The 72,089-nt window shown below is 49.5% G+C and overlaps 1 protein-coding gene across 1 annotated transcript; it reads right to left on the bottom strand.

Moving 5' to 3' along the window:
- Positions 1-38,358: 38,358 nt before the first annotated feature.
- LOC134201692 (atherin-like) lies at positions 38,359-59,350 on the bottom strand. The gene is made up of 3 exons (XM_062676933.1): positions 59,116-59,350; positions 54,188-54,749; positions 38,359-38,485 (listed from the first exon to the last, which is right to left on the bottom strand). The coding sequence occupies exons 1-3, from the start codon at positions 59,348-59,350 to the stop codon at positions 38,359-38,361; spliced, it is 924 nt and encodes a 307-aa protein (XP_062532917.1).
- Between the last annotated feature and the right edge of the window lie 12,739 nt (positions 59,351-72,089).

The raw sequence follows: 72,089 nt of genomic DNA, 5'->3' as shown, positions 1-72,089 counted from the left end.
CAATGTTACTAACCGGAAATGCAGCCGTGTGGTGGCAAGGCGTTAAAGCTAGCATCACTTCCTGGGACGACGCTTTATCATCGTTACGAAGCGCTTTCGGTGATTGCAGACCGCCCCATCGAGTCTACTTAGAGCTCTTCAAAATGTCGCAAGGACAAAGAGAGAAGACGGAGATCTTCGTTGCCAGAGCACGAGCCCTACTAGCTCGACTCCCACCTGGTGACCTTAGTGAGAAAGTTCAAATTGATATGCTTTACGGCCTTCTACACCGTCGTGTTCGTAAAAGATTAAGAAGAGACGAAATAACTTCATACGACACGTTATTAAAGAAAACGCGCCATATCGAGGACTCCATCTACGAGACCAGTCCGCCTGAATTTATTCATCATCCTCAGCGAGCGACGCCACGTTCATCGGGTAGTACCGTAGGCGAAGTTCCCGCCGGTGCTTCGACTTCGCAGCATACATACGCGCGGATGACGCCGCGGAAAATATTCAACTCGGGCGCCGCTGGCGGCCCGCCACGCGACGACAGCGCTGCGCCGAGCACCGTTCGAGTCCCCGCGCCTCGCTACACGAACACTGATAATGTATCATCTACGTCGATTGTTAAAAGACTGTTCTGTGTTTATTGCAAAAAGTACGGACATATTCGTGATGAGTGTTTAAAATTAGCGTCAAAAACGAAATTCGACAACGAAAATACGCAAGCTGTATCCTCGTGTTACGGGTGTGGTACCAAAGGTGTTACTCGGTCTCAGTGTACAAAGTGTAACGCAAGTTATTACGCCGTCGACGCTGCACGGACCCGATCAGTCACATCCGATTTACCTATTGGTAAAGTAAATACACAGCTGTCAAGTTCAGTGAACTCTATTCATCGCGACAGCTCGTTGCATACAGCTTGCACTTCAAACACCGTAAAGTCGTCCATTTATATTAATAATCGTAAACAATGTTTTGTTGATAATGAAAATAATTATTATCCTACCGATTTTAAGGCGATTCTTCCTCCGCGCTTTTTCGGTACTGATAACAAGGTTAGACTTCAAAATTATTCTAGACTTAATCATAATATAAACAATAATATTAGTTCTAGGAATAGGCCCCTGATGCGTTACTCGAGTGGTACCGAACCAAAACATAGTTATTCCGAGGTACCAAGTGGCCGCGATAGGGTGACCATGATGAACGAAAATAGCGTGACCATGGAAAACGTCGGACATTTTTCGACGATTAATTCTAATGTGAAAAGTGTTGCCCAGAGTAACTCTACTGAGCACCAGGTTAGGTTAAGACCAATTTTAAGTGTTCAAATTTTAGGTATACGAGGTAGTGCTTTGTTGGATACGGGAGCTAAGAGTAGCGTTGCCGGTGCGTTGCTTTATGAATTGCTGTTAAAGCATAACCATCCGTGTGAGGAAACCAGGCGTCGGGTGAGGCTTGCAGACGGTTCCGCGCGCACCCGCCGAGTTTTGCTCACTACTCTAGAAGTAAGGATAAGTCCCGAAAGGTCAGTAACCCTTGAATTTACTGTTGCTCCAGATGCTCAAAATAATGAAACTTTGCTTGGCATGGATTTTTTGGTGGCGGCAGGTATTGTGCTTGACTTTGCTTCATCCACTTGGCATTTTTCGGGAAAACGGGTTACATATCCAATTGAATATGAGTGCCCTAAGCCATGCATGTTTGCTTCTACTGCTGACTTCCTGCGTGATGATAAGGGTTCTATGCTTGGCTCCGATGAACGGCAGCAGCTATCACATTTATTGCAGCAGAATGGAGACATATTTAGGGTGGGGGGAGCCCCAACCCTTTACGCCGAGCACCACATTGATACCGGTGATCATCCGCCTATATCGGTACCGCCGTATAGGCTCACTCCTGTGCTTCAACAGCGAGGAGAGGTTCTCGCAATCGATTTGTTCGGGCCACTGCCAGAAGGAGAGCAGGGGGGGCGATGGGTACTCCTGGTAGAGGATGTAGCTACAAGATGGGTAGAACTCTACGCACTTGTTGATGCCACCGCCGTGGCTTGCTCCCGAGTCCTACTGGAAGAGTATTTCCTTCGTTATGGCTTGCTTATGCGTCTAGGGGTGTAACACGTAAGTTCATGCCACGACGGGATGGCCCGTATCGCGTAGTAAAAATAGTTAGTCCTACAACGTACTTCATAGCAGACTTGTCAAACAATGTCATCGGCAAGTATCACACCGCGGATTTAACCCACTCTTCGTCAAATTCAAGTACGGATCCAATTATGCCAAAGAGGCAGAGAGGAAGGCCGCGTCTTCAGACTAACAGTCCCAAGTTGGACTCGGGACGCGTTCCCAACTTGGAGGGGGAGTATGTAACGCAACGTTCCGTTTCGCGGGGCAACAGCAGCCAAAGAGAATGTGACTCAGGTCCGTGCCGCGACGACCCACCCCGCGCTACCCGCGCCCGCGCATCTGTTGCATCATTCGCACCCCCAATTAGTGCGCGCCAGACTTTGAAGCGGAATACACGCGTCCCCGGTCGATACCGGAACTGACAACCCGAGAGTCTCATGCCAGTCGGGCACCTAACATTAAAACACTAATTAATTGAGCGTTTCATTAGCTTTTAAGCTGAGTGACTATAATTAATTTATTTTTATTAAGTAATAAATGAGCAAAAAATAATACTTAACAAAAAGATATGAAATCCGAACAAAAACAGTTTCACTGTAAAAAATTGCGCCAAGTCCACGTTTATAAAACTCATCTCAATAACATTTGCACTTTACAAAAAAAAGAAGACTTCAATAGCTTTCATTCTCTACAAAAATATGTGAAATACAAAAAAATACCAAGAAACCGTCATAAAGATGAAAAAATTAAAAAAAAATTGTTGAAAATTTAAAAATAAAAAAATAAAATTTTTATCGTACTTGGCGCGCGTCATTGAGTACCCCAAAAATTTTCGGAAGAATTTCAACCCGAGAAAAAAACCATTTTGCTTTAATATACAGTGAAAGCTGAAAAAGTTACCCAGGTTGTCTTTTTCGCTCTTGTTAGCGTTTTATGAGAAATTGAGACAGAACTACGGTAATTTTCAACAGCTCTCACTATATACCTATGGGCTATTATATGCCAAATCGACCACTTTTGCGTTCGACCCCTTTAGATTCAGCTGAAACTTTATTATTCTTTTCTACCCTTTGAAAAACATCTTTGAGAATTTTTTCAAATGTTTTGAAGCCAACTTATACATACGTATCGACTCGTAAGTAGCTTGTATTTGTATAAGCGAACACGAGAGGGTGTTTAGTTCAAATCATAAAAGATGAGTGGGAAATGAAAAAAATTCAAATAACATACGTATGAGATGTCGATTTTACTTAACTTTTGTAAAACTTATTATGAAATAATAATTCATTAATTACATTTATGCATTTCATAGGTTGACCTACTTATAAATTTCTAAACATTGAAAGGATGTTCATTTATCCTGAAAAATTTGGGGTACTCAATGACGCGCGCCAAGTACGATAAAATTTTTATTTTTTTATTTTTTAATTTTCAACAATTTTTTTTTTATTTTTTCATCTTTATGACGGTTTCTTGGTATTTTTTTGTATTTCACATATTTTTGTAGAGAATGAAAGCTATTGAAGTCTTCTTTTTTTTGTAAAGTGCAAATGTTATTGAGATGAGTTTTATAAACGTGGACTTGGCGCAATTTTTTACAGTGAAACTGTTTTTGTTCGGATAAACAAAATACCCGGTCCTGAACACAGATAAATGCTGTTTCTTACATGGTTTCGGGACGCGGGCCGGGCGGCGTGTCCATTTAAGTTAATGTGCTAATCTTAAAACTATCGGGAATAATAAACCAAAAGTGTATACTATTTATTACAAAGCAACTTACGTTCTATTCTTAGTAAAATCTATGTGCACGTTGTCTATATCCTTATCTATCTATATGCACTCCATATAATTTATCTATTTGTTATTTATCTATTTCTTATAACTCTATGTCTATATACGTATCTATATAAATCTATTATAAATTCTATTCAACTTATTCTATAATTGTGGGGCGACGCCGCTGTCGCCAACAGAAATAGTACTTACAATATTTTTATAAGAAGAATATAGCTTTTTAGCCTTTAATATTTTTTCATTTACAACATTTTTATATTGTTTTCTCTTAGAGCCCAATTTTCTTAAATAAATTTGTATTTCAGTTAACCCACATAAGATTTGTTCTACATTTTCTTTCATAAATTTTAATTGAGATTAAAATATACGCACTAATTATAAACTAAACTTAAAGTTCATTAAAAAAAAAAAACCGTGACGGAACCTTGTTCTGGAATCGTAGTAAATGGCACACAAAATGTTAAAGTTAGTATCAAAATAATGTTCTGTGGAGTGCTGGTGGCGACATCTGTTAGCAAATATTTGGCACACCTCATAATTGTCTATTTTAAGAATGAAATATAGTTAGTCTGTGAACAACCTCCGAGCGCGTTTTATTAGGTTATGGGCCCAGTCCCACTTTTAACAAATTATTAGAAGTTATTCAGTGCAATAGTTTCCTAAAAGTGAATTATGTCGACGTCGGGTTACCTAGTTAATGTGCCGAAACTCAAAGGTCGCGAAAATTACGATGATTGGGCGTTCGCAACAAGTAATTTTTTGCTGCTCGAAGGCATTGACTTGGAGAACCTTCCCGCAGAAATGAGTGAAGCTGAGATGAAAAAAGCCAAAGCCAAACTCGTCATGACTATTGACTCTTCATTATACGCGCATATCAAGAGTGAGACTACAGTAATCGGTGTATGGAATAAATTGAAACAATTGTTCGATGACACCGGGTATCAACGAAAAATCAGTTTGCTTCGAACGTTAATTTCAGTTCGCCTCGAAAACTGTGATTCGATGACAAGCTACGTATCTCAAATAGTTGAAACTGCGCAGATATTGAAGGGCACAGGATTCGAAATCACAGATGAGTGGATTGGGTCATTACTTTTGGCGGGACTCTCAGATAAGTTTTCACCTATGATAATGGCGATCGAACATTCAGGAATCGCCATTAGCGCTGACGTCATTAAGACAAAATTGCTCGATATGTGTGAGGAGGTGGGTACTACTGAAAAAGATTCTGCATTTTGGTCAAAACAACAGCGGTGGAAAAGTGGAAACACTAACCGTGGTGTGAAATCGCAAACGTCAACGTCAAATAGTGACAGAAATGACAGTGCAAGTTCAAATGGCGGTAAACAAATAAAATGTTATAATTGTAAGAAAATAGGGCATTTTAAAAATAAATGTCCCGAACTAAAAACAAAGAAAACCTTAAACGCTTTTAGTGCTGCATTTTTTAACGGAAATTTTAGTACAAAAGACTGGTACGTCGATTCGGGTGCAAGTGCACACATGACGGCAAGTCGAGATTGTTTACAGTTAAATAGACCCGTGCATGAAAACAAAGAAATAGTAGTTGCAAATCAAATGACTGTGCCTGTTGTGAGTGTTGGTGAAACACAGATAACCACGATTGTAAATGGTTCTCAGTATGATGTCATTGTAAAGAATGTTTTATACATACCGAAGCTCACGACAAACTTATTATCGGTAAGTTTTTTTTTTTTTTTTTTATTGCTTAGATGGGTGGACGAGCTCACAGCCCACCTTATGTTAAGTGGTTACTGGAGCCCATAGACATCTACAACGTAGACGCGCCACCCACCTTGTGAGATACAAGTTCTAAAGTCTCAGTATAGTTACAACGGCTGCCCCACCCTTCAAACCGAAACGCATTACTGCTTCACGGCAGAAATAAGCAGGGCGGTGGTACCTATCCGCGCGGACTCACAAGAGGTCCTACCACCAGTAATTACGCAAATTATAATTTTGCGGGTTTGATTTTTATTACACGATGTTATTCCTTCACCGTGGAAGTCAATCGTGAACATTTGTTGAGTACATATTTCATTAGAAAAATTGGTACCCGCCTGCGGGATTCGAACACCGGTGCATCGTTTCAACACGAATGCACCGGACGTCTTATCCTTTAGGCCACGACGACTCCAAAAGTCAACTGATAGTAAATGGCAACAAAGTGTCATTTAAGAAGGATGTTTGTTTAATATATAATCCAGTAAATGAGCTTATAGGAATTGCAAACTTAACTAATGGTGTGTACAAACTACAAATACAAAGACCAGAGAGTGCATTATTGGCCATGACAATGTGGCATAGAAGACTAGGACATGTAAACAGTAAATCTTTAGAAATGATGAAAGAAGGTGCTGTGAAAGGGGTTACTTTTGATAAGAAAGCTGATATTCAGATCAAGAACTGTGAAGTGTGCTGTGAGGGCAAACAGGCTCGTTTTCCTTTCCCATCTGCTAATCATAGAAGTGATATACTACTAGAAGTAATACACTCAGATTTATGTGGGCCGATGGAGACCAAATCAATTGGTCAAGCAAAGTACTTTCTTCTGTTCATAGATGATGCCAGCAGAATGACTTATGTCTATTTCTTGAAGGAGTATTCCAGCATTTCGAAGAATTTCATGTTTTGGTGGAGAATCAAACAGGAAACAAGATCAAAATACTGAGAACAGATAACGGAGGTGAGTTTTGTTCACAAGAGATGGAAGGCTTCTTAAAACAAACTGGAATCATCCATCAGAAGACTAATCCTCACACTCCACAACAGAATGTACTCTCAGAAAGGTTCAACAGAACTGTAGTTGAACGGGCTAGATGTTTACTGTTTGAATCAGATCTCGACAAAAGTTTTTGGGGTGAAGCAGTAAATACTGCAGTATACCTAATGAATAGAATCCCAGCTGTCAGTCTAGGCATGATGACACCATTTGAGAAGTGGACAGGCAAGAAGCCAGATTTGAGCTATGTCAGGATATTTGGAAGTAAAGTAATGGCGCATGTTCCCAAAGTGCAAAGACAAAAATGGGATAAGAAGGCTGACAAATTAATTCTAGTTGGTTATCCGGATAACGTGAAAGGTTACAGATTATATAACCCCAAAACCAGGAAGATTACTACGAGCAGGGACGTCATTATAATAGAGAAAGAACACTCGGACACAGCTCAGGTAGTAGTAAATAATGAAAAAGTGTTGGAGAAAGTTGAAAATTCAGAGAAAGAGAGAAGCATATCAGAAAATTCAACTATAGATGCTAACGATCCTACATATATTTATGACTCATCGAGCTCCCACGAAGATTCATACCAATCGGTGTATGAAAGTGAAAATGAGTCAACCTTAGAATCCATTTTAGAAGAAAATATTCAAAACTTACAGGAGCTTGGTAAGCGCAAGAGAAAGCCAGTAGAAAGATATGGCTATTCCAATCTCTGCATTGTGGATGAGCTGGAATCCTGTGGTGAAGAACTGAGCTATGAAACAGCAATAAATGGACCAGAGAAGGAACTGTGGGAACAGGCGATGGCAGAAGAACTGAAGGCATTTGAAGAAAACCAAGCATGGGAATTTGTTGACAGAAAAGAAGCTGATAGGATAGTGCAATGTAAATGGGTTTTTAAGAAAAAGTTTGAATGTGATGGTAAAGTGCGTTATAGGGCTAGACTGGTAGCAAAAGGTTTTACTCAAAAAGAAGGTTTGGACTATACCGAGACATACTCACCAGTGCTTCGTTACTCTACTTTGAGACTTTTATTCGCATTAAGTGTGAAACTTAACTTAAAAATTACTCATTTGGATGTCACTACAGCATTCCTAAATGGTTATCTAAATGAAAATGTATACATGCATGTTCCTCCTAATTTAGATTGTAAAGAAAATTGTATACTTAAATTAAAACGCGCAATTTATGGTTTGAAACAATCGGCCAGAGCTTGGAATGAAAGAATAAATGATTGTTTATTAAACTCCAACTTTGTTAGGTTAAAATTAGAACCATGTTTATATATTAAAAGGAGTGAAAAAGAACTGATCATAATAGCAGTTTTTGTAGATGATTTTTTTATATTTTCTAATTGTCAAGATATGGTAAATGAGATTAAGAGTGTACTAATAAAAAAATTTAAGATTAAAGACTTAGGACAGTTAAAACAATGTTTAGGCATTAGAATTCAAATGTATAAAAATGGTTCCATTTCACTAGATCAAAAACATTTTGTGGATTACATATTAAATAAATTTAATATGACAAATTGTAATGGTGTTGATACACCAATTGAGAATAATTTAAAGCTAGAGAAAAGTGTTGATGTTTGTAAACAATACCCATTTCAACAATTAATAGGAAGCTTAATGTATTTAAGTGTCTTAACTCGCCCAGACATATCTTATAGCGTAAGTTTTTTGAGCCAATTTAATAATAGTTATTCACTTATACATTGGAAGCATGCAAAACGAATTTTAAGATATTTAAGCAAAACTAAATCTTATGGGCTTATGTTTACTAAAGATGATTGTAACTTAGAGGGTTTTGTTGATGCAGACTGGGCCTCAAATACTGTAGATAGAAAATCTTATACAGGTTTTTACTTTAAGTTTTCAGGATCTGTTATCTCATATGAATGTAAAAAACAGCAGACTACAGCCCTATCTAGTACAGAAGCTGAATACATGGCTATAACTGAGGCTTGTAAAGAGGCTATATATTTAAAGAACTTGTTGAATGAGATTGTAGATTTTTGTAATTATACAATAACCTTGTACAACGACAATCAAGGGGCTCAGAAGTTGACAGAGAATCTAATGTTCCATAAAAGAACTAAGCACATTGACGTGCGTCACCATTTTGTTAGAGAAGCAGTTGCTAACAAACATGTAAAAATAGTTTATCTGCCAACATCTGAAATGCCTGCAGACCTGTTAACAAAGGGCTTGAGTAGTGTCAAACATAGCTATTTTGTTAAGAAGCTAGGCATGCATATTATTGTGTAATTTATAAAAAAAATAAATATATTTTAAGTAGCTAAGTATGCATTTACTGGATTGTTTGTGACAGTATGCTTTTGAATTGTTATTTAAGGTTTAGATTATTTTGATAAGTTGAGGTGTTAAAGTTAGTATCAAAATAATGTTCTGTGGAGTGCTGGTGGCGACATTTGTTAGCAAATATTTGGCACACCTCATAATTGTCTATTTTAAGAATGAAATATAGTTAGTCTGTGAACAACCTCCGAGCGTGTTTTATTACAAAACACAACCAGCACTTTTAGCTTTATAGCTCACAGAAAAAAAAGATAATAAAAAAAATAAAAATTAAAGCACTACACATCCCCAACTCCTTCTCCTTCGCCATGGATCCTTTTGGACAGCCGTATACGCATTCTTCTTATAAACTCAGTATTAATTCTTTTATCTATCCATTTCTTCTGTTTGTCCAGTACTTTTTTCATAAGTACAGCGAAAATCACAAGTATTATTATTCCCAAGGCCGACAGCAATATGATGTTGTTCCTCTCGATATGAGACTCTATCATAGTATTTTCTCCAATAATCACCTCCTTTATCTCTTGCTTATTGTTTCCGTTGCCCATTGAATATAATTTTAATATAAAATTTCTGTTGATCGTCTTCAAACGACGTTGTCGGTGCAGTGGTTGGCGTCATTCTCCTTTGTTTTATAACTTTTATAATTCAAAAATAATAACTTCGTGCACTGAGGCACACAGGAATTCGCTGATCTCGCGTATTTGTCCGTCGCGCCGTCGCCCGGTACCTGGCGCGAAACCCGATACCTAGGTGATTGCGCAAGGCAGGGTCGCCATGAGGTGTGGGGCCTAAATGTTGTTGATTAAAACACGTATTGTCTGTGCGACGACTTTAATTATACTGAACTGACTTACACACTATAGGGTGCTCAAATCGGAATGCATGAAAGAGTATGGCGTTTTGGTCAATACTACCAAATGTGTCTTCGGCGTTCCAGAAGTCACGTTTTTGGGTTACCAAATTTCCGAAAAGGGCACCAAGCCTCTGTAAGCAAGGTCGAGCCAATCGCAAATTTCCTGTCCCAAAAACCGTCAGAGAACTCCGGCGATTTTTGGGCATGATAAATTTTTATCGCCGATTCCTACCTAACGCTGCCCAGATACAAGCCATCATACAACGCAAGATAATTGACCCAGTTTGAGGAAGTTCAACGACAAAGGGAAGATCTTCCACCGAGCGGGTGATATTGCTCGGTAGACCGACGGTCCAAATGTTGTTCGGAACTTGTATATATGCGCTTTATCTTGAATATGTCGTAAGCGAGATTCAGGCATCTGGCAATTATCTTGCGTTGTATGATGGCTACCCGCCACAGGCTTCAGACCTGGTAATGCATGGTGGCCTAGAGCAGGAGGCATCTTGGGCCAGGTGGAAGGAGGCTCCTTCAGCCAGCTAGGAGACCACCAAAGATCATGAGCTGATAGTGACCGGGCAGACATTCCCCTGCTCGCACAGTCTGCAGGGTTCAGGTTTGTAGGAACATGTTTCCATGTGGAGGTGATTGGAGTGGATGTTATCTTGACAACCCTGTTAGCTTCAAAGACCTGAAGTCTATGAGGAGGTGTGTTTAGCCATGCTAGGACTATTGACCAGCATATGTGTTGTTTTATGGTAATATGGGACAACAATTGTGTGGTGTGGTCTGGTCACGATGGATTAGCAGAGAGTAAATAATACGTCCATTCAGTTTGAAGGTTCGGTTTATTGTGTAAAATATGTATTTAGTAACAAGACAGTAAGACAGTAGTGCTGAAGAAGCACTTTAAATAAGGCTGTATACATGTTGGAGTATTTCCACTTTCGGGTAGCGACATATTTTTTATTTATTTTTTTATTGCCTTTGTAGGCAGACGGGCATACGGCCCACCTGATGGTGAGTGGTTACCGTCGCCCATGGACTTCAGCAATGCCAGGGGCAGAGCCAAGCCGCTGCCTACCAAAGGTAATACAAACATGGTAAGCGGTCTTCGTAAGTCAATAAAACCAGAAATGAACTCAGAGCGTATATTACGCAAGAGCGCTCCGTCCGACACGGCGACTCGCTCGCTTCTGAGCTCGAGAGTCGTGGGGTCGTCGTACCCCCTTGCGGGGGCATGGAGCGGGCCTCGGGGTAACCCCTCTGCCCGGGCATATAACTCCCCACCTATCGAAGCAGGGGTTTTCGGGAGGGACCCCTCACCTGCGCCAACTGCGCGAAGGGCCACGCCGCTGTTGACAAACGGTGTGTGATCTACCGCAGGAGGGCGCGGATGATGGGGGTCGCTATTCCTCCCCCCGTACCGCAAGCAGCGACGCGTGCCGGCCAAGCCCCTACCCCCGCTCCACGTCTCGGTCCACGCCCATCTCTGAAGGGTAAGGGCAAGGGGAAGACTTCTCAACCCCCCACTCTCCCTCCGGTTACAGAGCAACCTGCCACTGTGGAGGCCAACCCAACAGCGGCCACCCTGATGGCAGAAGCAAACCCGCAGCGACAGGCTATAAAGCCGCGACCTGCCCCTCGTTCCAGCAATAAGGCAGTATCCAATCTACAAGCTGCCCTAACTAAAACTCAAAAAAAAAAACAAGAAAAAAAAATAAAGGCCAAGGAAAAGAAAAAAAAATTAGTGGAAGAAGCAGCTGCCCTGAGAGAAGGCCAAGTTGCGCAAGCTACCGAACCTCCATGTCCAATGGAGACGACAGCCATCGACCCGCCCCAGAACGCAAACATCACTCTGGGCGACTCACAGCCCCCACTACCACCCCGCCCGCAGAGAGAGCGGCGCAGTGGCCGACAGGACAAGCAGCCTGCCGGCTTTGCTGCCTGGCTCCTCTCCCTGTGGGAGAAACTGTCCGAGGTGATCTCCGGAGTGATCTGAGAGATCGCCTCGGGAGCCAGTCCCTTCGGGGCCTTGCTCGCGGGGTTCTACCGGATGATTGCGCAGCTCAATGGCTAGCCAGGAGCTGCGCATCATCTATTGGAACCCCGACGGGATAGGGTCCCGAAGGTCGGAGCTAATCCGACTCGCCCAGGAGTATGACCCGCAGGTTATCCTCCTGGGCGAGACCAAGCTCAAACCTCGACAAGATTTTAGGATGCCCAACTACTTCGTGTGCCGACGGGACGAACTGACCTCCAACGGGCGCCCGTTCAGGGGCACTGCGGCGCTCGTCAGGAGTAACGTGGTGCACGAGGAGCTTGAGCTACTGACCTTTGCCTCTACCAGAACGGTCGGGGTGAGGGTCCACGTACCGGGAGCCGAATTGCGGATTTATGCCGCGTATCCCCCCCCGGGTCCTGATTTTGTCGAGGACGACATTAGACGGGCCTTGAACCATGATCGCCATCCGGATTTGGTGGTCGAGGACCTTAATGCGAAACATGTCGCTTGGGGCTCCCGAATCATCACGGCGCCCGGAAGGCGATTGTACGAGGATGCCGAAAGGGGGGACTACTGCGTGGTCGGCCCCAACGAACCCACCCACGTTCCAACGTTGGCCCGGTACGAACCGGACGTCTTGGACGTGTGTGTTCACAAGGGGCTACGGTGCCCTCTAGCGATAGAGGCACTGTACGACCTGAGTACCCCTCACCTACCGATCTTGGTCTCGGTGGGTTTGGGGCTCACTCGGGTCGCGACATCCCCTCTCAGGCCTAGGGTCGACTGGCAGTCCTTTACGGGACTGCTGGCCGACCAATCCTTGTTTCAAGACCCGTCTACCCCTGATGAGGTCGACACCGCGGCTTCCCGTCTCATTGACACCATCAGGGGAGCCCTGGACCAAGCGACGACTCTGGTACCCAGCGGGGGGCCCAGAGCGGAACTCCCGGTGCACCTCAAGACGTTAATTCGTCGGAAGAGGGCACTGAGGAGGCTCTGGGCGACATCTAGGTGTCCCAGGATTAAGCGCGAGCTAAACCGACTTGAGGATGAGCTGGCGACTAAGATGCGGACTTACCGGGGTGACTTCGGGGAGGCGGGACTGTTGGACGCGTCCGACGACCGTACGATGGCCCTCCTTCACCGCATCTGTCGCCGGCTCACAAACAAGCCTTCCCCCACTTGCCCCTTGGAGGACGAGGGGGGAAGACGGTGTTTTACACCGTTAGCTCGTGCTGAAGTCCTGGCCAACTCGCTGGAGCGGCAGTTCACTCCAAATGTCTCTGCACCCTCGATGGTTGCATTCCTACGCGAGGTGTCAGAGGGCGTAATCCAATTCCTCAAACCGGAATCGCCGGGAGTCGAGCTGGGAGATGACGACTTAGTCACTCCCAGCGAGATGCGCCTCCTCATCAAGCTGATGAAGAGGCGCAAAGCCCCCGGCGAGGACGGTATTCCTCCCTTCGCCCTGCAAAACCTCCCTCCCTCAATCGTGTCAGCAATGACACGATTGTTTAATTCCATTCTCCGGGTAGGACACTTCCCTGGATCTTGGAAACTGGGCAAGATCATCGTCTTGCCCAAACCCGGCAAGGACAGGAGAAAGCCCTCCAGTTACCGACCGATTACCTTGCTCTCGCACGTGGGCAAGTTGTTCGAGCGGCTGCTCCTGAGGAGAATATCGCCGTATATTCTGCTCAGGCCGGAGCAATTCGGGTTTAGAAGCGGCCACTCGACGACTCTGCAACTGACCCGTGTCCTGCAACACTTGGCGGACCGGCGAAACTCGGGCCAATACACGGTCGCGGTCCTTCTCGATATCGAGAAGGCCTTCGACCGTGTGTGGCACGAGGGGCTGGTCCACAAGCTGCGGGACGCGGGCCTACCGCACGCTCACGTGCGACTGCTCGGGTCGTATCTGGAGGGCAGAACCTTCTTTGTCGCGGTCGAAGGCGCACGGTCTTCCGTGCGTCCCATTACGGCCGGGGTTCCCCAGGGTAGTGTCCTATCACCTATCCTATACGCCCTTTACACTAATGACATCCCCACACTGGAGGGTCACCTTCGGGCGTGGGAGGAGGACGTGAGGTTGGCCTTGTTCGCTGACGATTCGGCCTACTTCTCGTCCTCTCCGTTCCCCTCTGCAGCCATTATGAGGATGCAGAGGCTTTTGGAGTTACTGCCCCAGTGGCTGGACTATTGGAGAGTCGCGGTCAATGTGGGAAAGACCGCGGCCTTACTCTACGGTCCGGTCCGTATCAGAGTCGTCCCGAAGAAACTCAGTCTCCGAGGTGTGAATGTCGAGTTCAGGACCACGGTCCGGTATCTCGGATGCGACATCGACCGCTCCTTGAGCATGGTCGCGCACGTCAATCGAGTCATCGGTCAGACTCGCGCGGCCGGGTTCTTGTTGCGGCCGGTACTTGCGTCCGAGCTTCCGACCAGGACCAAACTCGCCATTTACAAGACATACGTCCGTTCCCGCCTCACATACGCTGCTGAGGCCTGGTATCACCTGTTGTCGCCGTCCCAGCGATCTAGGTTGCAGGCCCAGCAGAGTCTTTCCCTCCGCATTATCGTCGGGGCCGGGCAGTACGTCAGAAATTCCGTTATTGCCCGGGACCTAGGTGTGGTTCGTGGTGGTAGTCGCTCGTGGAGTTTGTGACTAGGCTTGCCCGTAATATGTACAAGCGAGCCGAAAACGGGCCCCATGAGCATCTCCACAACATAGCCCCGCTGCACGCCAGACTACCGGATGGTACGGCGTTGCCGCGGGAGCTATTGGTACCCCCGACGATCGTTCGGAGATAAAGCTCCTCGCCGGCTGTGAGGCCGGGGAGGACCTATGAGCGCCCCTCTCGGAGGTGAGTTTCATCAGCCTCTAGCTATGGGGACCGCGGCTGCACCCCGTAGGTGCAGCCTCATTTCCATTAGGGGCTTTGACCCCACCCCCCACCCCCTTTTGGGATGGGGTATTCACACCCGCTACAGTCCTCCTTCCCATCAAAAATTGTAACAATGGGGAGAGGGGGGGAGGACTCTAGCGAGGAGCGCGGCTTGCTCTCTCCCCCATATTAGGTTAGATTAGGCTATGTTAGGTTGAGGACGTGATGTCGCAGAAGGAAACTGCAGAACGGGAGAGGGAGATCTCGACTCCCTTCCCCGGCCGCAGAAGGCGCACCGGGCGCAGGACAAGGGCGGACAACGCCCTTTTCCGCCCCCCATGAATGGGTCCAGGGGCGAGGGACTTGGGAAAGCCCTCGCCCCCTATTCGATGGACCTGAGACGGAGGCGTATGCGGGTGTCGGCGCGTGCCTCTGAGGCGATGCACGGAGTAGCTGAACGCCTCACTACTCCGTACAGGAGACGAGGCCTGGACAGACCGGGCCAGCACTGGTGTGGGGCTGCGGAAGAATTTGGATTCCCGCGGCCCTGCGCGCACGTGTGGGTGGACACCGGGGTGGTTTTAGCCGGTAGGAGTCCGGCACACCCCTCCGCTTTTCCCCAGGCGGAGGTAGTCCATGAGGATTTCCCCCCGAAAAAAAAAAGAAAAAAAAAGGCTATGTTATGCAGATCGTTCAGTCTCACATACCCCGCGCGCCCCTTTTGCGCGGGGACCTCGTAGGAGGTTCGGCCCTCTACCCGAAAAAAAAAAAAAAAAAAGGTTGGGGTGCTTGACCAGAACAGCCGCAAGGCGGGACAGACGAGGGAACGATGGACGTAGCCCCGTAATGGGTTGCGTCCATCACTTCCTCCAAAGTAATTTGAACCACTCCGCCAGGGCACAGGATCTCCTCGTCCACACCATGGCGGAGTGGTCAATCGACGTCGCTGTCGCTGCGGAGCCATACTTCGACCCCACCGACCAGGACTGCTGGATGGGGGACGTCGACGGCTCCGTGGCCATTGTGTTGAGACAGTCCGTGGCGTTACCCCCCTTGGAAATGGTGGCCAGGGGACCCGGGTACGTCGCGGCTAGGATCGACGGGACCGTCGTGATCGGGGCGTACTTTTCTCCGAACAGGAGCCTCGCCGAGTTCGAGCGGTTTCTGGGCGGGCTCGAGGCGCTTTTGCACCGCCTCGGGTCCCGCCCTGTCATCGTCGCGGGGGACTTCAATGCCAAGTGCACGGCTTGGGGTTCCCCCCGCACGGATGCGAGAGGCGAGGCCCTTTCGGAGTGGGCGATCGCGACCGGCCTCTGTCTCCTAAACAGAGGCACGGTCGCGACTTGCGTGCGGTGGAACGGGGAATCTCACGTGGACGTGACGTCCGCGTCCCCGTCCGCCGTGCGCCGCACCCGCGGCTGGCGCGTACTCGAGGGGGCGGAGACGCTCTCAGACCACAGATACGTCCGATTTGAGCTCTCCGCCTCCTCCTTGTCGTCGTCGTCAGCCGCGGGAGCCCGCGGTGAGGAGGAGCTCCCGCAAGGTGCGCCCCGTTCGTTCCCCAGGTGGGCCTTGAAAAGAATGAATAAGGAGTTGCTGATGGAGGCGGCCGCTGTTGCTGCGTGGGCACCAAAACCCGCGCAGCTCGCGGACGTGGATGCGGAGGTCGACTGGTTCCGGGGCACCAATGCAAATATTTGTGATGCCGCCATGCCCCGGGTCGGCCCCCGAGCACCACGTGGGGGTGCGTTCTGGTGGTCGCCCGAGATCGCAAGACTCCGCGAGGAGTGCGTGAGGGCGCGCCGCCGGAGCGCACGCCACCGCCGCCGCCGTCGTCGCGACGCTGCGTTCGCGGAGACGGCGGCCCAGCTGCACGCTGACTGTCGTCAAAAGCAGACGGCGCTGCAGCTGGCCATCGGCGAGGCCAAGAAGCAGAGCATGAAGACTCTCCTGGAGTCGCTCGACGAAGATCCCTGGGGGCGCCCATACAAGATGGTTCACAGGAAACTGCAGCCATGGGCGCTCCCGGTGACCGAGCGGCTCCAGCCTCGGAGCTGCGGGAAATTGTTGCGACACTCTTCCCGCCGGCAGCGGGGGGGGACTTTGAGCCCCCCCAGATGGACGCCACGTGGGGCACGCCTCCGCGTCGCCCCAGCGTTCCCGCTGCCGAGGAGCCCCCTCCCCCTATCACGGGGGCGGAGATCCATGCGGCCGTGTCCAGAATGAGAGCGAAGGACACGGCCCCCGGCCCTGACGGCGTTCACGGCCGGGTCTGGAGCTTGGCCTTCGAGGCCCTAGGGGACCGGCTCGGGGGGCTTTTCGAAGCGTGCCTCGAGTCGGGACGGTTCCCGTCGAAATGGAAGACGGACAGACTGGTCCTTCTGCGGAAGGACGGGCGCCCCGCGGACTCACCCGCGGGCTATCGCCCCATCGTGTTGCTGGACGAAGCGGGCAAGATGCTCGAGAGAATCGTCGTGGCCCGCATCGTCCGGCACCTGACCGAGACGGGTCCCGATCTTTCGGCGGAGCAATACGGCTTCAGGGAGGGCCGCTCGACGATCGACGCGATTCTGCGCGTGAGGGCCCTCTCCGACGAAGCCGTATCCCGGGGCGGGGTGGCGATGGCGTTATCCTTAGATGTCAGGAACGCCTTCAACACCCTGCCCTGGTCGGTGACCGCGGGGGCGCTGGAGTATCACGGCGTCCCCGCATACTTCCACCGACTGATCGGCTCCTATCTCGAGGGCAGGTCGATCCAGTGCATCGGACACAGTGGGGCGATGTACCGCTTCCCCGTCGAGCGCGGTGTTCCGCAGGGGTCCGTCCTGGGCCCCCTGCTGTGGAACATCGGCTACGACTGGGTCCTGCGGGGCGTCATTCGGGGACCCCTCCCCGGGCTCAGCGTAATTTGTTACGCTGACGACACGTTGGTCGTAGCTCCAGGTCGTAGCGTAGGGAGGGACTACCGGGAGTCTGCCCGTCTGGCGTGCGCAGGCGTGGCACACGTCGTCACTAGGATCCGACGGTTGGGGCTCGAGGTGGCGCTCGACAAAACCCAGGCCCTGATGTTTCACGGGCCGGGACGAGCGCCGCCTGTGGGTGCCCACCTCGTGATCGGAGGCGTCCGCGTCGGGGTCGGGGTGACCGGTCTTCGGTACCTCGGCCTCGAACTGGACGATCGGTGGAACTTCCGCGCTCACTTTGAGAAGTTGGGCCCCCGACTGATGGCGACGGCCGGCTCTTTGAGCCGTCTGCTTCCAAACGTCGGGGGTCCCGATCAGGTGGCGCGCCGCCTCTACATGGGGGTGGTGTGGTCGATGGCACTATACGGGGCTCCCGCATGGTGCCACGCCCTGACCCGCAAGAACGTCGCGGCGCTGCGACGTCCGCAGCGCGCGATTGCGGTCAGGGCGATCCGAGGATACCGCACCGTCTCATTCGAGGCGGCGTGCTTGCTCGCCGGGACGCCACCCTGGGACCTGGAGGCGGAGGCGCTCGCTGCCGATTATAGGTGGCGTAGCGACCTCCGCTCTAGGGGGGAAGGGCGCCCCGGCGAAGGAGTAGTTCGAGCGCGGAGGCTCCAATCTCGGCGGTCCGTGCTGGAGGCGTGGTCTCGCCGCTTGGCGGACCCGTCGGCCGGCATCCGTACCGTCGAGGCGGTCCGCCCGGTTCTCGCGGACTGGGTGGGCCGCGACCGCGGATGCCTCACCTTCCGGCTGACGCAGATGCTTACCTGCCACGGATGTTTCGGCCGGTACTTGCACAAGATAGCCGGAAGGGAACCGACGGCGCAGTGCCACCATTGCGCGGACCGCGACGAGGATGACACAGCGGAACACACGCTGGCGCGTTGCTCTGGATTCGACGAGCAACGCGCCGCCCTCGTCGCGGTCATAGGAGAGGACCTCTCGCTGCCGCGCGTCGTGACTACGATGCTCGGCAGCGACGCGTCCTGGAAGGCGATGCTCGACTTCTGCGAGTCCACCATCTCGCAGAAGGAGGCGGCGGAGCGAGAGAGGGAGAGCTCTTCCCTTTCCGCACCGATCCGTCGCCGTCGAGCCGGGGGCCGGAGGCGGGAATACGCCCGTACGTCCCGGCCCCTGTAGGTGGCGGCCTCCCCCCGGTGAAGGTCAAGGGGCGACCTGAGGGGGTGAGGCTGCGCGGCGCGCTACCAGCACTCTAGCGCGCTGCCGTGGAGTGAATAGAGCGACCGGTCGACGGTGTATCGCGTCCCGACCCGGCAGGCTGGTTCTGGTCCAGCGGTGTATTCCGGGACACCAGCGGCACCGTCTGGGCGGCCCGACGGGCTGCCGTACCGAGACGGCCGACGTTTCAGAGCCTTCGATTCGCCTCGAAGGCTCCGTCGGCTGGGCGTCCTTGGGGTGAGCCGCGCCGTCTGGTTGTAGTGTTGACCGCGGTAGCCCCCTACCTCATCCGGGTTCTGACCTCGGAGGGGATCGGACGTCGGGTGTAAGAGTGCAGGGGAGTCGTTTAGTGGGTGGGTCCTAAAATCCTTGGGCCCGCGGTCTGCTCACAACACCATGCAGATCGTTGAGTCTCACATACCCCGCGCGCCCCTTTTGCGCGGGGACCTCGTAGGAGGTTCGGCCCTCTACAGTTAACAGTTTTGACTGATTGGGTGATTGGCTGTTATCATTGCGTGCAAAATTAAATATCCACTTCCGCAGTGGAAAACAGCCACCCTGAAGTGTCTTTTGTGTTTTATCACATAATTGTATTAATTTATCTTTATTGTCCAGCCCGGTTATAATAACCGAACAAAAACAGTTTCACTGTAAAAAATTGCGCCAAGTCCACGTTTATAAAACTCATCTCAATAACATTTGCACTTTACAAAAAAAAGAAGACTTCAATAGCTTTCATTCTCTACAAAAATATGTGAAATACAAAAAAATACCAAGAAACCGTCATAAAGATGAAAAAATAAAAAAAAAATTGTTGAAAATTAAAAAATAAAAAAATAAAAATTTTATCGTACTTGGCGCGCGTCATTGAGTACCCCAAATTTTTCAGGATAAATGAACATCCTTTCAATGTTTAGAAATTTATAAGTAGGTCAACCTATGAAATGCATAAATGTAATTAATGAATTATTATTTCATAATAAGTTTTACAAAAGTTAAGTAAAATCGACATCTCATACGTATGTTATTTGAATTTTTTTCATTTCCCACTCATCTTTTATGATTTGAACTAAACACCCTCTCGTGTTCGCTTATACAAATACAAGCTACTTACGAGTCGATACGTATGTATAAGTTGGCTTCAAAACATTTGAAAAAATTCTCAAAGATGTTTTTCAAAGGGTAGAAAAGAATAATAAAGTTTCAGCTGAATCTAAAGGGGTCGAACGCAAAAGTGGTCGATTTGGCATATAATAGCCCATAGGTATATAGTGAGAGCTGTTGAAAATTACCGTAGTTCTGTCTCAATTTCTCATAAAACGCTAACAAGAGCGAAAAAGACAACCTGGGTAACTTTTTCAGCTTTCACTGTATATTAAAGCAAAATGGTTTTTTTCTCGGGTTGAAATTCTTCCGAAAAATTTTGGGGTACTCAATGACGCGCGCCAAGTACGATAAAAATTTTATTTTTTTATTTTTAAATTTTCAACAATTTTTTTTTAATTTTTTCATCTTTATGACGGTTTCTTGGTATTTTTTTGTATTTCACATATTTTTGGAGAGAATGAAAGCTATTGAAGTCTTCTTTTTTTGTAAAGTGCAAATGTTATTGAGATGAGTTTTATAAACGTGGACTTGGCGCAATTTTTTACAGTGAAACTGTTTTTGTTCGGATTTCATATCTTTTTGTTAAGTATTATTTTTTGCTCATTTATTACTTAATAAAAATAAATTAATTATAGTCACTCAGCTTAAAAGCTAATGAAACGCTCAATTAATTAGTGTTTTAATGTTAGGTGCCCGACTGGCATGAGACTCTCGGGTTGTCAGTTCCGGTATCGACCGGGGACGCGTGTATTCCGCTTCAAAGTCTGGCGCGCACTAATTGGGGGTGCGAATGATGCAACAGATGCGCGGGCGCGGGTAGCGCGGGGTGGGTCGTCGCGGCACGGACCTGAGTCACATTCTCTTTGGCTGCTGTTGCCCCGCGAAACGGAACGTTGCGTTACATACTCCCCCTCCAAGTTGGGAACGCGTCCCGAGTCCAACTTGGGACTGTTAGTCTGAAGACGCGGCCTTCCTCTCTGCCTCTTTGGCATAATTGGATCCGTACTTGAATTTGACGGAGAGTGGGTTAAATCCGCGGTGTGATACTTGCCGATGACATTGTTTGACAAGTCTGCTATGAAGTACGTTGTAGGACTAACTATTTTTACTACGCGATACGGGCCATCCCGTCGTGGCATGAACTTACGTGTTACACCCCTAGACGCATAAGCAAGCCATAACGAAGGAAATACTCTTCCAGTAGGACTCGGGAGCAAGCCACGGCGGTGGCATCAACAAGTGCGTAGAGTTCTACCCATCTTGTAGCTACATCCTCTACCAGGAGTACCCATCGCCCCCCCTGCTCTCCTTCTGGCAGTGGCCCGAACAAATCGATTGCGAGAACCTCTCCTCGCTGTTGAAGCACAGGAGTGAGCCTATACGGCGGTACCGATATAGGCGGATGATCACCGGTATCAATGTGGTGCTCGGCGTAAAGGGTTGGGGCTCCCCCCACCCTAAATATGTCTCCATTCTGCTGCAATAAATGTGATAGCTGCTGCCGTTCATCGGAGCCAAGCATAGAACCCTTATCATCACGCAGGAAGTCAGCAGTAGAAGCAAACATGCATGGCTTAGGGCACTCATATTCAATTGGATATGTAACCCGTTTTCCCGAAAAATGCCAAGTGGATGAAGCAAAGTCAAGCACAATACCTGCCGCCACCAAAAAATCCATGCCAAGCAAAGTTTCATTATTTTGAGCATCTGGAGCAACAGTAAATTCAAGGGTTACTGACCTTTCGGGACTTATCCTTACTTCTAGAGTAGTGAGCAAAACTCGGCGGGTGCGCGCGGAACCGTCTGCAAGCCTCACCCGACGCCTGGTTTCCTCACACGGATGGTTATGCTTTAACAGCAATTCATAAAGCAACGCACCGGCAACGCTACTCTTAGCTCCCGTATCCAACAAAGCACTACCTCGTATACCTAAAATTTGAACACTTAAAATTGGTCTTAACCTAACCTGGTGCTCAGTAGAGTTACTCTGGGCAACACTTTTCACATTAGAATTAATCGTCGAAAAATGTCCGACGTTTTCCATGGTCACGCTATTTTCGTTCATCATGGTCACCCTATCGCGGCCACTTGGTACCTCGGAATAACTATGTTTTGGTTCGGTACCACTCGAGTAACGCATCAGGGGCCTATTCCTAGAACTAATATTATTGTTTATATTATGATTAAGTCTAGAATAATTTTGAAGTCTAACCTTGTTATCAGTACCGAAAAAGCGCGGAGGAAGAATCGCCTTAAAATCGGTAGGATAATAATTATTTTCATTATCAACAAAACATTGTTTACGATTATTAATATAAATGGACGACTTTACGGTGTTTGAAGTGCAAGCTGTATGCAACGAGCTGTCGCGATGAATAGAGTTCACTGAACTTGACAGCTGTGTATTTACTTTACCAATAGGTAAATCGGATGTGACTGATCGGGTCCGTGCAGCGTCGACGGCGTAATAACTTGCGTTACACTTTGTACACTGAGACCGAGTAACACCTTTGGTACCACACCCGTAACACGAGGATACAGCTTGCGTATTTTCGTTGTCGAATTTCGTTTTTGACGCTAATTTTAAACACTCATCACGAATATGTCCGTACTTTTTGCAATAAACACAGAACAGTCTTTTAACAATCGACGTAGATGATACATTATCAGTGTTCGTGTAGCGAGGCGCGGGGACTCGAACGGTGCTCGGCGCAGCGCTGTCGTCGCGTGGCGGGCCGCCAGCGGCGCCCGAGTTGAATATTTTCCGCGGCGTCATCCGCGCGTATGTATGCTGCGAAGTCGAAGCACCGGCGGGAACTTCGCCTACGGTACTACCCGATGAACGTGGCGTCGCTCGCTGAGGATGATGAATAAATTCAGGCGGACTGGTCTCGTAGATGGAGTCCTCGATATGGCGCGTTTTCTTTAATAACGTGTCGTATGAAGTTATTTCGTCTCTTCTTAATCTTTTACGAACACGACGGTGTAGAAGGCCGTAAAGCATATCAATTTGAACTTTCTCACTAAGGTCACCAGGTGGGAGTCGAGCTAGTAGGGCTCGTGCTCTGGCAACGAAGATCTCCGTCTTCTCTCTTTGTCCTTGCGACATTTTGAAGAGCTCTAAGTAGACTCGATGGGGCGGTCTGCAATCACCGAAAGCGCTTCGTAACGATGATAAAGCGTCGTCCCAGGAAGTGATGCTAGCTTTAACGCCTTGCCACCACACGGCTGCATTTCCGGTTAGTAACATTGAGAGTCCTCGTAACGCGATGGCGTGTCCTACGTCAGCACAATCTTTGTATGATTCGACCGCGTCAAGGAAACCGTCGAGTGAGTCGCCGGGCGCTCCGCTGAACCGCGCCGTGCATGACGCGAAGTTCCCAGAATGGTGAGCGGGCGTCGAGGAAGGCGGCGATGTCGGCTCCGACGTCGGTGTTGCTGATGATTCGAGTTGAGTTTTATGCTCACGGTCGAGTAGGCGTTCGAATGCTGCCATTTGACTTTCTTGTAATGACGCCATGTTGTTTGCGGTAAATGTTGGCGTCGGTCCCGCGGTTGAACCAATTTCTTCTTCAACGTCTTGAAAATCGGATTGACGCCGTGACTGACGACGAGTACGTGTCGTAATTACGTAGATTCACTCCGAAATACTAGTTAAAGGGCCCGCGCTTGGGCTGCCAGTTTAATGTTAGGTGCCCGACTGGCATGAGACTCTCGGGTTGTCAGTTCCGGTATTGACCGGGGACGCGTGTATTCCGCTTCAAAGTCTGGCGCGCACTAATTGGGGGGGGTGCGAATGATGCAACAGATGCGCGGGCGCGGGTAGCGCGGGGTGGGTCGTCGCGGCACGGACCTGAGTCACATTCCCTTTGGCTGCTGTTGCCCCGCGAAACGGAACGCTGCGTTACAGTGTAATAATAATCAACATCAACTTTTACAAATTTAAACCGAATTAAATTTTGTTTCAAATCTGAAGGGTAGATGACGCTGTTCTTAATTATTTCAGAATTTAAAATTAAAATCTGAAAGCCTTGAAACATCAATCCGCATAAATGTAATTTAAAAACTACAGTAAGAGGCTTAAATAAAAAGCTGAACTTAACTCAGCCTTAATTAGAATTTTCTTCGGAATTCAATAGTAAAGTTCAAGTTATTTTGATGAAATCAAAACCGAAATATTCATAGCATCTTAAACAATCACCTACGAATAAATATTAGTTATTATATTATTTATTATTCGTAGACAATCACAACGGTTTTATAGTTTTGGGAAGGGATTTTTTGTAACGCCATCTCGTAAAGTATTTCGGTATTACATTACAAAACAAAATTGTTTCTCCAACAGTAACAACAGTACTTGCTTCGGCAGTACTTAAACTAAAATACTAACAGTAACAACATTAACGTTATTTAATGTATAAACCGTTCAATAAGAACTGCAAACTATCCCCTTGAAGCTACAGTTTATGTAGAAATAATGACTTTTTGGCGGGAACGCGAGGTGTGAAGTTGTGTGATTTGTTTTAATTTGTCTATTTAGTGTTTCTTCGGGTTTAAATGTGTAATAATAGTGTTTAATATCTGTGAAAGTGCACAAATGTGGGAAAATTAAACAAAGCCGCTGTACGTAACTTCTCGGTTTCCTCCAAAAAGTCCACTGAGATCTTAGTAAATGACCACCACCATTTTACTGAGATTATATTTCATTCCATATCATCTCATCTCATTTCATTTCATCCCATTTGATTAATGTCTCAAATTAATCATCTTCATTTCATTTCACTCCATAATATCACATTTCATTTCACTCCATAATATCATTTTTCATAAAAATATGAATATAAATTAAAATAAGACATGACTTAAAGGTCTCAGTTACCAGGTCATAAAATCCATTACAAATAGGAATAATTCCAGCGCACCCTGGCGGCCTTAGATTACCATTCTCGAATATTTATAGTCTGTGGCATGTCACTTTTTACATCGAAAAAAGTCAGGATCGAAATTTTTGAGCGAGCCATAGTTTGTGGTGATAAAATTAATAATTTCAAGTAGATTAATTGTTGTAATTGATATAACTAGTTAATATCAGTAAAATAAAGTTGTGAGTGATTGATATAATATACAATTTAGGAACCAGAAGTACCGTAGAATTAAATAAAATTTCGCAACCTCAAAAAACTGTTCTGCTCACAGTAAACACAGTCGGTAGTCTGGCGCTCCGTTTACAACGGGATTTTTGAACGGAACTTGGCGCCAGATTCTACCGAATCTGTGGATACGGGCGCGTCATATAGATTTAGCATAGAATAAGTTACATGTATCGATAGGGAATACGACATAGAATAGTTAAGTATAAGACTCTTGTATATAGATTTAACGAATAAATAGATATATCGAATAAACCGAGCCGATCATAGTGAAAATGATCTCGACGAGAGCCGTATTTTACACGAGATCTCTGTAGGGTAACATTCCGAGGTAGTTAAGCGACCCTGCGACGTTGTCAGGTACCTGCCGACCTACCGACCGACCCTCGACCGACTACCTGCCAACCGCCGGCCGCCGACCCTCCGAACGAAGATCACCAAAAAACGCACGAGTAAAGACATCTGCGCCTCGAAGAATTTATTGAAATATTAAAGATTTTTATTGAAGACTTGAAGACTGTTGAAAAGATCGTCGGTTATTGAACATAGAAGAAATTCGGTTGTATTGACAGATCGGTCGGCTCGGCTTACGTTAATTTGCAAAGTTTTGAGTTTTAATTTCGAGTGAGCTTGTACGATATCGTACACCTCAGGACCCTCACATTGACTGCTTCAGATCGACACGAATAATCGCCACGAGACGGGCATCCGGCGTCTTATAGGATTTCAAGAAATCTTATAAGATTCATAAACCCGTCCAACCTGGGTTGGCGTCACTCGCCTTATCGACACGGGTGACGTGCTGCGTACCCAACAGCTGGTCCTTCGAGCCGGATTCAGCGATTATTCAACGATGCCGATTACCAGGAGCAACAAGGGATCATCGAGGGAACAGCCACTCGAACCTGCGGTTCAAGAAACCAGTCCGGAGGCAACAGAAGCGACTTCGTACGAAACATACGAGAGCTCCGCGACCGGTACGACCCAGAACACAAAACTTGAAGAGACAACGACGCGGATACGTGGTGAAAATAGACCCGCGTCGAAGAAATCGCTACGACGTAAGGAACTGGCAGCGAGAGCGGAGCTGGCGGAAAAAGAATTGATAGAAGCACAGGCAGCCACTATAGCCGCCAGACTCCGCCTGGAATTGATCCAAGCCGAAAATGAAGATGACGATGATTCCATTATAGAAGAGCCAAAGGACCGGGATGATCAGATCAGGGCCTGGGTCCAGAAGTCGGCGGGCAGTATGGACAAGGAGCCCGTAGGCGAGCACATTGAGAACCGTCCCGTCAGCAAGGCCAACATGGAAGAGTGCGGCAACAGGGACCTGGCTAAGGCGATAGTGGAAGTAGTAAGGAGCGCAACGACCAAGGAGCTGCCGCCACAACCCGACTACATGCACCAGTTGCCGACGTTCGAAGGCGACTGCAGGGAGTGGGTGGCCTTCAAGGCTGTCTACGAGGATACCGCTCCACTCTTCTCGAGCGCTCAAAACATGGCGCGGCTGAGAAGAGCGCTGAAAGGACAAGCCAGGGAAGGAGTCCGTAGCCAGCTGTACTCCGAGAGCACACCGGAGGAAGTAATGGAATCACTGCGGCGGTGCTATGGAAGGGCGGACGCTTTAGTCTTAGCGGAGCTAGACCGCATACGAAGGCTTCCGACGATAAGCGACTCCGCCTACGACATTTGCTCACTGGCGAGCAATGTTAACAATACCGTCGCAGCGATCAGGGGACTGCGGAAACCCCAATATTTGATGTCGCCCGAGCTGTTGAAAAGCATCGTCGACAAAATGCCGACCATCTTGAGGTTCCGGTGGTACGACCACATCATCGAAAAAACTGAAGGAGACCCGGACCTCAACACGATGTGCGGTTTCCTGAACAAGATGGCGGACCGGTGCGGGCCACACGCCGTGGCCGAGGTGGCAACAAAAAGACAACCATCGAGGCGACAGGCGACGCACGCCACAACCGACTGCACCGAGCGCGCAACTTCGGACAGAGTAATAATAGACAAGCCGGCGTGCCCGCAGTGCAAGGAAGGGCACCCGCTGTACGATTGTCCGAGGTACAAGGGAGCTGCGGTGCAGGAACGATGGAGAATGGCAAAGGAGTCGCGCCTATGTTACAAGTGCCTCGATGGTAAGCACCGGAAGCAATTGTGTCAACGACCGCCATGCCGCACGTGCAAGCGCTGGCACCACTACTGTGTAGCGACAACGAGAAGCCGGAGACAGAGCCAGCAGAGAACAGGGAAGTCGCGAACAACGTGCGACTTCCCATCAACTGCACGCGGATCAGCAGGGCGTACTTGAAGATGGTGCCCGTTGAAGTGTACGGGCCGTCGGGATCGACGACGGTGCTGGCCCTGCTGGACGAAGGCTCCACGGTAACTCTCCTGGACTCGAGCGTGGCGAAGCAGATCGGCCTGAAGGGACCCAAGGAGACGCTCCGCCTCGAGACCGTGGGCGGGAAGACCCTAACGAAGAAGGACTCGATGAAGCTTAACATCCGAGTTCGAGGGCTTCACCAGCGGCAGAAGAGGACGATCTTCGGAGCACGCACAATGGATGACATGAGCCTTGCACCCCAGCGACTGAAGAGGGAGACTATCGAAGGCTACGCGCACCTGAAGAGCCTGGCGGACCAGTTATGTTACGTTGAACAATCCCCCCAACTATTGATCGGGCAGGACAACTGGGGACTCATCGCCGCCAAGAAGACGCGCAGGGGCAGAAGGAACCAGCCGGTAGCCTCATTCACCCAATTGGGATGGGTGCTACATGGCCTCGATGGCAACAACGCGAAAGAGGTCAACTTCCTCACCTGCGCCCATGTATCAACGCGCGAAAAGGCCTTGGACAGACTGGTGAAGGAGCACATCACGACAGAGTCGAACCCAAGCGTCCGAGCAAGGATATGGAGGCGAAGGCGTTCGACATCTTGGAGAAGGAGGACGACAGAGGTTGGAGACGCGATGAAGGCCGCTTCGAAGCTCGGACCTACAATCCCTGTTCGAAGCGTTGTTGCGGTTCCGGCAAAGGCTCGTCGTGGTTGTCACGGACATCAAGGAGAGGTTCCTGCAGACAAGGATCAGGGACGTGGACCGCGACAGCCCAAGATTCCTCTATAGAGAAGACCGACGCGAGGCCGCTCCAAAGAGTATAGAATGACGTCGGTCATATGCGGAGCGGCCTGTTCACCGAGCGCGGCGTCGTTCGTTACAAATAAGAATGCCAAGGATTACAGACATCGATATCCAGAAGCCGCGGCAATAGAAGGCGCTGCATTCTGGCGAGCCTCGCAGGTGGTGTGACCCCAGGAGACATAGAGCTGGGGTCGAAGGAAGAAAAGACCCTGGGCCTGCGGTGGTTCTACGAGTCGGACGAGATGGGATTCCGGACACATCTACGAGACCCAAAGGATATAGAAGCACGGACCCCGACCAAACGAGAAGTGACTAGTGCGGTAATGTCAACCTGCGACCCTATGGGGCTGGCATCACCCGTGCTAATAGAAGGGAAAGCGCTCATTCAGAGCATTTGGCGGAGTGGGATCGACTGGGACGACGTCATCCTGGAAAAGGACGAGGTGGCGTGGAAACGCTACATGGAGAACCTCCGCATGTTGCAAGGCCTCCGAATAGCAAGATGCTTCTCGTGCTGCAGCAATGAGGGGGAGCTGCACACGTTCACCGACGCCAGCGAGAAGGCCTACGCGTGTGCAGTCTATTGGCGTCAGAAGACAGACGAGAGCACCTACCGCGTCACGCTTCTAGCAGGGAAAGCCAGGGTGACCCCACTGAGACCAATCTCCATCCCAAGGCTGGAGCTGCAAGCTGCGCTGCTGGGGACAAGGATGGCACAGGCGATAGCGGACGAATTGGACATCGTGGTCGGTGGAAGGACGTACTGGACTGACTCCAGCACAGTACTGACATGGATAAAGACCGACCCACGCACGTTCAAACCTTTCTTCGCGCACCGACTCGCCGAGATAGAAGAGTCAACGAAGCCCCAAGAATGGCGATGGGTGCCTGGCTCGCAGAACCCAGCAGACGACGCAACTAGAGAGGGGCCGGCGGATTTCGACCACACGCATCGGTGGTTTAATGGACCCGAGTTCCTGACGTGGGATGAATCGCGCTGGCCCAAGCCGCGAACATTCAAGCAAGAACCGTCTGGAGAAGAGAAAGAGGCCTACCTGGTCGCTACGGCGAGGACCGCTGACGCTCAACCCACGCCCGATCCGCACAGATTCTCGAGCTGGGTCAGGTTATTGAGAGCAACAGCCAGGGTCCTCCAATTTATCGAGCTGTGTCGACCCCGGAAGGAGAGCGCCTGCGTGTCCAGACAATCGAAGCAGCAAGATCCCACGTGGAGGACGACACGAACGAAGCAACCCCGATCCACATGGAAGTTAAGGACCCCGGAAGCACATACAGAAGCATGGCTGCCGCTTGATCCGCCCCACTTGAAGAAGGCGGAGAAGATCCTACTGAGAAGCAGCCAAGGAGAGAGCTTCGGTGAAAAAGATCCCGAACGTCACCCCAAGTTGCGACGGCTCGACGTCGTGATGGAAGATGGCCTGTTGCGCCTGCGCGGACGTATCGACGCAGCGCAATACATAGATGCAGGCTGCAAGCGACCTATCGTGCTGGACGGGAAGCACGTGATAGCGAGATTATTGATCAAACACTATCACGAGGCGTTCCAGCACGGTAACCACGCAACGGTGATGAACGAGGTGCGGCAGCGCTACTGGATCCTAGGTCTAAGATCGATCATTCGAGCGACGGCCGTCCGATGCCAGTGGTGCAAGGTCTATCGGAATACACCACGACTAACGCCCACCGGAGACCTGCCGATAGAGCGGCTACGATATGGAGAGCCGCCGTTTACCTGTGCTGCTGTCGATTACTTCGGGCCCATGACGGTGACTGAAGGACGACGTCACGAGAAGAGGTGGGGTGTGCTGTTCACATGCCTCACCACTAGAGCAGTCCACATGGAGCTAGCAGCGTCACTGACGGCAGACTCAATGCTGTTAGCGCTGCGCAGGATGGCCGCCCGACGAGGAATGCCCAAAGTCATTTACAGCGACAATGGGACTAACTTCGTCGGCGCTAACAAGGAGCTCAAGCAGGTGATCGAGAACGCGAGGGAAACAGACGTCGTGTCACGGGCCGCTCAGATGAACATAAAATGGAAGTTCATCCCGCCAGGAGCGCCGAATATGGGAGGCGCGTGGGAACGCTTGGTGCGGTCCGTGAAGACCGCGCTGGCGGTCACACTGAAGGAAAGACACCCGAGGGAAGAAGTTCTGCACACTCTTCTGTTGGAGGCGGAGCACGTCGTCAATTCGAGACCGCTCGTCGCTAGGGAAGAGAGTTGGGAGTCAGAAGCACTCACGCCGAACCACTTTCTCATAGGGAGGTCCTGCGGAGCTCCGAGCATCGGCGACTACAGAGACGAAGACCTGACCGGCAAAAGGACATGGAGAGTGGCGCAGCGTATGGCAGACCACTTCTGGAGTAGGTGGGTCAAGGAATACCTGCCTACGCTGCTGCCCAGGAAGATCGACGGGAGAGCAGCTGGCGAGGACTTGCAGTGTGGGGATACCGTCCTCATAGTGGACTCCACGCTGCCACGCAACACATGGCCGCGCGGGCAAGTTGTCCACACCTACCCAGGCCCCGACAACCGTGTACGAACCGTCGACGTCAGAACGAGCGGCGGTCTGCTTAAGAGACCTGCTTCCAAGATGATCCTGCTGGTGCCTACAACGAGCGACGAGCCCACGCCCGTAGAGTCGCCACTACAAGGAGTCGGTGCTACGCACGAGGGGGAGGATGTTGGCGACAGCGGCGTCGCCCCACAATTATAGAATAAGTTGAATAGAATTTATAATAGATTTATATAGATACGTATATAGACATAGAGTTATAAGAAATAGATAAATAACAAATAGATAAATTATATGGAGTGCATATAGATAGATAAGGATATAGACAACGTGCACATAGATTTTACTAAGAATAGAACGTAAGTTGCTTTGTAATAAATAGTATACACTTTTGGTTTATTATTCCCGATAGTTTTAAGATTAGCACATTAACTTAAATGGACACGCCGCCCGGCCCGCGTCCCGAAACCATGTAAGAAACAGCATTTATCTGTGTTCAGGACCGGGTATTTTGTTTATACGGGCGCGTCATATAGATTTAGCATAGAATAAGTTACATGTATCGATAGGGAATACGACATAGAATAGTTAAGTATAAGACTCTTGTATATAGATTTAGCGAATAAATAGATATATCGAATAAACCGAGCCGATCATAGTGAAAATGATCTCGACGAGAGCCGTATTTTACACGAGATCTCTGTAGGGTAACATTCCGAGGTAGTTAAGCGACCCTGCGACGTTGTCAGGTGCCTGCCGACCTACCGACCGACCCTCGACCGAATACCTGCCAACCGCCGGCCGCCGACCCTCCGAACGAAGATCACCAAAAAACGCGAAGTCGAAGTTTTGAAGTCGTCGTGGCCTAAGGGATAAGACGTCCGGTGCATTCGTGTTGAGCGATGCGCCGGTGTTCGAATCTCAGGCGGGTACCAATTTTTCTAATGAAATATGTACTCGGCAAATGTTCACGATTGACTTCCACGGTGAAGGAATAACATCGTGTAATAAAATTGAAACCCGCAAAATTATAATTTGCGTAATTACTGGTGGTAGGACCTCTTGTGAGTCCGCACGGGTAGGTACCACCGCCCTGCCTATTTCTGCCGTGAAGCAGTAATGCGTTTCGGTTTGAAGGGTGGGGTAGCCGTTGTAACTATACTGAGACCTTACAACTTATATCTCAAGGTGGGTGGCGCATTTACGTTGTAGATGTCTATGGGCTCCAGTAACCACTTAACAACAGGTGGGCTGTGAGCTCGTCCACCCATCTAAGCAATAAAAAAAAAATAAAAAACGCACGAGTAAAGACATCTGCGCCTCGAAGAATTTATTGAAATATTAAAGATTTTTATTGAAGACTTAAAGACTGTTGAAAAGATCGTCGGTTATTGAACATAGAAGAAATTCGGTTGTATTGACAGATCGGTCGGCTCGGCTTACGTTAATTTGCAAAGTTTTGAGTTTTAATTTCGAGTGAGCTTGTACGATATCGTACACCTCAGGACCCTCACATTGACTGCTTCAGATCGACACGAATAATCGCCACAAGACGGGCATCCGGCGTCTTATAGGATTTCAAGAAATCTTATAAGATTCATAAACCCGTCCAACCTGGGTTGGCGTCACTCGCCTTATCGACACGGGTGACGTGCTGCGTACCCAACAATTTCCGAGCATAAAATTTCGTTAGAATTAGATGAACTGATACTTGAAGTATTAAAGGAAAAAATTGAATTAGCTTACTCAAAAATTCTTACTTATAGTACTGAATCTAACTTGAAATATAATAATTTTGACAAAATGGAAACCTTTGAGATAAGAACGGCAACATCATTAATTCCTATAATGGATGGTTCTGAAGAAACAACAGAAAAAATTATTGACACTAGTTAAGTTACGGCGAACGAGTTAATTATAAAAAAAAGAATTTATTTAATTAAAACGATGTTTATTCGTTTGAATGTACTACAAGACTAATTTATAATTACAATATATTTATTAAAGTAAACTTATTGCTAAATCTGCAATGGTGCAGTTTCTGTTATGACGCACGGGGTCATCCGATGTGGATTCAGCAAATACGGGCATCGGGCGATTGCCTAACTCCTCCCTCCTTAAGATAGAAGCGCGTCCCGCAGCTTCCAGCAGCGTCCTCGGTGCTAGTGTTCTCGGGGCTCTCGTTCTTTGATTGTAGTCGTCGCTGTCTCCACTGCCACAGCTTCCAGATGATTATTGCTATCAGAATGAGGTAGAGTCCCAGTGTTGACCAACTTGGGGTAGTCATCATAGTCTGCCAGTCGATGATAGGTTGTTGAATGTTTTCGACCCGGTCCATCAGTTCGTGGATGCTATCCAGAGATATATCTTTCAGTTGTAGGTTATAGCGAATATTCCCTTCTAGAATAGTGGTTTCGCTGGGAATGGGTACGATTTCATCAGCTGTAATAGTGTCCGTGTTTGTCTTCAGTGTTCGGTTGAATATTTCCACTTGACAATCGCTTGTAATGCTGGCGATGTATATTCCTGACATCTTTTTATAGTCAGATTTCCTTCCGCAGCGAGATTTCAGGATTTGTTCGTCTTTCAAGATGATAAGCCATTTGTTGTCTTCTAGTCTCTGGACCTTGCCTTGTTTCAGATTCATCCTGGCACGGGTGCAGTTTGTGCTCTCGTGTTTTATAAGAGTTACTATGCAGTCTTCAGAGTTCTCCACAGATTGGGTGTTCAGCGATGTGCAAAGTTGGACGTCTTGTGTGATCTTCTTGCAATCTTCCTCCAGGTATGAGTACTCGTTGGTTCCCAGTGTTAGGTATTTGGATTTAGGAATAATGGTGAGGTTTTGTTTATCTGGTATGGAGTATAGATGGATAAGGTCATAAAGGTTTTCATCTATGGAAGGGATATCTAGTATGAATGTTAGTGCGTCGTTTGTGCTATACGCTTTTACGCTAATAGAGCTCTCTATACTATGAATATTTTTAATACTTATTCTATCAACGGGTCTAAATTGGTAAAGTTTTTGAATAGCTGTTATTTCACTTATAAGACTGTGTGGAGCTATAATGCTAGGATGCATTACTTCTAGTTGTGCAAAGGTCATGGCGTCTTCTAATATAACTAATTTATCTAAGAGTAATTGCAAACTAAAATATATTTGGATATATAAATCTAAAAAGTGCAATCTGCTTATTACTACATTATTACTTAAAGTGGCGTTTTTTAGCATTGAACCTATCTTTTTCTGATTTTCGTCTAATAACTTGATCTGTTTACTAAATTCTTCAACTGCGTGCTTTGCTATGAATAAAGTTTGTTTTTGAGATGTGTTAATATTATGGACTGAATTACGTAGATTAGATAATTCATTTTCAAACTTTAATAGCGTCTTCATAATCCAGATTACCTGTAATAGTTTTAACTACTGAACCTAAACCGTTAATTAAGCCACGTCTAAATCTATGGTGCGGTGCAATAAATGCTAACTTCTTCCCTATTAAATGTAAACTATTTTCTATTTGATCCTTATATGCTCTATGCAACTCTTCGTTACCTTCAGCAGCTTTAGTACTGACATATAAAGACATAAGCTTTAAGGTTGTTTCATGTAAATACGATACGTTATATACGCAGGCCAGACTAAAAGTGTCTATCTGCTTCAAAATTTGTCCTTGTTTTAACAAAAGGATGCCATTAGTATTGTCTATAGGATTAAGGGTCAAGTCGGCGGCTGTGTAGAGCACGAAGGCTCCTGCGATGAGGGCCCTGGAACAAGATGTGGTCTACGTAAGAGTTTGAAATGAACTCGAATCGATTTAGAATTTGGGTGGTGCCCTATAATTTCTGCGACATTATTAGGGTGTAAATGAATGATTTTATACGGACCTTTAAATACTGGTTTTGTCTTGTCGCTCCTGGTGGTTTTGGCGACCTGTTTGTAAACGGTTTCACCTACCTTAAACGTGATTGTTTCCGCTGCCTGGTTTCTTTTTTCTATTACCTGCTCTTTGTTCTTAGACACGTGGGCTGCTATACATTCCTGTACTGCTTCTGCATTCTTGCGGTGATTGAGGACATAATCTTGATAAAATTCTTTAGGATAATATAGCTCTAATGGATTTCGGGATGCCGTATGACCGAATAAAAGCTCACGTGGTGTATAGCCTGTAGTAGAATGAATAGCGTTGTTATAGGCGATTATAGCGTATTTCATGATCAATTGTATGGGGTCATCTTTATTTGTCATTCTTTGAATTCTTATTATTTCTGCGATGGTTGAATGAAATCGTTCAATGGGTGAGTTAGAGTTTGGGTTGTAAGGCGTCGTGAAGTGAATGTGGATATCATGCGAAGCACATATCTCTTTTATGACGTCATTATCGAACTTTGTATCTGAGTCTGTGGTGATTCTAAGAGGTAGTCCTAGTACAGAAAATACTTGTAATAGAGCTTCTGCGATGTGAACACTACTAGAAGCATTCAGAGGCACCGCCTGGGCAAATTTAGAGAAATTGTCGATAATTGTTAAAAACGTTGCACCTCCAGTACTATAGAGATCCATGAACAAGTGTTGAAATGGCTTCGTAGGTGTCTCTGTTATAATCAATGAAGGTTTTAAGGGATTTCTTTCATATTTGGCCTTTAGGCAAAGGTCGCATTGATTAATGAACCTTTGAACTGTCAATAACATATTAGGCCAGTGATAATTCCTATGCAGATGCTTAAAGGTCTCTTGGATACCGCGATGCGATAATTTACCTTCGTGATATCGCTTAATGAGTTCTTGTTGTTCAGTTTTATTTTCAACAAGTGTGACCCGCGAAGTACATCTTATTAATTTAGGTCCTCTGTCATTAAAGATCGTAGTATACACTCTTGAAAAGGCTAAGTATAGATTTTCGTCGTAAAAATAACAATGAAAAACACGGTCAGCTATTGTGTGTTCCTTTAAAAATTTGATAATTTCTGATTCAGTGTTATTTACTGGGATGAAAACATCCTTAATAACTGTCCTAGAGTTTGTTGACCTGTCCTCTACTCTGTATGTAGAACCTGGTGTGGACCTAACGTAAAATTGTTTCAACTGTCTATCAATAGCGTCGGATATTATAGGGATACCGTTATTTTCATTATCAGGTTGGGTATGATTTGTAGAAACTAATTGATCGGGGTCGACTGTTGTTGCACTCCTTGTGTCTGTCTCTTCGTCAATTTGAGAGGGATAGATACTGGTCATTTCTACGTCATTGTTGTTATAAGGTTGGTCGTTATTGTCAGTATTGTTACGTTCATTGTCTTGGTTATTCGGGTCATTAGTTTCTATCTCTGCCTGTCTACGGGCGTTTTCGAATATTCTATTTATTATGTTGTCGTCACTATTGTCATCAACATTAACAGCTAGAGAATCTATACTATTATGAAAAATTTTTGCTCGGGATAGTGCATCTGCGTTAGTGTTTTGTTTGCCCTTTTTATAAACAACTTTGTAATCATACTCTGCTAACTTTAGTTTCCATCGTGTTAATTTAGAGTTAGGGTCCTTTAGACTCATTAACCATGTAAGGGGTCTATGGTCCGTATAAATTGTAAATTTACGGCCATATAAGTAAGGTCTAAAATACTTAATTGCCCATACTATCCCTAACAGTTCTTTCTCTATGGTAGAGTAACGGATCTCAGTATCTGATAATGTCCTTGAGGCATAGGCTACTGGTTTATCTGAGCCCACATTGCCTTGGGAAAGTACTGCTCCTAAAGCAAAGTCAGATGCGTCTGTCGTTAAAATAAACGGTTTGTCGAAGTCAGGGTATTGCAGGATTGGGGCGTTTGTTAGGATTTGTTTGCATTTATCAACTGCGTCTAAAAATTCGTTTGTATGTTCAACCTTTGCGTTCTTTTTTAGACATGCTGTTAAAGGTTTCGTCAACTTCGCAAAGTCCTTAATAAACTTCCTATAGTACCCGACTAGTCCTAAGAAAGCTTTTATGTCTTTTTGCGTTTGTGGTATAGGGAAATTTAATACTGCTTTAATTTTGTCCTTGTTAGGATTTAGTCCTTGGTCAGTCAATTCATGTCCTAGAAAGTTAACGTGCTTCTGTAGAAATTCTGATTTGTCTAACTGAACTTTCAGATTATGCATTTTGAATCGCTGAAATACTAATTTCAGTTTTTCATTGTGGTTTTGTAGGGACGTCGCGGCTATTATGACGTCATCTAAGTACGTAAATACGTTGTCTATACCTCGGAGTATATGGTCCATAAGACGCTGGAAAGTGCTCGGGGCATTTTTTAGTCCGAAAGGCATTCTTAGGAACTCATAATGGCCTCTTTCAGTAGTAAACGCTGTTTTCTCTACGTCTTTAGGGTGCATTTCTAATTGATGGTAGCCGCTTGCTAAATCTATGGTCGTGAAATATTGTGCGCGCCCTAATCTGTCAAGGATGTCGTTAATGTTTGGTAAGGGGTACTTGTCTTCTATAATTCTGTCATTAAGTCTTCTATAGTCAATAACAAGTCTCCATTTAACTTTTCCTGATGCATCCGGTTTTTTTGGAACAATGTGTACCGGGCACGACCAAGGGGAGATACTTTCCCTAATGATTCCTTGTTTTAATAGACTATCTACCTGTTTTTGTATCTCTGTTCGTTGTTGGGGAGCCTGTCTATAACTTCGTACAAAGATGGGGGTGTCGTCGGTTAGTCTTAATTCGTGTTTTACTGTATGGGTAAACGATAAAGGAATGTTTTCCGAGTAGAATATGTCACGGTACTGATAGCAGATTTTAGTAATTTCCCGTTTTTCTTCCTCGTTCATGTGGCTGGTACGAATTTTCTTTAAATTTTCACAAAGTTCTTTATCTATGTCAGTTTCCGTCTCAATTTTATTAATTTCGTACTTCTGACTGCTTTCTATCAACTGTGACGGTAGTGGGCTTAGGGCTAACATACGATTGTTACTCACTATTTGCTGTGTATCATTATAATTGATTATAGATGTCCTGAAAGTCCCGTTTTTTACTGTCACTATCGCGGCTGGTGACTTTAATCCTTTAGACCAAGTGAAATCGTCACAAATATAATAACCGTCGGTGTAATTTGTTTTAACCGTTATAAACCTCTCGCAGTTCGGTTCTATTTTAACTTGCTTTACCGGATAGTCGAAATAGATTGGTATTTCGGTATTAAATGTTCGCAACACTTTGTTTTTGAAATCTATATTACAGCCTAATTTTTTAAACAAGTCCATCCCAATAAGGCCCTTATATTTTGGGTCAAAATCAAACAATAAAAATTTATGGTGTATATCGGTGTTGAACAGGCACGGTAAAGGTAAAATTGCAACGTGCTCGTGACGAGTAGTAGCATGTGCGGTTTTTACTGTAAATGGCTCACGTTCGATGCATTGTTCGAGGCTAGTACCGGCTATTACATCCGGTGATATCATACAACGTGAGGCACCAGTATCTAATAGAAATTTACCTTGAAACTCCGGTAATTCGATGTAAGGGAGGTGGTCTTTGCCGTGGTGGTTGAGGTTAACAGTCTTTATCAGCTGAGGTTCGATTGGTCCTCGTCCTGAAGAAAATCCTGTTGATTTGATTCTTCTCCCGACATATCTGGCGTATACTCGTAGTTTTGGTCGCTGTATTGCATGTTATGGTTATAGTACTCACCACTGTAATATGGGTCGTAATTGTCAGGGTAATACTGCTCCTGGCTATGCTGTGTGTAGAACATTTCTTCCGGTGCAAAGCGCAGTTTTTCGGGCTTGTTTACTGACCTCATAGTGACGTCTGATACTCTTTGTGGTGGGTTTATTTGCTGTCGAGGTACATTTAGTTGTGGTCTAAAGTTGCCTGTATTCCTAAAGGTACCTGATCCGCTAGGTCTCACCTTACCTGACGCCGGACCACTCCTCCAAGACGGCATGGTTGGCCCTCGTTGTGGTTTTAACTCCGGGTTCCAACTATTGCGCGGGGGAAGGTTACTTACCGGGTAAGAGATTTGGTTAGACTTAGTTATTTCCTTTTGCTTATGCTGTATATTTAATGAACTAAAACTATTATTAAATCTATTAAACACTAATCGCGCCTCCTCTTGTCTAGCCGTTACTATAGCTGCTTCCAGAGTCGAGGGTTTTGAAATCCTCACCCCAATAGATACGTGAAAGTCTAAGTGACTTACATACTGATCTATTACCATATTTTCGTAGTATGACTTATCTGTGTGTCTACCTACCACGTTTAATGTGTCTAATATTTCTCGTAAACGTTTACCAAAAGACTCTGCGTCTTCGTTCTTATTACGACGCAACCTTATTAATTCTTGCATCAATTGTATTTCGTTGCGTGGTTCGCCTAATCTACGCGTTAGCGCTGTTTTAATTGATTGCCAACTATCCACGTTTCCCTCTGAAGCTATTGCACAAATTGCAGTATCGCTCAGTTTACTCTTAATTAAGCTAATAAGAGCGGGGTGTACCCTAACTGGTTGATCCAATAATGATATAACATTTTCTACTTCTTTAATAAAATAGTTCAATGTTTTAGGGTTACCATCGTACTTAGGTAACAGTTCAGAAACGAACTTAAAAGTTGCTAGTTCGATGTTTGCCATTGCCATCTTTATAAGCTATACAACACAAAACTATAAAACTCACAATTAAATAACTTTATAATAATGTTTTACGTAAGATTATTAGCTAGTACTTTGCTTATTCTGTACGATAAAAGCGTGAAAATGAATTATCAGCAACGTTATATGATCCGCGATTTTAGCAAACAATAAAACGTACCGATGATTTATAATATTGCTACCGTGCTGCAACCGTGTCATTGACATATGCATATAAAAAAAAAATACCTATCAGATTCACCTACTCTAGTGTATGTAGTGCTTTGTTTATAACGATTTTAGTCTATACACAAACACACATAACATTCAGGATATAACGGCAGGAAATATAGCACAGGAAACTGGGAATACAACTTGCACTCACCCCAATGTCCTTTGCATCTCCAACCGGGCCTTGTAGTACAGCAGGACTCCCAATTCTCCGGAACTCCCGCTAGATGATAGTCGCCGTTCGTAGATTCGTTGTATGAGCTCGCGAAAATAACGGTTGATACCGTTCACTCAAGCCTGAAGAGTTCTATTCAAGGCGAGTGTCGCGATCCTACCGACTGCGCCAGTTAAGTTACGGCGAACGAGTTAATTATAAAAAAAAGAATTTATTTAATTAAAACGATGTTTATTCGTTTGAATGTACTACAAGACTAATTTATAATTACAATATATTTATTAAAGTAAACTTATTGCTAAATCTGCAATGGTGCAGTTTCTGTTATGACGCACGGGGTCATCCGATGTGGATTCAGCAAATACGGGCATCGGGCGATTGCCTAACTCACTACGGAATTATATAGTGATTGCTTAAAAAATAAAAATCAAATAAAGTTACTAATATCTTTCGTGTTAAAAACCAGTAAAGGACATCAAATCTTATTTGCTTACAAAAAAATCTGCAAATTCAATGCTTTCTCAAATAAATAACTTAAGTCAAAATAATATGTCTATCAGCGAATATGGAAATAAATTATCAGAATTATTCATAGGCCTTTTTTTTTTTTTTTTCGGGTAGAGGGCCGAAAAGGGGCGCGCGAGGTATGTAGACTCTACGATCTGCATGGTGTTGTGAGCAGACCGCGGGCCCAAAGATTTTAGGGCCCACCCACTAAACGACTCCCCTGCACTCTTACACCCGACGTCCGATCCCCTCCAAGGTCAGAACCCGGATGAGGTAGGGGGGCTACCGCGGTCAACACTACAACCAGACGGCGCGGCTCACCCCAAGGACGCCCAGCCGACGGAGCCTTCGAGGCGAATCGAATGCTCTGAAACGTCGGCCGTCCGCCCGGACGGTGCCGCTGGTGTCCCGGAATACCCCGCTGGACCAGAACCAGCCTGCCGGGTCGGGACGCGATACACCGTCGACCGGTCGCTCTATCCACAAATTCGGTAGAATCTGGCGCCAAGTTTCGTTAAAAAATCCCGTTGTAAACGGAGCGCCAGACTACCCACTGTGTTTACTGTAAGCAGAACGGTTTTTTGAGGTTGCGAAATTTTATTTAATTCTACGGTACTTCTGGTTCCTAAATTGTACATTATATCAATCACTCACAACTTTATTTTACTGATATTAACTAGTTATATCAATTATAACAATTAATCTACTTGAAATTATTAATTTTATCACCACAAACTATAGCTCGGTAGAATCTGGCGCCAAGTTTCGTTAAAAAATCCCGTTGTAAACGGAGCGCCAGACTACCCACTGTGTTTACTGTAAGCAGAACGGTTTTTTGAGGTTGCGAAATTTTATTTAATTCTACGGTACTTCTGGTTCCTAAATTGTACATTATATCAATCACTCACAACTTTATTTTACTGATATTAACTAGTTATATCAATTATAACAATTAATCTACTTGAAATTATTAATTTTATCACCACAAACTATAGCTCGCTCAAAAATTTCGATCCTGACTTTTTTCAATGTAAAAAGTGACATGCCACAGACTATAAATATTCGAGAATACATGGTAATCTACGGCCGCCAGGGTGCGCTGGAATTATTCCTAAATTTGTAATGGATTTTATGACCTGGTAACTGAGACCTTTAAGTCATGTCTTATTTTAATTTATATTCATATTTTTATGAAAAATATATTATGGAGTGAAATGAAATGAAGATGATTAATTTGATCCACAGATTCGGTAGAATCTGGCGCCAAGTTCCGTTAAAAAATCCCGTTGTAAACGGAGCGCCAGACTACCCACTGTGCTTACTGTAAGCAGAACGGTTTTTTGAGGTTGCGAAATTTTATTTAATTTTACGGTACTTCTGGTTCCTAAATTGTACATTATATCAATCACTCACAACTTTATTTTACTGATATTGACTAGTTATATCAATTACAACAATTAATCTACTTGAAATTATTAATTTTATCACCACAAACTATAGCTCGCTCAAAAATTTCGATCCTGACTTTTTTCAATGTAAAAGGTGACATGCCACAGACTATAAATATTCGAGAATACATGTTAATCTACGGCCGCCAGGGTGCGCTGGAACTATTCCTACATTTGTAATGGATTTTATGACCTGGTAACTGAGACCTTTAAGTCATATCTTATTTTAAATTATATTCATATTTTTATGAAAAATGATATTATGGAATGAAATGAAATGAAGATGATTAATTTGAGACATTAATCAACTGGGGTGAAATGAAATGAGATGATATGGGATGAAATATAATCTCAGTAAAATGGTGGTCATTTATTAAGATCTCAGTGGACTTTTTGGAGGATTTTTTTTTTTTTGGTCAGGAGGAAATCTCCGGACTTCCGCCCTCCACTGGGGATGGAGGGCGGGGCATGTCAGAGTCGAACTGACTAAAACCTCCTGTCGCTCAACAACCAACGTCCAAACCTCGCATGAGACAGAACTCATGAAGAGGCAGAGGGGGGAAAGTGAAGCGTTTAGTGCGGAGCACATCTCTCCCATCACCCTCCCCCTCGGGACACCGGACCGGCGGTCGTCAGCGCTACGACCACCAGCCCTCTCGGTCGGCAGGCTATCCGAAGCCCGCCTAGATGGCGCCGGTTAGAGTGAGCTATCCTTCGTAATACCCCGCTGAACCACAACCAGCGTGGGTCGAGGATAGCCGGTCTTCCATCACCCGGATGCTCTTGCGTAAAACGCGTGCAGAGCAGCTTGCACGTCGTCTTCTTAGGCCCCCCTCGCCGGTCCCCAGACCGACATGTGAGGGGGACCCGAAACACTTAGAGGGCCAGGACTTGGGCGAGATCCGCCTCCCTGGCCCCCGCTCGACGGCGGCGGGCTTGCGCGTCTCTCACGTGCCCCGCTGCCTCCTTCTGCGAGATGGTGCACACGCAGAAGTCGAACATCGCCTTCCACGACTCATCGTCGCCGAGCATCGATGCCACAACAATCGGCAACGACAAGTCGTTTCCTATTTTTGCGACGAGGACACGGCGCCACCCCTCCCATGCGGGGCAGGCGACGAGCGTGTGCTCCGCCGTGTCCAAGTCGCAACCACAATGGTGGCACTCTGCCGTCGGCTCGGCTCCGATCCGGTGCAGGAACTCACCGAAGCAACCATGCCCAGTGAGCACCTGCGTGAGCCGGAAAGTGAGGCGTCCTCTGTCACGATTCACCCAGTTCACAAGAACCGGGCGAATCGCCTCGACGGTCCTACGACCAGCCGAAGGATCGGTCAGCCGTCTGGACCATGCCTCCAGCACGGACCGCCGAGATTGGGCCCTCCGCGCTCTGACCACACTGGGGCTGGGACGCGCCACGCCCCGGGCACGAAGGTCAGCCCGCCACTGATAGTCAGCGGCGAGCGCCTCCGCCTCCAGGACCCAAGGCGGCGTCCCAGCCAGTACACACGCCGCCTCGAAGGAGATGGTGCGATAGCCACGGATGACCCTGACCGCGATGGTGCGTTGCGGCCGTTGCAGCAGCTTCGCTACCCCCACGGCCAGGGACTGGCCTCACACGGGCGCCCCGTATAGGGCCATTGATCGCACCACCCCCGTATAGAGACGGCGCGTCACCTGGTCAGGGCCCCCCACGTTGGGCAGAAGCCGGCTTAACGCGCCGGCCACCCCCAACAAACGTGGGACCAGGTTCTGAAAGTGAGCACGGAAGGTCCAACGACTGTCCAGGATGAGACCGAGGTACTTCAACTGCACCCCGACCCCTATACGGACGCCTCCAACCACGATATGGGCATCGACAGGTGGGAGGATACCGAGAAGTTACGTACAGCGGCACATTTGTGCACTTTCACAGATATTAAACAGCTAATAAACCACAATTTTTTTTTTTTTTTTTAGCGCTGCTGTGTGGACGAGCTCACAGCCCACCTGATGTTAAGTGGTTACTGGAGCCCATAGACATCTACAACGTAAATGCGCCACACACCTTGAGATATAGTTCTAAGGTCTCATATAGTCACAACGGCTGCCCCACCCTTCAAACCGAAACGCATTACTGCTTCACGGCAGAAATAGGCGGGGCGGTGGTACCTACCCGTGCGGACTCACAAGAGGTCCTACCACCAGTAATTACGCAAATTATAATTTTGCGGGTTTCATTTTTATTACACGATGTTATTCCTTCACCGTGGAAGTCAATCGTGAACATTTGTTGAGTACGTATTTCATTAGAAAAATTGGTACCCGCCTGCGGGATTCGAACACCGGTGCATCGCTTCAACACGAATGCACCGGACATCTTATCCGTTAGGCCACGACGACCACAAAATTTGAGTCGTCTATTATCAAAGGTGGCAATCTGTGCATTTGCACAAAAAAATGTTATTGATATGTCAATACAGATTGATTTGAATATAATCGTCTCCTTCAAAGAATACGGTTCAAAACCTGCATTAAATAAAGGTTAATAGTTAACTTGTTATTTATCTAAGATGTCGTTCCGAAGAGTTTTGTGACTGCCAATGGAATACAAAGTCAATAATTCGTTTTTCTGATTTACCAATAATTGTCCAAAAGTCAGATTGCCGGCTTTGATAATAGTCGACTCAATTATTACACATTTAAACCTGAAGAAACACTAAATAGACAAAATAAAACAAATCACACAACTTCACACCTCGCGTTCCCGCCAAAAAGTCATTATTCCTACATAAACTGTAGCTTCAAGGGGATCAATGCGTTTAACACCCTGCCCTGGTCCGTGATAGGGGGGGCACTGGAAAGACACGGAGTGCCTCTCTACCTTCGCCGACTGGTGGGTTCCTACTTGGAGGACAGATCGGTCACGTGTACCGGACACGGTGGGATCGTGCACAGGTTCCCGGTCGTGCGCGGTGTTCCACAGGGGTCGGTGCTCGGCCCCCTTTTGTGGAATATCGGGTATGACTGGGTACTGAGGGGTGCCCTCCTCCCGGGCCTAAGCGTAATCTGTTACGCAGACGACACGCTGGTCGTGGCCCGGGGGGGGAGTTTTGCTGAGTCTGCTCGTCTTGCCACCGCTTGGGTGGCGCATGTCTTCGGTAAAATCAGGAGATTGGGCCTCGACGTGGCGCTCAGTAAATCCGAGGCCATGTGGTTCCACAGGCCCCGGAGAGTGCCACCTGTCGATGCCCATATCATGGTTGGAGGCGTCCGTATCGAGGTCGGGGTGCAGTTGAAGTACCTCGGCCTCATTCTGGACAGTCGTTGGACCTTCCGTGCTCACTTTCAGAACCTGGTCCCTCGTTTGTTGGGGGTGGCTGGCGCGTTAAGCCGGCTTCTGCCCAACGTGGGGGGCCCTGACCAGGTGACGCGCCGTCTCTATACGGGGGTAGTGCGATCAATGGCCCTATACGGGGCGCCCGTGTGAGGCCAGTCCCTGGCCGTGGGGGTAGCGAAGCTGCTGCAACGGCCGCAACGCACCATCGCGGTCAGGGTCATCCGTGGCTATCGCACCATCTCCTTCGAGGCGGCGTGTGTACTGGCTGGGACGCCGCCTTGGGTCCTGGAGGCGGAGGCGCTCGCCGCTGACTATCAGTGGCGGGCTGACCTTCGTGCCCGGGGCGTGGCGCGTCCCAGCCCCAGTGTGGTCAGAGCGCGGAGGGCCCAATCTCGGCGGTCCGTGCTGGAGGCATGGTCCAGACGGCTGACCGATCCTTCGGCTGGTCGTAGGACCGTCGAGGCGATTCGCCCGGTTCTTGTGAACTGGGTGAATCGTGACAGAGGACGCCTCACTTTCCGGCTCACGCAGGTGCTCACTGGGCATGGTTGCTTCGGTGAGTTCCTGCACCGGATCGGAGCCGAGCCGACGGCAGAGTGCCACCATTGTGGTTGCGACTTGGACACGGCGGAGCACACGCTCGTCGCCTGCCCCGCATGGGAGGGGTGGCGCCGTGTCCTCGTCGCAAAAATAGGAAACGACTTGTCGTTGCCGAGTGTTGTGGCATCGATGCTCGGTGACGACGAGTCGTGGAAGGCGATGCTCGACTTCTGCGAGTGCACCATCTCGCAGAAGGAGGCGGCGGGGCGCGTGAGGGCGCACAGGCCCGCCGCCGTCGAGCGGGGGCCAGGGAGGCGGATCTCGCCCAAGCCCTGGCCCTCTAAGTGTTTCGGTTCTCCCTCACACGTCGGCCTGGGGACCGGCGAAGGGGGACTAAGAAGACGACGTGCAAGCTGCTCTGCACGCGTTTTATGCATGAGCATCCGGGTGATGGAAGGCCGGCTATCCTCAACCCACGCTGGTTCTGACCCAGCGGGGTATTCCGTAGGATAGACCATTCTAACCGGCGCCATCTAGGCGGGCTTCGGATAGCCTGCCGACCGAGAGGGTTGGTGGTCGTGGCGCCGACGACCGCCAGTCCGGCGTCCCGAGGGGGAGGGTGATGGGAGAGATGTGCTCCGCACTAAACGCGTCACTTTCCCCCCTTTGCCTTTTCATGAGTTTTGTCTCATGCGAGTTCGTTCCCGTACTCCTCCGAAACCGCTTGACCGATTCTCATGAAATTTTTTATGCATGTTCAGTAAGCCTGAGAATCGGCTACTATCTATTTTTCATACCCCTAAGTGATTAGGGTTGAGCAGACCGCGAGCCCAAGGATTTTAGGACCCACCCACTAAACGACTCCCCTGCACTCTTACACCCGACGTCCGATCCCCTCCGAGGTCAGAACCCGGATGAGGTAGGGGGGCTACCGCGGTCAACACTACAACCAGACGGCGCGGCTCACCCCAAGGACGCCCAGCCGACGGAGCCTTCGAGGCGAATCGAAGGCTCTGAAACGTCGGCCGTCTCGGTACGGCAGCCCGTCGGGCCGCCCAGACGGTGCCGCTGGTGTCCCGGAATACCCCGCTGGACCAGAACCAGCCTGCCGGGTCGGGACGCGATACACCGTCGACCGGTCGCTCTAATCACTCCACGGCAGCGCGCTAGAGTGCTGGTAGCGCGCCGCGCGGCCTCACCCCTCAGGTCGCCCCTTGACCTTCACCGGGGGGAGGCCGCCACCTACAGGGGCCGGGACGTACGGGCGTATTCCCGCCTCCGGCCCCCGGCTCGACGGCGACGGATCGGTGCGGAAAGGGAAGAGCTCTCCCTCTCTCGCTCCGCCGCCTCCTTCTGCGAGATGGTGGACTCGCAGAAGTCGAGCATCGCCTTCCAGGACGCGTCGCTGCCGAGCATCGTAGCCACGACGCGCGGCAGCGAGAGGTCCTCTCCTATGACCGCGACGAGGGCGGCGCGTTGCTTGTCGAATCCAGAGCAACGCGCCAATGTATGTTCCGCTGTGTCATCCTCGTCGCGGTCAGCGCAGTGGTGGCACTGCGCCGTCGGTTCCCTTCCGGCTATTTTGAAAAGGTACCGGCCAAAACAACCATGGCCGGTCAACATTTGCGTCAGCCGGAAGGTGAGGCATCCGCGGTCGCGGCCCACCCAGTCCGCGAGAACCGGGCGGACCGCCTCGACGGTACGGAGGCTGGCCGACGGGTCCGCCAAGCGGCGAGACCACGCCTCCAGCACGGACCGCCGAGATTGGAGCCTCCGCGCTCGAACTACTCCTTCGCCGGGGCGCCCTTCCCCCCTAGAGCGAAGGTCGCTACGCCACCGGTAATCGGCAGCGAGCGCCTCCGCCTCCAGGTCCCAGGGTGGCGTCCCGGCGAGCAAGCACGCCGCCTCGAAGGAGACGGTGCGGTATCCTGGGATCGCCCTGACCGCGATCGCGCGCTGCGGACGTCGCAGCGCCGCGACGTTCTTGCGGGTCAGGGCGTGGCACCATACGGGAGCCCCGTATAGTGCCATTGACCGCACCACCCCCATGTAGAGGCGGCGCGCCACCTGATCGGGACCCCCGACGTTTGGAAGAAGCCGGCTCAGAGAGCCGGCCGTTGCCATCAGTCGAGGGCCCAACTTCTCAAAGTGAGCGCGGAAGTTCCACCGACCATCCAGTTCGAGGCCGAGGTACCGAAGACCGGTCACCCCGACCCCGACGCGGACGCCTCCGATCACGAGGTGGGCACCCAGAGGTGGCGCTCGTCCCGGCCCGTGAAACAACAGGGCCTGGGTTTTGTCGAGCGCCACCTCGAGCCCCAACCGTCGGATCCTTGTGACGACGTGTGCCACGCCTGCGCACGCCAGACGGGTAGACTCCCGGTAGTCCCTCCCCGGAGCCACGACCAACGTGTCGTCGGCGTAACAAATTACGCTCAGCCCGGGGAGGGGACCCCGAATGACGCCCCGCAGGACCCAGTCGTAGCCGATGTTCCACAGCAGGGGGCCCAGGACAGACCCCTGCGGAACACCGCGCTCGACCGGAAAGCGGTACATCGCCCCACCGTGTCCGATGCACTGGATCGACCTGCCCTCGAGGTAGGAGCCGATCAGTCGGCGGAGGTATGCGGGGACGCCGTGATACTCCAGCGCCCCCGCGATCACCAACTAGGGCAGGGTGTTGAAGGCGTTCCTTACATCTAAGGATAACGCCATCGCCACCCCGCCCCGGGATACGGCTTCGTCGGAGAGGGCACGCACGCGCAGAATTGCGTCTATCGTCGAGCGGCCCTCTCTGAAGCCGTACTGTTCCGCCGAAAGATCGGGACCCGTCTCGGTCAGGTGCCGGACGATGCGGGCCGCGACGATCCTCTCGAGCATCTTGCCCGCTTCGTCCAGCAACACGATGGGGCGATAGCCCGTGGGTGAGTCCGCGGGGCGCCCGTCCTTCCGCAGAAGGACCAGTCTGCCCGTCTTCCATTTCGACGGGAACCGTCCCGACTCGAGGCACGCTTCGAAAAGCCCCCCGAGCCGGTCCCCTAGGGCCTCGAAGGCCAAGCTCCAGACCCGGCCGTGAACGCCGTCAGGGCCGGGGGCCGCGTCCTTCGCTCTCATTCTGGACACGGCCGCATGGATCTCCGCCCCCGTGATAGGGGGAGGGGGCTCCTCGGCAGCGGGAACGCTGGGGCGACGCGGAGGCGTGCCCCACGTGGTGTCCATCTGGGGGGGCTCAAAGTCCCCCCCCGCTGCCGGCGGGAAGAGTGCCGCAACAATTTCCCGCAGCTGCCGAGGCTGGAGCCGCTCGGTCACCGGGAGCGCCCACGGCTGCAGTTTCCTGCGAACCATCTTGTATGGGCGCCCCCAGGGATCTTCGTCGAGCGACTCCAGGAGAGTCTTCATGCTCTGCTTCTTGGCCTCGCCGATGGCCAGCTGCAGCGCCGTCTGCTTTTGACGACAGTCAGCGTGCAGCTGGGCCGCCGTCTCCGCGAACGCAGCGTCGCGACGACGGCGGCGGCGGTGGCGTGCGCTCCGGCGGCGCGCCCTCACGCACTCCTCGCGGAGTCTTGCGATCTCGGGCGAGGGTTGTCCACCCCTTTTTTTTTTTTTTTTTTTTTCGGGTAGAGGGCCGAACCTCCTACGAGGTCCCCGCGCAAAAGGGGCGCGCGGGGTATGTGAGACTCAACGATCTGCATGGTGTTGTGAGCAGACCGCGGGCCCAAGGATTTTAGGACCCACCCACTAAACGACTCCCCTGCACTCTTACACCCGACGTCCGATCCCCTCCGAGGTCAGAACCCGGATGAGGTAGGGGGGCTACCGCGGTCAACACTACAACCAGACGGCGCGGCTCACCCCAAGGACGCCCAGCCGACGGAGCCTTCGAGGCGAATCGAAGGCTCTGAAACGTCGGCCGTCTCGGTACGGCAGCCCGTCGGGCCGCCCAGACGGTGCCGCTGGTGTCCCGGAATACCCCGCTGGACCAGAACCAGCCTGCCGGGTCGGGACGCGATACACCGTCGACCGGTCGCTCTATTCACTCCACGGCAGCGCGCTAGAGTGCTGGTAGCGCGCCGCGCGGCCTCACCCCCTCAGGTCGCCCCTTGACCTTCACCGGGGGGAGGCCGCCACCTACAGGGGCCGGGACGTACGGGCATATTCCCGCCTCCGGCCCCCGGCTCGACGGCGACGGATCGGTGCGGAAAGGGAAGAGCTCTCCCTCTCTCGCTCCGCCGCCTCCTTCTGCGAGATGGTGGACTCGCAGAAGTCGAGCATCGCCTTCCAGGACGCGTCGCTGCCGAGCATCGTAGCCACGACGCGCGGCAGCGAGAGGTCCTCTCCAATGACCGCGACGAGGGCGGCGCGTTGCTCGTCGAATCCAGAGCAACGCGCCAGCGTGTGTTCCGCTGTATCTTCCTCGTCGCGGTCCGCGCAGTGGTGGCACTGCGCCGTCGGTTCCCTTCCGGCTATCTTGTGCAAGTACCGGCCGAAACAACCATGGCCGGTAAGCATCTGCGTTAGCCGGAAGGTGAGGCATCCGCGGTCGCGGCCCACCCAGTCCGCGAGAACCGGGCGGACCGCCTCGACGGTTCGGAGGCCGGCCGACGGGTCCGCCAAGCGGCGAGACCACGCCTCCAGCACGGACCGCCGAGATTGGAGCCTCCGCGCTCGAACTACTCCTTCGCCGGGGCGCCCTTCCCCCCTAGAGCGAAGGTCGCTACGCCACCGGTAATCGGCAGCGAGCGCCTCCGCCTCCAGCTCCCAGGGTGGGGTCCCGGCGAGCAAGCACGCCGCCTCGAATGAGACGGTGCGGTATCCTCGGATCGCCCTGACCGCAATCGCGCGCTGCGGACGTCGCAGCGCCGCTACGTTCTTGCGGGTCAGGGCGTGGCACCATACGGGAGCCCCGTATAGTGCCATCGACCGCACCACCCCCATGTAGAGGCGGCGCGCCACCTGATCGGGACCCCCGACGTTTGGAAGCAGCCGGCTCAAAGAGCCGGCCGTCGCCATCAGTCGAGGGCCCAACTTCTCAAAGTGAGCGCGGAAGTTCCACCGACCGTCCAGTTCGAGGCCGAGGTACCGAAGACCGGTCACCCCGACCCCGACGCGGACGCCTCCGATCACGAGGTGGGCACCCAGAGGCGGCGCTCGTCCCGGCCCGTGAAATAACAGGGCCTGGGTTTTGTCGAGCGCCACCTCGAGCCCCAACCGTCGGATCCTAGTGACGACGTGTGCCACGCCTGCGCACGCCAGACGGGCAGACTCCCGGTAGTCCCTCCCCGGAGCCACGACCAACGTGTCGTCGGCGTAACAAATTACGCTCAGCCCGGGGAGGGGACCCCGAATGACGCCCCGCAGGACCCAGTCGTAGCCGATGTTCCACAGCAGGGGGCCCAGGACAGACCCCTGCGGAACACCGCGCTCGACCGGAAAGCGGTACATCGCCCCACCGTGTCCGATGCACTGGATCGACCTGCCCTCGAGGTAGGAGCCGATCAGTCGACGGAGGTATGCGGGGACGCCGTGATACTCCAGCGCCCCCGCGATCACCGACCAGGGCAGGGTGTTGAAGGCGTTCCTTACATCTAAGGATAACGCCATCGCCACCCCGCCCCGGGATACGGCTTCGTCGGAGAGGGCACGCACGCGCAAAATCGCGTCGATCGTCGAGCGGCCCTCTCTGAAGCCGTATTGCTCCGCCGAAAGATCGGGACCCGTCTCGGTCAGGTGCCGGACGATGCGGGCCGCGACAATCCTCTCGAGCATCTTGCCCGCTTCGTCCAGCAACACGATGGGGCGATATCCCGCAGGTGAGTCCGCGGGGCGCCCGTCCTTCCGCAGAAGGACCAGTCTGCCCGTCTTCCATTTCGACGGGAACCGTCCCGACTCGAGGCACGCTTCGAAAAGCCCCCCGAGCCGGTCCCCTAGGGCCTCGAAGGCCAAGCTCCAGACCCGGCCGTGAACGCCGTCAGGGCCGGGGGCCGCGTCCTTCGCTCTCATTCTGGACACGGCCGCATGGATCTCCGCCCCCGTGATAGGGGGCGGGGGCTCCTCGGCAGCGGGAACGCTGGGGCGACGCGGAGGCGTGCCCCACGTGGCGTCCATCTGGGGGGGCTCAAAGTCCCCCCCCGCTGCCGGCGGGAAAAGCGCTGAAACTATTTCCCGCAGCTGCCGAGGCTGGAGCCGCTCGGTCACCGGGAGCGCCCACGGCTGCAGTTTCCTGCGAACCATCTTGTATGGGCGCCCCCAGGGATCTTCATCGAGCGACTCCAGGAGAGTCTTCATGCTCTGCTTCTTGGCCTCGCCGATGGCCAGCTGCAGCGCCGTCTGCTTTTGACGACAGTCAGCGTGCAGCTGGGCCGCCGTCTCCGCGAACGCAGCGTCGCGACGACGGCGGCGGCGGTGGCGTGCGCTCCGGCGGCGCGCCCTCACGCACTCCTCTCGGAGTCTTGCGATCTCGGGCGACCACCAGAACGCACCCCCACGTGGTGCTCGGGGGCCGACCCGGGGCATGGCGGCATCACAAATATTTGCATTGGTGCCCCGGAACCAGTCGACCTCCGCATCCACGTCCGCGAGCTGCGCGGGTTTTGGTGCCCACGCAGCAACAGCGGCCGCCTCCATCAGCAACTCCTTATTCATTCTTTTCAAGGCCCACCTGGGGAACGAACGGGGCGCACCTTGCGGGAGCTCCTCCTCGCCGCGGGCGCCCGCGGCTGACGACGACGACAAGGAGGAGGCAGAGAGCTCAAATCGGACGTATCTGTGGTCCGAGAGCGTCTCCGCCCCCTCCAGTACGCGCCAGCCGCGGGTGCGGCGCACGGCGGACGGGGACGCGAACGTCACGTCCACGTGAGATTGCCCGTTCCACCGCACGCAAGTCGCGACCGTGCCTCTGTTTAGGAGACAGAGGCCGGTCGCGATCGCCCACTCCGAAAGGGCCTCGCCTCGCGAATCCGTGCGGGGGGAGCCCCAAGCCGTACACTTGGCATTGAGGTCCCCCGCGACGATGACTGGGCGGGACCCGAGGCGGTGTAAAAGCGCCTCGAGCCCGCCCAGAAACCGTTCGAATTCAGCGAGGCTCCTGTTCGGAGAAAAGTACGCCCCGATCACGACGGTCCCGTCGATCCTAGCCGCGACGTACCCGGGTCCCCTGGCCACCATATCCAAGGGGGGTAACGCCGCGGACTGTCTTAGTACGATGGCCACGGAGCCGTCGACGTCCCCCATCCAGCAGTCCTGGTCGGTGGGGACGAAGTACGGCTCCGCGGCGACAGCGACATCGATTGACCACTCCGCCATGGTGTGGACGAGGAGATCCTGTGCCCTGGCGGAGTGGTTCAAATTGCACTGGAGGAAGCGGTGGACGCAACCCATTACGAGGCTACGTCCATCGCTCCCTCGTCTGTCCCGCCCTGCGGCTCGACAATAGCCGCGGCGGGAACTGACTCGCCGGCTGCCCTTGTTGCAGCCGGCCTCTCCTTCTTCTTTTTCTTTCCGCCCCTCCTCATTTTGGTAGAGGAGGGGGCGGATTTACACGCCGGGCCCCCGGCCCGGTGGTCGGCCTTCCTTTTAGCCGCGTCGCACAAGACGCAGTGCGGCGCGGCTGTGGTGCAGGAGGCTGCCTTGTGCCCCGGTTGGCCGCAGCGGAAACACAAGCCGCTGCGGTCCACGGTCGAGGGACACTTGGCGAGGCCGTGGCCGGTGCCGAAGCACCGAAGACAACGCCACGGCCTGCTCTCCTGCAGTTGCACGTGGGCCACTACCCAGCCCACGCGCAGCCATCCTGGGCTGTCCGAAGGCCGACCCTGTGGAGGGGTGGCCAGGAGGTTCGCCGTTGCGATGGGGCAACGCGCCCACGCCGTCCGGGTTCCGGAGTACGTCGCCCGGAGCTCCCCGACTTTGACGTCGGCGAGGGCGCAGTTGCCTTGCGACGCGATGGCCGCGGCGACCTCCTCCTTCGTGGCGCACTCGTCGAGGCCCGTAATCTTCACCTCCGCCATTTTTACGGGCCGCGCGATGCGCACCACCTCGGGGTCCGGCAGGATCTCCCTCAGCCGGGCCGCCAATTTTTCGGCCGCGGCGTTAGTGTTTGGGCCGGGGCATTCTATGAGACGGGCCCCGTTGGCCGTCTGCCGGACCTTGATGCCCCCCTCCACGCCGAGGGCGTCCACATTTACGCCGCCGCGCGCCTGGGTCATCACCTCATGGTAGGTGATGCCCTTTTCTTTGCCGGCCGGCAGCAGCTCCACTACCACTGCAGCCGACCGCGGGGCGCGCGGCCTCCTTCGTCCATTTCGGCCCCTCGGCTCCGCTCGACCCTCTTGGCGGGGAGCGGTGGCCGCAGGGGCGGGCTTGGGGCGCGGCGCAGGAGGCGCCGCCACTTTCTTAGGCCCACGCCGCACTACCGTCGTCCAGGCCTCATCCATGTTTGCTGGGGCCGGGGGCAGTGGGCGGGGCTGGGGAGTTGGTGCCGGTTTGGCGGCGTTGACGCCCCCCTTCTTTTTATTCCGACTCCTGCCGGGCCCCACCTTCGCAGGCTGGGACGGGGCAGGAGCGGCCTTCTGGGTCTTGGGCTGGCCGGTGATAGGTGCCCTTGAGGGGGCGGGTTTTGGTGCCCCCATATCCTTTGCCGATGATCCGGGTTTGGCCGGAGCAGCAGCCGAAGCGGCCGAACGTGCCGCTGGTGTCGCATCCTTTTTGGGACCGCCAGATGTTTTTGCGGCCATTTTCTTTCGGGGTGCCGGTATGGGGGCAGCGCCTTTCGCCTCGTGAGCGAGGGGCGGCCTCGCACGCTCCACCTTGGAGCGGCGTGCCTCCAAGATTAAGAGGCGCCGCCTCAGCTCTTCGGCCTCGCTTTCATCTTCCACTTCGGGCGGAGGGGGAACGGGGGCCGAGCTGCGCTGCTGCTCTATCAGGTCATTGACCAGCGTGCGCAGCTCTGCCATGTCAACCTTGATTTGACCGTTTTCAGCTCGCAGGTGGCCGTTCTCTTCGCTCACCTGCGCAAAGCGGGCGTGCATAAGGTCCAGCTCCCGCCGCAGGTCCGCGTTCTCCTTGTCCGTCGTGCGCTCCACCACCTCCACCAATATCTCCTCCATCGAGGTGGCTGAAGATTTGAGGGCCCGTAGGCAGTCACCCCTTAAGCCCGTGCTCGACTTCGTCGCCACCGCGGACACAAGTTTTTTAATAATGTTTAATCTACGGAGAGGGTCATAGGGACCCACCTCCGTCAGGGAGCGCTCTAGTCGCTCGACCTCTCCCACCTCTGTCCCATTCGGTGCCTTTCGGCAGGCGGCCCTGGACTGCGCCAAGGAGGCAGCATCCAGTCCGCGGGAAGAAACGTCACAATTAGTGGCGCGCGACGCCGCAGCAGTCGCCGGCCCTTCCGCCAACGCCATATATTTGGCGCTGGCAGGCTCACCCTCCGAGGAGTCAGACGGAGCGGAGGACGCCGGCCGTCGAGCCGACTTCCGCTTCCGCCGAGTCCGTTGCCGAACATTATCGGCGAACAGAGCCGGAGTCTCCCTCCCACTGGACGCGTCGCCCCTCGCGGAGCTTCGCGCCGAGTGCAGGGAAATCAGGCTGTCACAGCGCTCCAGTAACACGGTGGGAACTCGGTCCCTTACGCGACCCGTGCCGTCGCCCCCTTCGTCTTGACAAAGTTTGCCCCCCCCAGAAACGGTGGGGCAGCGTGCGGCCGATCGCTCGACCGCACGGAGGGATTCTCCCCCCGCAGAGCGGGAGGTACCCTCCTGGGGTAATAATTCTTTAACTGTTGCCATTTTCATTTTTCCTTTTTGATTAACCAGGGGTCGGTCCCCTGGGATCTGGTTGGTACCCTTGGGACTGGACTCCCTCCAGCCATTCATCCCATCGCCGGGCACCAGAGCTTAGGATTGGGGCATTTTTTAAAGAGGTTTACGTCCTCGCGGCCCCGTGCCTCGCGGCAGCGGCCCCCGTCCCCCACGCGGTGAGGATTACGGGTTGGCCGGCGGCCCGCCGAGTGCAACGAGCAACACGACAGACCACCGCCCGACGCTCAAGAGAGCAACTACGACGAAGCCACGCCGGTATACCGGTACCCCCCTCTGGAGGGCGTGCCCCTGTAGCCGAAGCCGGGGACATGGCGACCAGCGGCCGGAAGATGCGTAAGCAACGCCGGCTCACTTCTCCATCGAAGGGCAGGCCAAAAGTGGCCCACCATCACCCATGGGTTAGGTCCGAAACGGGTCGGACGTCACCCGAAAAAAAAAACAAAAAGGGGAAGAAGGGGAAGAGAGAGGGAGCCCGAGCGTCTCCAGGAGGAACACCCTTCAGCGAGTGAAGGGCGTGGAGAGCCCGCAACTCCCCCTGCTGGTTTTGGTCCGCGTCATCCGATCTCTTTCGTTGCAAAGCCTAACTAGGCTACCCTACTCCTACACCTAGCCTACCTACCTAACACCTAGAAATCCTTGCAACGAAAAAGATCGGACGATACCCCTGGGAGTGGGACTGTTCCCAGAGGATCCCGTTATCCGCCACCTACGGACGCGCCCGGTGGAAGTCCAGCAAAACTCAACATATATTTTTATTTGGACTTTTTTTTTTGTTATAATGAGGTATTATGTGGTTGAATGAGGTTTTGTTATTTTTATTATATATTCCCTCATCGTTCACAGCACTACATACCTCTTTCACTCATTTACCACATCCTTACACACTTACAATAAGTTAGTTTTTTTTTCTACACTAGAAATTCCCTAGAAATCTTATATATGGCAAAACAATGTTTGCCGGGTCAGCTAGTCATATTATAAATTGATATCAGAAAACCAACCGTATAACGTTGACTTAAATCTATATCTATTACGATATTATATCAGCGTATCGTTTAAAATCTCAAATATCATGAATCGAGAAAATCTACTAGCATCCATCAATATATAGATTCAATATCCGATATTGATACTCGATATATAGATACGATTCGATACGCGGCAAAACCGATATTACCCACTCCTATGAAGCTCGGTCGCGCTCCCGATTCCGTTCCCGTCACGAGGACTGTGGTGGATTGGCACACGCTGGGCATTAGCCTGGCTGAATCTGATCCACCATCGCTCCCGTTTAGCCCGGACTCCTCTCCGTCTCCTCTCCGTCTCCGTCTCCGTCTCCGTTGAAGCCATAGACATCGTAACGTCACACATCACCTCGACATTAAATAGGTCATCGAAGCAAGTTGTGGCGGAGGACTTCCTTCACCGCTTCAAATTGCCCGACGATATTAGGGAACTCCTTCGAGCTAAGAACGCCTCGATCCGCGCCTACGATAGGTATCATACCGTGGAAAATCCTACTCAAATGCGTGCCCTGCAACGCGACGTAAAGTCTCGCATCGCCGAAGTCCGAGATGCCAGATGGTCTGATTTCTTAGAAGAACTCGCGCCCTCTCGAAGGTCTTACTACCGCTTAGCTCGTACTCTCAAATCGGATACGGTAGTAGCTATGTCCCCCCTCGTAGGCCCCTCAGGCCGACTCGCGGCGATATCGAAGGCGAGATCATCGACTAACGCGTCGAGCCGCCTGCCATTAGGGGTTGTGGTGTGTGAGTTCCACCTGATGTGTTTACAATTTAGGTCGTCCGCCAGAATGACAGAGCTTCCCATGGCGAGTAGCGCCTCGATATCACTGCTTAGAACGATCTTATCCGGAGGAAGATAAACGGACGCGATAACGATCGGCGCGTGACCCGTCAGTGAGATTCGGCACACTGATGCTTCGATGTTAGCGAGCGCGGGAGGATTGAGCGGGACGCAATGTAGGGCTCTTCTATAGTAAATGACGGTACCACCACCACGAGCAGTGAGCCTGTCGTTCCTAACCAAACATGGTTAGGAACGATAACTATAACAATAGTTCGCGATTTTAGGGTCGCGACGCACGGGCTTGAGTAGAGTCTCCTGCACTAAGAAAATGTCAATTTGATGGTCACGCAAAAAATCACAAACCTGACGTTGATTTGCGAGACCGTAAGCGTTAAAAAATCCTATCGTTACGGATAAGGGCTTTATTCTACTAATGTACGCCATTGATTACCGGCGGAGTGAGGGGAGGACGTACGTATTTAACGACGCGTATACGTCAGCGTATTCCTGCACAACGGCGATGAAGTGTTGTGCAGTGGAGGCGGCGCGAATGGCGTCACCCAAGGCGTTAACACGCTCAAAGTTGATCGACTGAAAATCGCTAGTCGATCGCTAGAGCGAGATTATCGGACGCGGTCTGAGTGCTGGTCGCGGGGGAGGAACGAATCGCGGGGGAGGGACGTATCGTGGGGGCGGGACGAATCGCGGAGGGAGGAGCTGCAGCCGTGTTCGTGTACGGCAACGGTTTAGCCCAGGCCGAGCCGCTGGGCACCGGCGCCGGCACGAAGGCAGGCTTAGCCTTCGGCACAGAGGGTGCTGAGGCTTTGATGTCTGGGCGGGAAGCTCGGAGGCGGTTTTGGCGGGCGACGCGGCGATTTATTTTTGGAGCTCGGGGGCATCCACGGTAGTTCGCGGGGTGACGGTTCGGTGGCGGTTTTCAGGTCGCGAGTACAAAGGGCCGTGGCGTGATCGCCCAAACACTTAACACATCGGGGGCGCGCGTGACAGTTACGGGAAGAGTGCCCGTACAGTTGGCAGTTATGGCACTGACTAGGAGTGCCTTTTTATGTGGGACTTCGACGGCGATACCGGAGAGCTTACAGACGGTCTGTATGTTAAAAATGTGCTTACCCTCGGGGGTAGGCTGGAGGACGACTAGAACCATATTGTATGGCTCCCTACCGCGGCCGGTGTGTATGCGGTGCACGGAATTTACTGGTAGACCTTGTTCTATCAGATCAGCCTTGACGAGATCGGCATCTAGCTCCTTCGGGATTCCACGTATGACAACGCGGAGTTCGCGCTCCTCCTGGAGCGTATAAGTGTGGAAACTTATACGCTCCTTTCGGAGGTAACTTGAGAGGGCCCTATGGTCGTCGGGTGTCGTTACTTTTATTTGAATCCCGTTGGCGAGATTACGGGCGCTGACAAAATCAATATTTTTGGCCTTAAGGGCCAGGGAAACTCGGTCCCAAGCTGCCTTCTCTTGAAGGATTACCGGGGGAGGGGTCTGAGTTTTAGATTGTGCCACTGGACGCGGCGACGGTGTGGCACGGACAGCGGGAGCGACGGGGGTTGGAGGGCGGGGACGCGACGCGTTCGCGGCTTTGCTTACTTTAGCGGCCGCGGGAGCTCGGGCTTCCGCAGCGCGCTTTTTACCTTTTTGGACTACTGTGAATCCATCAGTCGCGGCGGCGGGGGAAGGGTCGACCTCCATGTCCGACTCTGAATCGGATGAGGAGGGCGCGGGCGACCTGCCGGTGGGTGTTTTAGCCGGCGCAGTGGACGACGCAGGCACGACGGAGGCCGTGGACGAACGCACGGATGCAACGTAGGTCGCCGACGAACGCACGGTTGGGGCGGAAGCTGCAACGGTCGACGCAGAAGTTTTGGGCGCGAGTATCGGGGTCACGAGATCGGCGGGCGTGACGGAGGCCGCGATGGATGACGCAGGAGCGACGGGGGCAACGGAGACCGCCGGCGAGTTTGCTGCGTGATGGGTCTTGAATTCTAAAAATTCTGCCGACAGCGTTGGGTACCTAAGGCGAAGAAATTCTGCAAACAGGTCGACCGTGGACGCCATTATAATGGACGAGTGCCCAGGGGGGGCTGCCCCGGGACTTTAAAAACACACTCGCCTTACGGCGAGGCCCCAAAAGTTGTAATAATCGCAATTAATTACGGCACACAGCCGTCCGCTTGCAAACGGGCCACTAAGTTACCGAACGAATTCCTGGAATTTAAGGGTCCGCCCGCTCACAGATGGCGATGCGACGCAATTAGCACAGGTAGTCACTTCCGAGAAAAACACTTGGACGCCAGATGTGCCCCGAACCGAGGTCGGGCAATCGCCCACTTTTCGCCCACTAGTTGTCGTGCTGAGTGGACGTGTGTAGTTTGCTGCTCGTAGTTTATTAATGTAATTAAATTGTTTAGTTTTATTAAAGTTTAGAGTTTGTGTCTGTTGTGTGGGGCCTTGGTCTTCAAACTCGGGCCCTCTCGTTTCTGCTTGGGTCTACGGCCATTTAGCTTCGCGGACATTTTGAAAAGTATCGGATCTCTCGCTTTAGGATTGATGCTTTTGTTGGCTGACTGTGAATTTGGAACAAACTGTGAGTGTGTTGGACTTATTCTTCGTCCTAATTCTTACACAAAAAGTGCGCGGCGTGTAGTGTTCGAACTCTGGAGCCTGCGCGTGGCGATTGTGTGATCCGCTCGACGGACTGCGGTGCATTGACGTACAGTAACTAAAATTATGCATCTTACTGCTTATTTATTTGTGGTACTTGCTTAAACATTTTGCATCAATTGCTTATTGAGCTATATTTGGGAAACATTTAACAATGCATTGCACTTGCACTTGGGTTGCACTACAAAATTATGCAAGGAAAAATTTAAGTGCAATAAATGTGCTTCAGAATACTGCTTTGATTGCCTGAATATTGCTCCCGCTTCAAGGAAACAATTAAGCGCTAAGCAAATTGCGTCTTTAAGCTGTCCTTCTTGTCAAAACGTTACGAAACGTAAAACTAACTGCAATACATAGGCTGCACTAAAAGTATCGGGAATGGAATATTTCCACTGTTCCTGTCATATTAAAATCTTTTTAATTGAAAACTCCTTGGTTTTAAAAATCGAATACCATTTATTTATTTAAAAAAAGATTCTCGGTCTTGTCACGAGGTTTTGTCAAACTTGTTTATTCGTTGAGAAAATGGAATTGACTCGAGAAAATTCAAGAGCGATGATTTATTATGACTTTCGAAGTGGTTTAACACAAAAACAGTGTGTTGACCGGATGATTTCTGCATTTGGTGATGAAGCCCCATCCAAAACCACAATTTATCGTTGGTTTGCTGAGTTTCAACATGGACGTATCAAGCTCAGTGATGATCCCCGTTAAGGTCGTCCAAAAACTGCAGTCACCCAAGAAAACGTTGATGCTGTGCGTAAGCTGATTGAGGAAGATCGACATGTGACATACCGCGAAATTCAGGCAACTTTAGACATTGGCATGAGTTAAATACAAATAATCTTGTATGAACAATTAGGTGTAAAAAAGTTGTTTTCCCGATGGATACCGCATTCGCTCTGTGAAGAGCAAAAAGCGGCTCGCGTTACTTGGTGCGTCAGAACTCTCGAAAGATTCCACGCAGGATCCTCAAATGCTGTATACAACATTGTATCAGGTGACGAATCCTGGATATACGCGTACGAACCCGAAACAAAAAAACAATCACGAGTTTGGGTGTTCGAAAATGAGTTAAAGCCAACAAAAATTGTTCGTTCACGGAGTGTTGCAAAAAAAATGGTGGCCACGTTTGTCTCCAAAACCGGCCATGTTACGACTATTCCTCTTGAGGGGCAAAGAACGGTTAATGCAGAATGGTATGCTAGCATTTGTTTGCCACAGGTCGTTTCTGAACTCCGTAAAGAGAACTGCAACCGCCGCATCATCCTCCATCACGAAAATGCGAGTTCTCACACCGCGCACAGAACAAAAGAGTTTTTAGAGCAAGAAAACATAGAATTATTAGACCATCCACCATACAGCCCCGACTTAAGCCCTAATGATTTCTATACTTTCCCTAAAATAAAGAATAAATTGCGTGGACAGAGATTTTCATCACCTGAAGAAGCTGTGGACGCCTACAAAACGGCCATTTTGGAGACCCCAACTTCCGAATGGAATGGTTGCTTCAATGATTGGTTCCATCGTATGGAAAAATTTCGCGGAGAATACTTCGAAAAGCAATAAATACATTTTTAAATAGTAATGTTGTGTCACTTCGTTAATTCCCGAAATTTTCAGTGCCACCCTCGTACTCCGATCCACAAGCGTCCTGATTTGAATGACACTGTCAATGTTTCTTTCTCTTTTACTTCCTACGACTCGACTGCAGTTGCTTCCTCGGACATGGAATCGATCAGCGGACAAGTGACCTTGGAGAGCATAGGGCGGCTTCTCGATATGAAACTAGCGCCTGGCTCTTCGTTCATGACTCATTTGCGATCCTCGCTTAGGAAGGATATCACAGAAATGGTGTCTCAGGAGGTTGATCGTGCTGTTGAGGGCTTGAGAGTGGATTTCTCGCAAATGACGGATTTCATGTCTGCTGAGCAGAAAAGTATCCGATCCAAAATTTCTGATAAGGAAAAAGAAATCGAGTTACTCACACTACAAATTAATAAAACCGGGGAATCTTTACACAGGCTTCAGAATCGAGTTTCTATGGTGGAGAAAATTTCTCGAGACCTCAATATTGAGATTCACGAAGTTCCGGAGAATAATCATGAGAACCTTAATCACTTATTTAAAAAACTTTGTAAGTGTTTGAGTGTCAACATATCTGATGCAGATATCAAATCTTGTCGTCGAGTTGCTAAAATGAATCCTGACTCGAGAAGGCCAAGAAATATATGTCGTGGATAACGACTTTTAGTAATACTAAGACGGTGGTTTTGATTATTATTTTAAATGATGAAATGTTGTTTTGATAAATATCACAAAATGAAGGGTAGACTCCGTAACGCCACAGTATAAAATGGCGGTACGTGGACAGAGTCGTGGCATTCCGTGTCAGACAGTCATTCCGTCCGTCTCAGTCAGTGAATCTCTGACAGTCAGTCCGACTGTCCCTACGTATAATATCGAAATTGAAAAACGGTACTTTACAGGAGAGCACTTTGAAGTTAATTTTGTGTACCAAATTGTCATTTATTGGCCTATCTGCAAATAATTTCAGATATATGGGAAACTTTTACTGGCAATTAAATGTATATCTCATTTTATCCCAAATTCTTCATAGTTTTTGAGAAATGTTAGTTTCGATACTTTACTACGTTAATCAATTTGTGTGAACAATCGAAACGGCCCGTTTCGATTATTTACTTGGGAACTATTTTATTAAAATTATCGAATGTGACTCTTTCGATATTTTACGTTGTACATTTAAATTAAGAAAGTATCGGAAGTGTCACTTTCGATACAGTACGTCAGAGTATTTTATACGTTTCGATCATTCCGATAGAGGCACCCGTCACGTGCGGACGTGCTCATCGACCACTCGATCGCCCGGTCTTTGTTCGCCTGGCTTTTGTTAGCCCGGCCATTGTTCGCGCGGCCTATGTTCGTGGTACATCTGCCGACTAAGTGCTCTACCTGGAAGTTTTTATTTGTTTTGTTTCTTTTTGTTGTTTCTGTGTTCGTGGTACATCTGCCGACAAACTGTTTTCCTGGAAGTGTTTAATTGTTCTGTTTCTTTTTGTTATTTCCGTTTTGTTGTGTTTTTTCTTTGTCCTGTAGTAATCGTGCCGCATCGCCACCTGTGTTCAATAGAACCGCTCAGGTTCGAGAAGTTGGGGCCTCGCCGCAAGGCGAGTGTTTTCAAGACCCGGGGCCGCCCCACCTGGGCACTCAGCGATCATGGACGCTGTATTCACGGAATTCCTCCGACTTCGCCACCCACAGCTCGCCTCAGAGTTTCTGGCCTTCAAGGCCGATCACACCGCGAGCCCTCTCGTGGACTCCGCCGAGCTCGCTGCTCCTGCGTCGCCTGTACCTGCGTGCAAAGCTTCTGCATCGAGCACCGCAGCCTCCGTCGTGCCTGCCGTTCCCGCGTCGCCTATACTGGCGAGTAAAACTGCTGCGTCGTCCGCCGTGGCCACCGTTCCAGCAGCGCGATCATCCGCAGCCTCCGTCGTGCCCTCCAAAACACCTGCTCGTAGGTCACCTGCGCCCGTCTCCTCGTCCTCCGACTCTGACTCGGAGATGGAGGTCGACCTCGCTCCCGCCTCATCGACGGATGGATTCACCCTGGTACAAAAGGGTAAGAAGCGTGCCGCGGAGTCTCGAGCTCCCGCGGCCGCTAAAATTAGCAAAGCCGCGAACGCGTCGCGCCCCCGCCCTCAGACTCCCGTTGCGCCTCCAGCCCGTGCCACTCCGTCGCCGCGTCCGGTGGCACAAAATAAAACCCAGACCCCTCCCCCGGTAATCCTCCAAGAGAAGGCAGCTTGGGATCGAGTTTCCCTGGCCCTTAAGGCCAAAAATATCAACTTCACGAATGCCCGTAACCTCGCGAACGGCATTTGTTCGGTAGCTCAGTAAAATAAAGGTTTTGTTCTTGAGGTTTTATTGTTAGGTGGACTGTATATAAAGTATTTGCAATATTAGCCGCGAGTCGCGCGTGCGATTCTATATCGTTCCAGTAGTGTTCTGTGTCGCTGTGTGTGTTCGGTCATCGCCGCTCGAGTCGTCGATGCCGTGGTGGTGGTTGGACCCCCCCGCAGACCTCGTAGTCCCCGCTCGTATGTGACGTACTGGCGCAGACATCCTCCCCGGCGTTGAAGAGTCGTCTTCTTCAATATGGATCTCCGAGGAGTCCACAGGAAGCGGGCATATGTTATTGTATGCCCGGCGTAGTATGCCTTTCGTGGTTGCAATGTCAGCAACCCTCGCGATGCCGTCGTTGCCATGTACGAGACGAACTATTCGTCCCAAAAGCCACATCATTGGCGGCAATGTCTTGTCCTTGATAATGACCATTGCACCGATCCGCAGTTGACCTGAAGATTTTTTCCATTTGTATCTCTGTTGTAAGAGAGAAACATATTCATTAGAGTATCGCCTCCAAAAATGTTGCTTTAGGCTTTCAACTCGTTGGAAACGTTGAAGACGAGTGATGTTGGCTTCCGTGATGTCGGGATATGGTACCGAAGTGAGTGGCCGACCAATAAGGAAATGGGCGGGCGTAAGGAAGGTTAAGTCAGATGGATCTGATGACATCGGTGTAAGAGGTCTAGAATTTAAAATAGACTCAATCTGTGCCAGACAAGTTGTCATCTCTTCATAAGTTAAGTGTGATTGACCCAATATTCTTACCAAATGAAATTTAACAGACTTAACGGCAGCTTCCCACAGTCCACCGAAATGAGGTGAGTAAACGGGAATAAATTTAAACCTTATACCTAGACTGTTGATGTCATGAACACAATTATGAATTAAATAGTTGGAGGCTCCAACGAACGAAATTCCATTATCGCAGTAAATATTCTGCGGTTTCCCTCGACGGGCAATGAAGCGATCGAGTGCGCTAAGGAAGCCCTCCTTGGTAAGATCCGAGACGATCTCCAAATGCAACGCTTTCACTGCAAAGCAAATAAAAACACAAATATATGATTTTATCAGTTTACCACCACGCCCCTTTCGATTGAGAATCATCACCGGCCCGGCGTAATCAATTCCAGTATTCAGAAACGGAAATTCTAATTGCAGCCTATCGCTCGGTAAGTCGCTCATAACGGGCTGTGTAGTTTTAGCCTTCTGCCTAACACAGCGAATACATAGGCCTACTATACACTTCGCTAAATTTCTCCCACCAAGCGGCCAGTATTTCTGTCTTATTTGTGAAAGTAGAAGTAAAGGGCTAGCGTGAAGGGAATCTTTGTGTTGTTTAACAAAAATAAGTTTTGTAAGAATGTGTTTACTGCACAAGAGTATTGGGTGTTTAACATCGTAACTGTAGAAAGAATTATTGAGTCGACCTCCAACTCGAATAATGTCGTCAGAGTCGAGAAAAGGAGAAAGAGATAGAAGTCTATTTTTCGAGGGCAAAATTTGGTTTGATTTGAGAATATGATATTCCTCCGGAAACGTATCCTGCTGTGCAAGACGAATTAAGGTATTGTGAGCTGAAGATATTTCCGTAAATAATAAATTATTATCTGTATTCCGTGAGTTTTTATTTTTTAAATTATAAATAAATCTTTTGATGTATGCTGTAATTCTTAATAATTTCGAAAAGTCTGATATTTTATTCATTAACATGACAATTGAATTTTCTGTAGTGTTAACAACAAAAGACATCTCCGGAAGGTTTTTTAGTGTTTGTGCGTTAGGATTGACTGGAAATTGTGTATGTGTTGAATGTAAAAAAGATGGACCAATCCACCACAGACTGGATGCGCTGAGTACATCAGCCCTCGCCCCCCGAGAAACCAGGTCTGCTGGGTTCTCTTTAGACGGTACGTAGCTCCAGTTGTGGCCATTCGTACTTTCATGTATTTCATTAATTCTATTTCGAACGAACGATTTTAAGCGATTAGAAGGTGCGGTTAGCCATCCTAGCACAATAGTAGAATCTGTCCAGAAGAAAGAACGATCAAACTGAACAGTGAGTGACTTGATAATTTTTATATATAGTCTAGTACCTAATAAGGCCGCGCATAATTCAAGACGAGGTATTGTACTTGACTTAATGGGTGCAATCTTATTCTTAGAAGCTAAAAGGCGAACGCGAATATTGCCATTACTTGTAATAGTTTTAATATAACAACTCGCTCCGTAAGCGCGTTCTGATGCGTCTGAGAACGTATGAATTTCGATGGTAACAGTGTCGTCGTTAAAGGACCATCGAGGAATATTTATATTATTAAGTGATGGAAGTGATTGCATTAAGCTCAAATATGATGTTTTTAAGTTGATTGGAACTTCTTCATCCCAGTCGGACTTGGTTTTCCATAACTGTTGTATTATTAATTTGACTTCAACAATGCATGGTCCGACGAGCCCCAAAGGATCGAAAACCTGACTAATTTCTGACAAGATTGTGCGTTTAGTGACTTTAAAGGTCTGATGTGAATTTAACAAAAAGAAGAAGTTATCTGATTCAGAGTTCCAGTGAAGACCAAGAGTTTTGCTCGGCGCAGAGTTATTTAAATTTAACGTCTTATCTTTATCTGCCTTAATTTCAGAAATAGTTTGCAATATTTTTGTACTATTAGATCGCCATTTACGTAAGTTAAATTTTGCTGAGTCTAGTGTATTGATAATATTACGACAAAGTTTTGTTACCATCTCAATTGAATTACCCCCTCCCAAATAGTCATCCATATAAAAGTCATGTGCTATTGCCCGTTTAGTCTCTGGATCTGTGCATTGCTCAGCAAGAGCAATTAAACATCGAGTAGCTAAGAAGGGAGCGGATGCCGTTCCGTATGTTACAGTGTTCAGAATGTAAGTATGCAACGGTTCTGACGGATCAAATCTAAATAATATTTGCTGTAAACTACGTTGAGAAGGTTCTACTTGTATAGCCCGATACATTTTCTCCACGTCGCTGGTAACCACATATTTGTGTTGCCTGAATCGCAGCAGGATGGAAAGAAGATCGTCCTGTACTGTAGGGCCGATGTGCTGTATGTCATTAAACGACTTACCGGAGGACGTTGCTGCTGATGCATCAAACACTACTCGTAGTTTAGTGGTTGTGCTGGATTCCCGTATCACTCCATGATGAGGTAAGTAATTATTTATGTTTTTATTAAATGCGTGCAAATTCTCAGATGTAGATTTCTGTATTATGTTTGAAGTGTTGTATGCTTCGGATTGTTGTATGGATGTGTTTAATGTTGTGTTATGTGATTGTATGTTTGACGTAATGCTAGAAGGATTGTTATTTGATGTGTTGTCCGATGAATGAACGTTTTTTGTTATGTACGATGAATGAGTGTCCGATGTTATGTTAGAAGAGTGATTGTTTGATGTTGATTTATGTGTATGAGGTGTATTTTGTATCATATGCCCAAGATTTATATACTCACGCATAAAATTATGATAATCATTCTTCAGTTTCTCATCGCGCTGTAATTTTCTCTCTACAGAAAGAAATCTTAATTTTGCTTTTGTGTATGAATATCCCAGAACGTCAGGAGACTGTTTAAGAGGAATAGTAACTATAAACTCACCTTTTTTATTTCGTCTTGTTGTCTCTCTGAAGATTGTCTCGCATTCTCGTTCTTCCTTAGACAAAGAATGACTAGAAGAGACTGAGTCTAACTCCCAGAACCGACTAAGCTGAGATTCAAGAGATTGAGTGAAGTGGCAATGCGTGTGAGTATTTTTGAAAGAGGAATGTTGAAGAACACTGCCAGACACAATCCATCCTAGTTTGGATTCACGTAAAGTGGGTTGATGTTTACCTAGGCTTATTGTGTTTGATCCTAAAATGCTCCAAAAGATGCTAGCCCCGACTAGTATATCAATAGCCGAAGGAACGTTAAAAGAGGGGTCGGCTAGTTCGATTCCGGTAGGTATGGGTATGTGTTCTTTGTATATAAATGTTGAAGGCAATGATGTAGTGATATTTGGCAATATATAGCAATCGACGCTCGCCTTATAGCTGCCATTAGAAGCTTGGAGTGACAATGTACACATTTTAGTACTAGATGAAAGTTTACTGTTGATTCCGATGACAGTTGAGTTTGTGTTATGACGCGGCAGACCTAGTTTCTCGCAGAGGTCGGAGGTCACGAAGTTAGAAGTACTGCCGTTGTCCAGCAGAGCCCGGGCGTTGTGACAACGTCCATTCTTGTCCATCACTTTAACCATCGCTGTGGAAAGTAATACATTGGTTTGATGATTGGGTGCAATAGATGAATGAATGTTTGATGACGAATTTGTGTGTACAGACAATACTATGTTTTCTGTGTTTATGTTCGAAGTTGTATTTTTGTCGACTTCTCGGTGAAGGAGAGTGTTGTGACGTGAGTTACAATACTTACAGTGGGTAAGTCTACAATTTTTGTCTTGATGACCTGTGCGTAAACAATTTTTACAAAGATTATGGTAGGTGGAAACTTTATTAATACGTGAGTTAACGTCTAAAGCTCTAAATGCATCGCAACTGAATAGATAATGATTTTGTTTACACAGTGGACAGATAGGATGTTTTATTTGATTTGTATTGTTTGTAACTATAGCGAATGATTTTGATTTATGAACTTGTGTGTCAGTTTGAGGATTTTTGTGTAGCTGTTTGTTGCTACTAAGTGTTTCTAATAATTCTGCTCTGTTATTTAAAAATGTGATAAATTGTTTTAAAGTTGGTTGCTCACTTAATGAACTTTTAAACTCTTCCCACTGCCTGTTTGAAATAAAATCTAGTTTTTTACTCATCATGAATATAATCAAGACATCCCATTGGTCTGTGGGCTGATCCAAGATGTTTAGTGATCTTAAATTTTTATTTATAATATCTATTAAAAATCTTAATGATTTTGATGAATCTTTTTGCACTTGTTCAACGTTGAATAAAGCCTGAATATGATTATTAATAAGAATTTTTTTATTGTTGTATCTTTCCGTTAATAATTCCCATGCAATTTTGTAATTATTAGCTGTAAATTCTAGGCTTTGAATCACTGATGACGCATTTCCCTTCAGGGACGTTCGTAAATAATGGAATTTACTAATTTCATTAATACGTGTGTTGTCGTGTATAAGAGAAATATACATATCTCGGAACTCGAGCCAGTGATGCAAGTCTCCATCGAAAGAGGGTAGGTTGATGTCCGGAAGACGAAAAAAATCTTTCTTTTCATTTGAGATCGTCCCGGATCCACCGTAACTGGTTTGCCCACAACTGGATGTTGGTTCCAACATGCTATGCGCAAGCGCAGTGACTGTAAAATAAACAGTCTCGAACTGCTCCCGTTCTGCGTACTCTTTCTCTTCATCTTCTGAAATAGTTTCGATTTCAGTCTGTAATTTATTAAAATCTATGTAAGCTTCGTCGATAGCCTTAAGTCTATTTTGTAGTTCTATTCGGTGCGGATTGCTTAATGATGAATATGACTTCGCGATGTTTATATAATTTGAAAAATGCGTTAACTTCGCTTTCTGACTGCTACGTAGTTTTAACAGCTTTTTAATTCTTTCGTCGGACATTTTGTTTTCAAGCAAGCCAATAAGATAATAAGCAATAAGCTAAAGGAAATAAATTTAAAAAATAGAAGTAAGCAGGTAGAAATCAAAAAAATAAGTTAAGCAAAAAAGCAATTAATTTAATAATATCAACGTAGCAATAGGTATAAGGAAATAGATATTCAGGAATGCGGTCCGGTCGGGTGACCGATCTAGAACAATGGGACGCTGCAGGTCATGTGAAGGTCAAGCGAAAAAAAAAATCACACAAGTTAGCAGAAAAAAATTACGTGAATGGCACAAAATAAGTCTATATAAATTTCTAGGGAATAAGAGGACAAATAAAGATGGGATATGGAACGGACTCACTCGGTTTTAATCTCGATCCTTGAAGACGACACTTTTTTAGGTTGTAATGTCGGGCGGGTCGGGTAGAAAGTCCGAATGATTGAATCTTGTTGGTAAAATTCTTCACGGCGACTTATAAGACGGCTCTTCTTCCACTTGGGACCATTATGTTCGATAGCTCAGTAAAATAAAGGTTTTGTTCTTGAGGTTTTATTGTTAAGTGGACTGTATATAAAGTTTTAATGCAATATTAGCCGCGAGTCGCGCGTGCGATTCTATATCGTTCCAGTAGTGTTCTGTGTCGCTGTGTGTGTTCGGTCATCGCCGCTCGAGTCGTCGATGCCGTGGTGGTGGTTGGACCCCCCCGCAGACCTCGTAGTCCCCGCTCGTATGTGACGTACTGGCGCAGACAGCATTCAAATTAAGGTTCGAGCACCCGACGACCATAGGGCCCTCTCTTCTTACCTCCGTAAGGAGCGTATAAGTTTCCACACGTATACGCTCCAGGAGGAGCGCGAACTCCGTGCCGTCATACGTGGCATCCCTAAAGAGTTGGATGCCGAGCTAGTCAAGGCCGACCTTCTCGAACAAGGCCTACCGGTTAACTCCGTACACCGCATGCACACAGGTCGCGGAAGGGAGCCATATAACATGGTTCTCGTCGCCCTCCAGCCTACCCCCGAGGGTAAGCAAATATTCAACATCCGAACGGTCTGTAGCCTTTCCGGAATCGTCGTCGAAACCCCACACAAGAAAGGCACACCTAGCCAGTGCCATAACTGCCAATTATACGGGCATTCTTCCCGTAACTGTCACGCGCGCCCCCGATGCGTCAAGTGTTTAGGAGATCACGCCACGGCCCTCTGCACTCGCGATCAAAAAACCGCGACGGAACCGCCTAGCTGCGTCCTGTGTCGTACACAGGGTCACCCCGCAAATTACCGCGGATGCCCCCGAGCCCCGAAAATAAATCGCCGCGTCGCCCGCCAAAACCGCCTCCGAGCTTCCGGCCCAGACATCAAAGCCTCGGCACCCTCTGTGTCGCAGGCTAAGCCAGCGTTCGTTCCGGCGCCGGTGCCCAGTGTCTCGGCTTGGGCGAAACCGCTGCCGTACACGAACACGGTTACAACTCCCTCCTCCGCGATTCGTCCCGCCCCCGCAACTCGTCCCTCTCCCGCGACTTGCCTTCCGACCGCGTCCGACAATCTCGCTTTAGCGATCGATTTCTTTCAGTCGATCAACTTTGAGCGCGTTAACGCTTTGGGCGACGCCATTCGCGCTGCCTCCACCGCACAACACTTTATCGCCGTTGTGCAAGAATACGCCGACGTATACGCGTCATTAAATACGTACGTCCTCCCCTCACTCCGCCGGTAATCAATGGCGTATTTAAGTAGAATAAAGCCCCTATCCGTAACGATAGGATTTTTTAACGCTTACGGTCTCGCAAATCAACGTGATCAGGTTTCTGACTTTTTGCGTGACTATCAAATTGATGTATTTTTAGTGCAGGAGACCCTACTTAAGCCCGCGCGCCGCGACCCTAAGATCGCGAACTATAACATGGTCAGGAACAACAGGCTCTCTGCTCGTGGTGGTGGTACCGTCATTTACTATAGAAGAGCCCTGCATTGCGTCCCGCTCGATCCTCCCGCGCTCGCTAATATCGAAGCATCAGTGTGCCGAATCTCACTGACGGGACACGCGCTGATCGTTATCGCGTCCGTTTATCTTCCACCGGATAAGATCGTTCTAAGCAGTGATATCGAGGCGCTGCTCGGCATGGGGAGCTCTGTCATTCTGGCGGGCGACCTAAATTGTAAACACATCAGGTGGAACTCACACACCACAACCCCGAATGGCAGGCGGCTTGACGCGTTAGTCGATGATCTCGCCTTCGATATCGTCGCTCCGCTAACACCGACTCACTACCCGCTAAATATCGCGCATCGCCCGGATATACTCGACATAGCGTTATTAAAAAACGTAACTCTGAGCTTACACTCGATCGAAGTAGTTTCAGAGTTAGATTCAGACCACCGTCCCGTTGTTATGAAGCTCGGTCACGCTCCCGACTCCGTTCCCGTCACGAGGACTGGTGGATTGGCACACGCTGGGCATCAGCCTGGCTGAATCTGATCCACCATCGCTCCCGTTTAACCCGGACTCTACCCCGTCTCCTCAGGATACCGCTGAAGCCATAGACATCTTAACGTCACACATCACCTCAACATTAGATAGATCATCGAAACAAGTTGTAGCGGAGGACTTC

The sequence above is a fragment of the Bombyx mori genome, chromosome W (genome assembly GCF_030269925.1).
Source record: "Bombyx mori chromosome W, ASM3026992v2".
Lineage (NCBI taxonomy): Eukaryota > Metazoa > Arthropoda > Insecta > Lepidoptera > Bombycidae > Bombyx > Bombyx mori.
Note: the sequence above shows the minus strand (reverse complement) of the source record. Positions and strands in the feature narration are given on the sequence as shown.

Bases quoted from the DNA above. Each gene is read 5' to 3' on its own strand.
- LOC134201692 (XM_062676933.1), bottom strand. From the start codon at position 59,350: ATGGCGTCCACGGTCGACCTGTTTGCAGAATTTCTTCGCCTTAGGTAC. The intron at 54,750-59,115 runs GTTCGTCGGCGA...TCAAATCTTCAG, and splicing joins AGCTTCCGCCCCAACCGTGC to CCACCTCGATGGAGGAGATA. The intron at 38,486-54,187 runs GTCCCAGCCTGC...CCCATATTACAG, and splicing joins CAGAAGGCCGCTCCTGCCCC to TGGTGAGTACTATAACCATA.